The sequence below is a fragment of the Larus michahellis genome, chromosome 2 (genome assembly GCF_964199755.1).
Source record: "Larus michahellis chromosome 2, bLarMic1.1, whole genome shotgun sequence".
Taxonomy (NCBI): Eukaryota; Metazoa; Chordata; class Aves; order Charadriiformes; family Laridae; genus Larus; species Larus michahellis.
The window spans coordinates 121,755,125-121,826,715 of record NC_133897.1 but is presented as its reverse complement, the minus strand read 5'-3'; the positions used below and the strand labels follow the sequence as shown (position 1 = coordinate 121,826,715).

The following is a 71,591-nucleotide window of genomic DNA, read 5'->3' as shown; positions in this document are numbered from 1 at the left end:
ACCAGTTTGCTCAAAGCCCCATCCAGCCTGGCCTTGAACACTTCCAGGGATGGGGCATCCACAACTTCCCTGGGCAACCTGTTCCAGTGCCTCACCACCCTCACAGCAAAGAATTTCTTCCTAATAACTAATCTAAATCTCCCCTCTTTCAGTTTAAAAGCTTCTTTAGCTAGAATTGATTTTTACTGAAAATCTTCTCTGCAGTGAACCGCTGCTATCCTCTAAAAGAGAAACCTGAGGAATGGCTCATGTTTCAGTTGGGTATTTGTAGTTGAAGTTCATAGTTTGTCCTGTGTGCTACTATTGTAGGTTGATACCTATAGGATATACCGTTCCTCTGAAATGAGCTGACTGACTGTTCAAGGGAATGGTATGCTCAGGAGACACTGAAGTTTTAAGTTCCCTATAAAGAGAAGTGCACATATAATTACCTTTAAGAGCTTGCACTGTGTGACTGTCTTAAAATATGTGATACACGCTTTGCAAGACAAAAAAAAATTAATTATTTCCAGTTTTATTTCAAGACTACAGTTGATTAGCCTTCCATGTGAATTGATTTGCCTCTTCATAACACATGAGCTTCTTCATATAGCAATCAACTTGTGCAATACTTCCACTTTGTTGTGTCCCTGGCCTAATTGCTCGTTGCTTACAGATCAAAGCAAGCACAGTATTGTGCAAGCTGGGTAACAGAACCTGGTTGCCTTTCCAAAGTCAGCTGACAGGGATTTTGCTGCAGAGGTTAAATATATCCACTTCACTTGGGGGGAGTTTTTATTACTTCTCTGTAATTCCTCTTCCTGATTTATACTTGGGAATGAGTAAAGAGTAGGAATATATCTTTTTACAATACCTAATTTTATGCCTATTTCAGCGGTTTTGAAAAAACACTCAAGCAAGCATATTAAACAGAAGCTAATTTTCCTAATATCCCAGTTGTGTAACCAATGAGGCATCTTTTATTATGTGCAATAACTTTGTAAAAAGATTTTGAAGTCCTAGCTGACAAGGTACTTTATGAGTAGTATTTAATCTTCTTAGCAGGCAGAATGATTTTTTGTTCTGCCTGAATTTACAGAAAGGGTCACCAAATTAAAGACATGTGATTGAGGAATGGTATTGCTGTTCTCAGAGTTCTCCCGGATGGTCAGAGAAAAGTTATCTGATCCCTTTCATATTTGGGAAATGCTAGAAATGCTGGAGTTACACTTTCATTACAGAATTAATCTGGATGATTGGTTTAATTGCGTGAGAGACAGGTTTATAACCTCAGTGATCTTCTGAACTATCCACAGATTTACCCACCATGTTGTCTGAGGCAATATTGGGGTGCTGGAGCCTGAAGGAGTTAACTGGATTGTTTTGGAGGACTGTTGGCTCTGCACAAACTCTCCATCTCCAGAACAAGCAACACTGAAAACTATAAAACTGGGGAACCCAGGTAGGCTAAATCAGAAGCTTTCCAGTGCCCAGCAGCCAAGTTATGGACAACGCACAAGCAACATCCCAAATTAACTTTCTAGACAAGAAAGGTACTAGAACATTTTGCACTATGCCTTAAAATTACAGAAGGATTTTCTTAATTACTAGAGTTGTTCTGTACCACTGGAACATTAATTGCATCTTCCACTTTCTTATAATAACCAGTGTTTGTGTTCTTCATTAACTTGGCCATCAAAGTTTGTGTGCCAATTTGCAGTCTTCTTTATTATACGCATTTGGTTATACTTTTCAGAAGTGCTGGGGTTTAGGTTTAAGCATTGTGCCCTAACTACCTGTCATTAACTTCATTTAACAAAAAAAGTCCACAGCAAGTGCTGTAGCTGCCTGAACCAGTGCTTTGCTCCAACTCTAGTTCCAATGCCACACTTGAAATATTTTCCTGGAATTCACTTGCTGATGAATGTGTTCACAGCTTTTCACCATCCTTTACAGGTTTGACCATACAAGTTTATCCACTTTTAAATTGACAGATTACCTGTGTCCTCTTTGCAGCTGAAATAAACTCCTCCTTGTCAAACGCAAACGCACAGCAACTTTTCCAGAAAAAATTCTCTCATCTGTCAGAGAAATATAACAAATATGTGAAAAGTAGGGGATTCATTTGTAATACTATTGATTTTACATTTAAATTACTCAGACACAACATGGAATAATCAAATCCAGAAATAAATTAACAATTATTTAAATTAACAATAAATTAACAATTTAGTTGGGGGGGAACAACGCATTTATTTGAAAAAAGGGGTTTTACATAAGTATTGAGAACAATTTACTTTGTCAGCAGATAGTACTTTTTTAAAACTTAAAGAAAGAATGAACTTATGGTTGGTCTATTTTTGGAAATTTGCATATACTTTTCAGTTCTGCTCTGATTTTTCTATCTATAAAATAGTTATAATATTCCTTTGTCTGGTTTTCAGCTGTTGACAATTGTGGTTTTTTGTGATATGACATTGCTGAAGAAGATTTGTGAGATTTTCCTGCCTCTGAATGGTGCAGAAAGAAGTTTTTAAAAAATCAAGACAGACATGAGATAACACAGTAAAGTATTTTATCTTATATTTGAAAGGGAAGTCTGGAATATTTGGGATTTGATTAACTTTATTTTTACATTTGAAGGCAGTAATAAGGTCCTTCCTATTAAACAAAAAAGTCTTCAATGCAAGTTCTATTTCCTGCATTGCTTATGAAAATGACTATTGCAATGAGATTTCAATTTCTATTTGATAATAATGTAAGAAATACTATAAGCCTGAGAAATCTGTCTTATACCTCCTTAACACTATGAAGTAAAAAAAAAAGACTTGTACATTTGGGGCTAACCTAGTGAATTTAACCACTTGCTTACTTCTCAAACTACGCAGTATCTCCAGCTAGGTACTTGATCTTTACTAAAAACAAATATACATGCGGGTGGACGTATAAGCGTATTTTAATGCATTGATACGTAAATGAAAAATAAACTAAGAGTTCCTAGAGTCTCATAAAGATACTTGGAGTTAGGATTAGCAACATGATTCTAATAAATGTTGATAAGAGATAATTTTTTGGTCAGCTTACACTGCAACCTCCATCATTCCTTTGTAGTTCAATTCAAATGGCCTCCTCTTCTACTGTCTTAATATATTACAATATTTCAAAGGACTCTAATCTTACAAACTGTCTATCTGAGATTTTTAAAGAAAGAATCATATGTATTACTATTTTTTTTTTTAAATCCTGCAAGTTTTAATGATAATGTACCCATCCAAATTTTCAGATCTGTTGTTTGTTATTGGAGTCTATAGTTAATTTTTAGGCTTCATTTTTATGCTGGCTTATTACTAAGAACATCAACTTTCTGGTTCATTTTAAAAAGCTGGCATTTCTGTTCTTGCAAATGTAATTAAAATGAGTTACTTGGGTTACAAGGGATCATTAATATGTGAAATCTAGATGACATTTTCTGTTGGGTAATTAACAACTGGTGCTTGCTGCAAATAACTCCCACAAAGTGCTTTTAGAGTGTCTTTTATGCTTTAGTCACCTTGTAGTTCATTATAGAGTGTCTTGAGGTTATGAAGTGTGACCTGTGACTGTGAATTCAATGTTCTTCCACAGGATCTCTGCAACATGAAGTTGAAATGCAACAAAATAGATGTGGCAAATAAAACACGCTTTTAGAAATGGTACCGCAGTATTCTAATAGTAGGTGACAAAGGCCAACTGAAAGCAATCGATGGAGACGATGGGATCAGAAGAAGATGCTGTGAAAGAAAGTCCTCATTCTATTGATAAGACCAGCCCTAGAATGAAATTCAGTCAACATACAGCCATTCTCAACTATCCATTTTGGCCGATTTTAATTTTCTTTCATCCTTGACTCAGTCTTTCCCAAGTATCTGATGTTCCCTGGCCATCTATTAGAAAAGTCTAAAAATGACAGATGTAAAAATCTTTAACTCTGAAAATGGGTTTAAATTGCTAATATTTAAACAAGTTTCTTTACTACTACTTTACAGAGAGTAGGAAAACAGAGAGGAAAAAACCCACAAACATTTCCTGAAGGCTATTCATCTCATTATAAGTTAGATATTTAAAGTATTTCAGAATTCTAAAGCCAGAAATGTGAAACTTCATTGCCTTGTTCATGGAAGAGGCAAATAACATAGGTATGATTTGCATTTATGCAAGGCGAGTGAAAATAATCTTTAATTTAAATACTCATCTCTGTCTCTGTGTCTTTCCTGTTGATCTACCTGGCATAAGGTAATGAAATCAGGCTGCTGGCTTCAAATTGCTTATTCACCACTAAATAATTTCTTGCTTTTAGCATCCTGGAGAAATGGGGTGATTTTTCTCTCCTTCAGCTCTCCAGTAACCAACGGCTTTTTTTCTATATTTTTGATGGTTATGTACTATTCAGGCAATATTGTAATATAAGAACCCAGTCTATTTCCATAGACTGAAAGACAGATATCATATTTTTCCTGATGCTTTGCCGAAAAATGCTCTATTTATCTGGAAATATATCATTGTGCATATACTACTACAGCAGTGTATGCACAATGATTCTATTTAAGAATTCACCCTCCTTTTGCCATACAATACCTTTTCTTTCCTTTTTTTTTTTTCCCTAATATGTGTACTGTCTCTATCATAGGTATTTTTTTTTTCTTACTGGGAAGCATTCTGTAAGAGAGATGATCAATTTTGCTCCTTCCCTCTTCTTATTTTTAAAGTCTATTCCCTTCTATTCAGACACCATCACATTTTATTGTTTTATAAACTGAGGTAAGAGCAAATATTGACCCTTGCTAAAGAGTAGATTTCAGTTTGTCTTCTATAATCTGCTGGATAGGTTGATTGATCTTTGGCTTACTGGAACTGTGGTACTTTGCAGCAGCTAAGAGAATCTTGAGTCTGATTTCTGGTTTCCTGTCAGAATGCAACGTTTGGAGAAAATAATTCCACACTTACTATATAATTTAGGAAATGACAGCTAAACATCATCCATTAAAACATTTAGAAATATAAGTTAATACCATGCCTTTCCATCTGAAGGTCTCCATGTGCATTATAGCAAAGCCATGTTGTCCATTTTGCAGGCCAGAAGCCAGTGGTCTGCAAAAGGAGCCTATGAACGCTGAACTACACACCCAAGGATTAACTAATTACCCTAAAATTGGTGTCTGAAGAACAGATTTAAAGCGTTGTCAGATTATGAAGATGTGACAGCTGTAACTCAGAGTTTGATGTGCACTTTCACAGCACTTCATGCTTGCTTATGATGAGCACAAGTCCAGATCTCAGTTTTTTCCAGAAAAAAAAAGCACTGTGGAGTTATGGCTGTAATAAAATAATGGGTTGGTAGTGAAATCATTAAAGGGAAATGCTTAAGATCTTATTAGTTCTGCAATTTTTTATGAATAAGAGTTCTGGAATAACTTTTAAAAGCGCTAACCTTGCTGAGTTCATGGCCACAGATAAGACTGCATTCCTGACAGGAACAAGTTCATTGGGTAGTATGATTTAAAAAGAAAAAAAATATATCTGAGATTAATGTTTTTGTTTCTTCCTCTTTCACATATGTCTTTTTAATGACTGGAATATAATCTTCAGAGAATGATCAGAGAATGAAAAAAACTAATCTGAGAGACTGTAATTGTTATAGACATTTCAACCATTATCCGAGACCTTAAGTCTGTCCATTATAAGGGCAAGGGATTAAATGAACACTCACTGTGACCTAGGTGGTCTTGTTGCAATAAACATTGTTTCCAGGAAAAAGACAAATTAGAAAAGCAAAGCACATGCCACAGAAAATCTACTCCCTTTCTAGTTCCTACCATTGAAACATCTGAAGCTATCTGTCTTTTTCTTGCCTGGACAGAATAAATGAGACATGAATCATCAGCAAGGTTGATGTGCTCAGTTTATACCCTGATAAGTAAATCTGAATGCATTACAAATGAAACTTGAGAGCTGACAGTTCCAAAAATGATAAAAAAGCCTTTATTGATGCTTTATTTCAGTGACAAACATCTCTACTTTTCATTTGCCCATTACTATACTGTTGGGCTGGTTTTATAGATATCTATAGCAGTATATGGCAGTTTTTATAGCATGAGATACTTGAATAAAGGTTTGAAAGCATGGTCATGACTCATGAACAAGCAGGACGGGGGGAGAAGGGGTAAAGGGGAGGAAGGTGCTAATATGCCAGTGGCCCTTTCTTGCCCATGGTGAGAGACGATCAGTTTGTTTGTGATGCTCGTAGGCCATACCGCCTTACAGCCCACTGTATTCTAAGCCCACTATTCTAAGCATCCTAAGCACAAACAAAATCATACTATCAAGTGAGTCAGTAGATCCTCCTGAAATAGAGTAGGCATTTAAAAGCTGTCTATACTGTGTAGCTAGTATTTCTGTATTCAGGTAGGAGAAGTTCCTATGTTATTTTGCGGAAGTTTGGAAAACCAGCCACAAGTACATGTGAAAAGTTATTGCACTTCTTCAGCCTAAGCCAAAAGATGATTGTAACCTCAGCAGCTTAGCTAAGTAAGAGTGGAACAGAATGGATGCCTAGATGCTATGGATACTTGCATCCTATTTCCGCATATGGCCTTCAGCAAGGTGATGGGGCAGACCTCTAAGCCTAGAGGAAAGAAGAGACAGAGGGTGGTTCAAGCTGCCATAAGGGAATGGATGAGGCAGGCCTAAACATCTTTCTTTTTCCCAGGAGACAAAAGGAGAGAACTGGAAGTGGAGAGGGACAAACTCTTCTGTGACAGGAAGTTGGAAGGTGTTCTTCATCTGATCCCCGTTCTTTAGGAAAAGGAGATACCACCTTCCTTTCTCTTCTGCATCACCCTGACCTCAACATGCATACTCATGTATAGATTTGGAAGAAGGAGTAGTGTCTAGACAAAAAGGTGCCCCCAAGAGTAAGGGGGAGATCATGAATCTGAGCTTCGGCACCCAAAACAATTTCTGAACAATAAAATGCACTGACCTTGCTGTTTTTTCTCAGCTGCACAGAACATAGAGCTGTACCAGGCAACAGCAATCGTGTGCCTTGGCTTAGACTTCCTATGCAATCCTGCTTAGAGTTTTGCATTTGCTGGGGCTGAGAATGCATATGTATCCAGTTACTGTAAGCCCTCCTAATGTCCAGCCAGTTACAAAATCAGCTGTGTGGATTATAAATCTGAGCCTTAGACATAGCTCCTCCTTTTAAGCTGTTCTTTTACAAGCAACCTCATCATTTGAAGTTACCTTTTGTATTGTTTCATGTATGTGCTGAACAGAATGGTTTGATCTGAGCTGTAATCTTTAATCTCCATTATATTCAGTAAAGCTACAATAATTATAGCTTTGGATAATAGATTCTTAGTTGCTGATCCTTTCAAATAAAAGTATTTCAAAACTAACATGGAACTGATCTAATCACAGAAGTCACAGCATGGCTCATGGATACCAAGATCATAAATAATGCTGGGTAATAAATTTGCAAGTTATTTAGCCCTGTTTCAAAGTGTAAGACTTCATCCATACTGTTCTGCTCCAGGGCCAGGTTGTCTGATAACTTCTACTGAAGCTTTGCCTCTCCCTCTGCATTTCAGATCTGCGTGGCACAGCAGCTTCGTAATGTAGCTCCTGTATGTGTGAAAGAACTTCTCTGTTATGCCAAAAGCAGTAAACAGTTCACAAATTTAGGCTCTGAGATAGAATGTTATTTTACTGTGTTCCATCAACAGAGTGTTTATTTGCTTGTTTAATCTGCTGTGATTGTTTATACTGCACAATGTTTAAACATCCGTAATGGTTGGGATTCTTTTAGCTCACTGTGCTGTCCCAGACAGAAGGGCTATGTCAAGAAAGAGGGTGGATACAATTGCTTCTCCGTGACACAGAAACTCCTCAGCTTCTGCGGTCAGCAGGTTGGGAGTTGCTGGAACCAGAAATTCAGACAGAACCATTGAGTCCAGCAGTAATTATTAAATGTATCTCTTTTGAGTTTGACTAATTTTTCTCAAACCACATTAACATTTGCCCCCTATAAGTCCCTGTGGCAGCAAGCTCTAAAATTTAATTTTGCATTGAATGAAAATATACTTCTTTTTATATGCTTTAAACTTGCAGCCTGATCGTTTAGTTGGAGGACTCCCAGTTTCTGTATCTGTAAGAAAAAAAAAAGGATAATCATTCACTAATTATCTTGTTCTAGCTGTCTCATTCAAAACTGAAGGGTCCTGACCCGTTTAGTTTCGTTTGTATGAAATCCACCCATAGCTCTGCCTGTCTTTTTTCACTTTTCCTTGTACCCTTTTAAATTATACTTTTTGGAGGTGCAATGATCAGAACTGCAACCATGAATTCATCCATTGAAACAGAGAAGTTTTTTATACAACACTTAGAAAAATACATTTCCTTCTTAATTCCTGATCCTTCAATGAAACCTGTGTGGATGCAAACATCACAAAGTTCCCTGCAGGACTGCAACAGCATATTTTATGGATATTTTCATCTCCACCTTTCCGCAAATCCCTTATGCATCTAGGATAATTAGAACAGCCTGGAAATTTAATGGTGTAGTGTGGCCTCTTAAAGCATTTGTGTCATTCAAACTCTTTCTAGACTTAGTTGAACATAAGGAACTCTAAAATCTTCAGCTAAGGATTTTGAACTAAGCCACGCCCAATACAGGAATAACTAAAATGAACATATGATTTTCAGGAAACTAAAGCTAGAAAGTATTTTCTGTTGAACCACAAATATTATAAATTACTAATGTTATTATGTATTACAGGACTATATATTTTCAAACGCTTCTTTTGTTCACATATTTCTTTGTGAACTTCTGTGTTTACTGAAATGATAATACAGGAAAAAGAAACAGAAAATGAAGAAAACAAAGAGAGATCATGGAAGACAGTAAGGCAATTAAAAAACAATCAGTGAAAACACAAGTATCATGGCAAGTACACTGAAAAACACCTAAGTAACAAAACCAGGACAAAAAAAAAGGATAAAAATGACTAGAAACTTGAACAAACAGACCGCATAGATGTTGGGTAACTGTTTCAGTATTGGTTGGTTGCTTTGTGAATATTTTCTCCAATATAAAGTTTTTCCTGTGACTTTTTGTTTGCTTTCCACATAAGTTAAGTTGCATTTTTTTTTGCCCTTGGAAGAATTGAATTGTAACCTTTCATTTAGGCAATCAGCTGGAAACTATGGGGAGGGTACCCAGCGGTATGAAAAGGATAGCTGCAGAAAACCTCATGACAAACAGAGAAAGAAAGCGCCAACTCTGAAGTAAATTAAATGGCCATGTTATCCTAAGTATAACAGAAAAAAGTGGAACAGACGGATGTTAATTTTCCAAAATAGTAGACTATAACTTAATCAGGTAATCTCTGCTTTCCTATGGTGTCAAGTGCTATTCTCTATCATCACTAAAACTCAGAATTCTCTTCAGAGAGGTGTGTTAGCCATGGAAACTAGATGATAAGTAAGATAGAGAGAACATTTACATTATGTGGAAGGTATTATGAATGAAAAGACCTTCTGTTCCTATCACAAAACACATTTTCCAGATTGCCTGTATCTGATTGCAGGTGCACTTGGTGCCATGTCACTAATCCTCAATTTAAATAAAATTTCATACCCATTCTTTGGTCTGTTTGATTCTCTCCAAAACTTTTCTGAAATGCAGGCCCTCTTTCCCTTGTATCCTTTCATTTTTTCTTCTTCACAGTTTGTATTTAAATGCTTGTGATGTCATTCTAACAAAAGATCTTGGGGAAAAAAGTAGACATTTGCTCAGAAAATGTTCAGATTCACGAATTTCTCTAAGACACTGTTCATGCTTTAGGGTTTTTTTAATCTTTATTCCTAAATAAATTTAACTATATCTAAGACCTGACTGTTGTTGGTTATATTTGAGAACACAAACAATAATTTCATAACCACAGCTCATAAGAATTTAATGTTTCTTACTGCTTTTACCACGGGAACTTGGAAAAATTCATCTTAGTGAGTTTTCCCTTGTGAAAAACTCTCTGAGCAACAATACACAATTACAGCATCTAATCAGTTTTTGGCAGACTGATTTCCACAGCAGTTTTTGGTTGTTCTTATTAAGCGTATGGAGCTGCATGAACTTCATTTTTGTCATTGTGTTTCAGATCGAGATAAATTACCAGCTTTGAGAAGTAGATGAAAAGATGTACGTTTTTGCAAGTTGTCGACATTTGTGTGTGTGTGTGTATAAATACCTATCATGGAAGCACCAGATGCTGAAGGTAGGACAGCCACAAATTCTTGATGTAAGGTTTATTTTCATTTTTCTTTTATACAGGCCGTAGGACAATCCTGGGGTTCTCTTCTGTGACTGGGACTTTCAGGTGCTATTGCAATACCAGTAATAAATAATGGGAATAGACGGCTATCCTACTACCTCCTCAGAGTTGTGTAGAACACTTGTTACTTGTTTTCTCACTGTAGTGAGCCTTGGAGACCCTCAGATAGTAGTACCATCCTAGATCAGGTCTCAGGTTGCTGTAGGTTATGCCAAATGCTATTTTAGCCTTTTTTAACCTTATTTCTTGTGTCTGATGGCCTGGACACTGGAAAGGAGGTCTTGTGGCATGAGGTAGCACATCACCACTAATCTATAAGCAGTCAGGCATACTTAGAAATGTACTGCAAGGAAAGTTACCTACGGAAGTAAGGAGTTTTATCTAACTCTAACAAAGGTAAGCTAGAATTCAAAATCTATTTAAATCTAGACCTAAATATGATTTAAAAACCCACAAACAACTTCCAGTTTGGTATACTTATAGCGTCTGGAAGATTCACCGGAATTTGTAATTATTTATAGAATTCCAAAGACTGGGTGTTTGTTGTATCAGGTATAACATATATATATATATATATATATATATAAAAATATATATACATAGTATCCCCTCCTCACAGAATGTCTCACTTCCCCAAGGAGTAACTACAGTACTGTTATAATCTTTAATCTTTTTGCCAAACATTATTTTACTGTCAGTGCTTGAAACTCAGAGAGGTTGGCATATGCTTGTCACTTTTTCTAAGAAATCAGCTGCATTTTTTCACATGCTTACTATTTGGCAACATTTGGGAAGATGTTCATGGCCATGACTGAGCAAACAGATAGTACAAAAGGCCACTATTTCTCTTTTAAAATACAGCTAATTTAAATTATGACCAAATAGTCTTGCTGTTTTTCTCTTGGGGAGCAAGAGATGTGAAGAGTTTGGTAGATTTTGCTTCCTTTTTTTCTACACAGAGAATGTGTTCCTAGGTTTGGGAAAAGCTCAACCTAGGAAAGACACTTCACACATTTTTTTTTTAATAAATTAATGGTTACTTAAATTATAAGCCAATAAAAGAAGATTTTTTAGTGGGAAGTATAAGCAACAACAATTATGGTCAGCATCACCATCTCTACGCAACTGTCAGTACATGAGCCTCTGTGTAAATGAGATTGTGTTAATGAAAATACATTTATTCACTTTTAGCACTTTAGCACTTCCTTTTTGCATAGCATCATCAGAAAAGTAGCAAGATGACACTTCAGTATTTAGGTTAACAGTGAACCAAAGAGTTTTTCTGAGGACAGTAGCATTGCTTCATCTCTTAAGAAGGTTCAAACTATTTAAACACTATATCACAAACTAAATAAAGCTGGTATTGAGAACTGAACAAAGCAGTGGAATTGCACCAACTGTAACCTTTGCTAAAGTTATCTGTGACTTGTGCAATTTCTAAATGAGACCACAAGAGAAAGCTTAATCAGAAAACATCTGTCTTCAAGACGTAAGACTACTCTTTCTGAAGTCTGTTTAACAAATTCTGATTGCTTTTTCCCTAATTGCAGTAGAAAGAGTGGGACCAGATTGTTTCTATTTATATATGCAAAGGAATTGTGTCTCTGAGGATAAGATTTTACCCATGAAAAACAAAGCAAAGCAAAAGCCCTCAAGCCTTCCACAAAATCTTCTATTAATTTATTTCACCACTGAAGCGATTACCAGCCAAACTGCATGATTTAGTTTTGTACTCTGATTTTTAAGACTTGAATGACATCTTTAAAAGTGATGTTAGGGAAGCACTCCAAGAGTGTAAGCTTAGCCTGCAGTCTGCTCTTAGGATTCCTTAGTCACACTCCTTTTTCAGAAACGTTTTAAGGAACAGCTATTCCTCCAAATGCAGCAGAGAGAGGTTTCAGACTAATTCTGATGTCAGTAATTCAGGCCATTTAAATTCTGATTTCTGTAAAAATAGTATTTGATGTTAGTTAGTGGTGATTATGTCTCCTTTTGCATCTATTTTTCACCTGTATTTCACAGTGAAATAAGTCCCATGATACCCAAATAGTAAACCTACTATTTTATCAATTTCTCTTCATACTGCACTTTTATAGCAATAAAAATATTTTTTACTGGCACATTATTCTTGCTACATAGATTTCGAACAACTATGCATGCACTATTTTAGAGGAATCTGTACATGATCGAATGCAAGATACTGTCTTTTCCACATAAGATGCTTACAATGTTATGGCATAGCAAATAGTTATATCCATGACACAGAAAAATTTACAAATTGCCTAATCTCAAGATGATAATCCTTATTAAATTCACTCTTCTTAAGATACGTGACAGCACAATGAGTGTTTTCCCACAGTAATGATTGATTATATGTGATTCTGTATATCTTATGTACCTCTGATAACACGGAGAATAATCACACAGCGTAGTTAACTGAGGCTCCTTATGCCAACAGTGGAGTCTGTAAAATGTAGGTGAGGTGCTTCTTTCTCTCAGTTAATTATGTAAGAAAGCCTGAAGTTATGTGAAGGGATTATCCCCTCTCTCTGATTGCACAGGTCTCTCTTTACTCTCTTTAACTAATATCAATACAGGACTGCACAAGATCACGTGTTCTGTGGCTCTGATCTGTGCTATGGGGGAAAAGGTGAGAGGCATACTCAGCCACAGCTCGCTGATGTGTAATGATGATAATGGCTTATTTTATCATATGATACTCTGAAATGTCAATCCCTTGCTCTGCTCCAACTGATTTTGCTAAAAGACTCATCTATAAATCCAAAGGTGACAATTAATTATTTTATTTACTGTGTCTCCCTTTATTTGTCCCTTTGGCTTCGATAAACTGGCCTTCTGCTAACAGAAAATTCTTGACAGATTCTTAAGTAGGAATATTTTAACTTCCTTTGTTGAGTTATAAACTTAGTCCCCCCTAATACGTGCTCTAGTTTCTTTCATAAAATATTAATATGGCATGTAATAGTTTATTACATATTCCTCTTGACTTCATTAAACTGGGTGTTACAATTTGGCTGGGGAGTTTTGCATATTTTATGGTTATTAGTAGAATGGACATATAATGCCTATTATATGATTTTAATGGAAGTAGCTTTCCAACACTTAACATTAAAATTTGACAAAAGCAATCCTCCCCTCCAAAATATTTTTTCCTCATTTTTCTTTTAACTGTTACTGAGAGAAATGACTCTATTTTGGGTTATCTGCAGTGTTAAAACAATATGAAATCCTAGGATGAGCCTCTTTACAAAAACTAACAGCTTTCCTCCCACTTCTGTATGTTGCATGGGTTAGCTCTAGAACAGACACTGCTTGTGATCTATGGATTCAGGATTAGCATTAGAAAAAGGTGCCTTTCATTCGACGGAGGGAAGCTTTGCAAAAGTAGTAATTGAGGCTTTTTATAAAAAAAAATGGCATCTGGATCTACTTCAAACCAAAATAAGCAGTATTGGCCAGAAAACTTAAATATGAGTGAAATATGAACCTAGTTGTTATCTATTAACTTAATTGAAAATAAAGGAGTATGATTTTGCAAAATATCACAGCCTGGGAAACATATGGGAGGAATGCTGGAAGCAAAGAATACCAGGCCTTGCCTAATGTTTCATTTTTTTCCATTCTGCCTGTGAAAGAAAATAGACTCACAGTCATTCTTGTTGGATAATACTCTCTTATGGTAGCAACTATAACGCACTTACAAACTTATTTGTGAATGTAGAATTCAGAGACTGCAGTTATTAAAAATAAGTTTCAGGTCCAAAGTTGTACTACCAGAAAAATCTCAAACATTCTCAAAATACTTCCAATTTGACATTTGATTTAATAATGGGATTATAACTGATGTAATGAGGTTAGGTAACATGACCCAAACTTAAGCACATTACTGCAGTTCTCTGAAGGACACTAACTTTCCATGCTAAATTACAGTCTAGATCACCCCTGACACAACTTGATTTAATCTTTAATCATAATTAATCTTTATCTTAATCTTTAAAAATCTTAATCTTTAAAAACCTTACACAGACTGTGCATTTTCTTGGAATTGTCAGGCCTGTTCTCATGCTTCTTAGCCTGAGCTTTTTAACTCAAAGCATTTTAACTCCTTGTTGACGTCGCAAGAAGGATTACGTATCGATTACTGCACAGGATCCCGAAAAGCTGCTGCCCTATATAACAAAGTGTTATTAATAAAAATCCAGCTGCTAAATCCAAGTCAATGAAAAACCACAGGTACTTATGAACAATACCAACAAAGTAACTGCTACCTGTAGGATTAATAATGAAACCATGTTACACTCGTTTATCTATTTTTATTACTATCATTTAGGAAAAGAGAAAAGGCAAGGAAGAAAACTAAAGCAGTGATGGCAAAAGATTTAAGAAGCCAAGCCATGGCGAAGATTTCATGGAATTCCCTGTGGTGAGGAGAAAGCTGATCACGTACTTTTGCCTGTGGCTTGGGGAATGAAGGGAGGTTTGTGGCTTGACTGCAGTTCACTGGGAATAGGTGTTGTGAGTGGGAGAGAATTCTTGCAAAAAGATTGTGAAAGAACTATGCTGCTTGATGGGCTCTTGATTACAGACAATTAACACAGGGCAGTTGGGCTGCCTTAGCTCAAAATGAAGACAAACTGACAGGCAGCAACCAAGGAGCAAGTAAATATGACTGTATTGGAATTTAAAGGTAGGATGTAGGCAGGACAACATGATGTCAGTGTTAATGATTAAACTTGCAGAAACAAAGAAGACAATGCAAAAGTTGCAAGATTTGTATGGCACTTTAGTACTTTATTGTTGATAAAAAGTGTTTTAAGCAGATAAATGACAAGAAAAGTGACAGTCACGCTGTCTTTCTGCCTGAAAAATGGAGGCCTACAGAATATGGAGGCAGACAGGTAAAACTTGGCAATGTGTACAGGAGTATTAATTGGAGGAAAGACAGACTCAAGACAGATCATTACACAGAAGAGAAAAAACCATCTAGTTAAACAAAAGTTTACTGGAATAGTTCACCTGATTCAAAGACTGGGTATGAGAAATAAGAACTAACATACAAATCCAGCAGTAAATGACCTGAAAAACAAAATGTGAGATTTTAAATTAGTATTGCAGACTGTAAAACTGGATGTTATATGGACAGCACATTAATACATGTATTGTTTTAACCCCAACTCTAACAGATGATTTAAGCAGAATACCACCTTCTGCCTCCTTGGACAGTGGAATCTCTGACACAGCTTCAGTGATGCTTGTGTCAGGCTCGAGTTCTACACTCAGTGACTACAGGAGTTTAAGATACTTTTGCTTCCCTCAAGGTCTTCTGGCATTCCTTCCTGCTGTTGTCTCACAGCACTCTATGTCCACAATTATAAAGACACAATGGTTTGGGGTGTCACTCTTTCAAATGGATTCCAAACTCAAATGGATTTCAAATGGATGTCACTCTTTCAAATCCATCTGGATCAAGTGATCCAGATGAAAAATCATCAAATCTGTCCTTCTTGCCCTACCAAAAAAGTGCTCTTACTTCAGTGTCCTGATTTTGTTAACGGAATATTGTCATGCACGGTTGTGCCAATGCAACATAGGAAGCATGTTAGTTTAATGTACGTACTTCCTATGGCAGCACTTGTTGGACTTGATGAAATATATGACATTTTGGAACAACTAACAGGTGTGTTGATAACTGTAGCTTTGGAGACGGTGGTGGTTTTGCAGTTGTTGCTCTGGTGAGATCGTGTTTGATTTCATGTTTGCTGATCCATAGAAAACTTGCTTTTGGATGGTTAGATTGAAAACAGGAATGAGGATGGAGTTTTTTTGAACTATCATCTTCTTCCAGAGTAAGCTACAATTGTTTAAGAACTTTTCTGCATAAATTCCATGGCAGGATGAAATACAGCAAAGAGCAACGTATACTCAATGAAATAAGTAAATTGCAATATTGTGACTTATTCAGAGAAGTGATCTACTTATTGTGCAATGATCTTTCTAAGGATGATCTAAAGAAGATGGAGGATGTTTCAAGTATTATTTTCAGAGCAGATATCTGGGCCTAGTTGTCTACCACAACTGCATGTGAGTCATGCTGCTGCTCCTGCAGCATCCTGCTGCTGGAGATTCAGTTAAACATGACACATCTATCTTCTGAAATCCCATTTTTATATTCTTCCACAAATATCTCTATATATTTAAGATATTATTCCACAGGTTTTCTCATGCTCATCACAGTAGCATTTAAAGTCTTATAAAAGGGCACCTAACAGCCTATGTGATTAAAATGAAATTAACATTGTTGAGCTGAACACATGGCACCTGCTTTTAGCTATGCAGAGACAGTGGTACGTACAGCACCACTTAATCTTTCTCCACACAAAAGTTGTGTGGAGGAACACACAAAAGGCCGGTCTTAAGATTTCATGTACCATGGATCTCAGTATTGTCTCTGACAAGATTCTGCAAGTTGTCATTGTATTGATCTTCTAATATCCTCCTCTATGTTTACAGCACAGAAAAAAATCTTCTAAAACAATATCAAAAAATACTAATAAAAGTGGAATACCGGAGGAGTATGTGTCAATTAATACACAGTTATTACAGTTAATACAGTAAATCAACAGCTTCAATACATAAAAATAAAACAGTAATAATGCTACATCACATATATAATAAATTTTACGTTAATGTAAGATAGTAACAAGACATAAAGATACAGTATATTTTTGCTTCATAAACTTGAGTTCTCGTCCATAGGGACCCTCTATATTACAGTCAGCTGAAGCTTCAAATTTAAGCCATATATGTATACAGTGGTTCAATGTTGTATTTTTATAGCTAGTTTTACACTCCGCTCAATAAAATAAATGACATATATCAAGATACATAGCCACTACTGGCAATTCAGAAACAATTTTGTGACAAAATGCATCACTCAGTCTATCCGTTTATCTGATACCCATTGCAATAACATCCATCAAAACATTACTGACAAATCTCTGTTTCAGAGCTGAAGGCACAGAATTTCTCTCTTTCCTATGGAAACCCTTACTGGGAAATTCTTATGTCTATGCTCTGCACTGAAGTGACAAGCAGGAAATTCCATGATGTGGCTATAGATCATTACTGTGTGTGCTGTTTTCTACTGTACATAGAGACGTTCCTGTTCAACATCTAGCAAGACTAGAGGATAGAGTAACCTCTTTTTGGTTATTTAAGCAAAAGGTCTTTTAAGTAAACCTGCAGTTTTGTTATTTACTATCACTCATTTGAATCACAACTTCACTGATGAACCAATAATTTTGTATTTTGAGCCCTGACATTTACATGTCAACTGACTTAGGCTTTTTACATTTATGATACAAAAATACTGATATGGAAGCCTGCAGTGTTTGGAAACCATTTGCCTGTGACTGAAGTGAAGGAAGTGATAAGGTCATCCCCTTGTCCTAAAGGATAAACTCTACCTGACTGTGAGCTGTGGTGGGTGAACAAAATAACTTGCCTCGGTTATTACTGAAACAAAATTAAGTTATCAATAATGCCTATTGCATAAAAACCATAGCACAAATATAGAGACTGAGACAAAATTGTATTTGTGGAAGTGGGTGGGAGCAATTCTGTATCTCCATGCTTTTTGTCCTACATCTGAATAAACTCAACACACATAACAATACAGACCTGGATTCTTAAGCAACTGGATCCCTGCTGCCATCTCAGGTGCACACAGGCACGTCCTGGCCAGCTGCCAGCCCCTTGGCACACATCTTCCCACCGGTGACAGCATTCTGCAGAGGTGTGGAGGGATCGCCGGCTTGGCCAGATCACCTAGCAACTTGGGGTAGTAGCCAAGGTTAGTTGCTAATGCAAGAAAGAACAGCTGCTTGATGCAAAGCTTATATTTCCGACTGTTAGAATACATTTTGCGTGCAGTGGGCAAACTGCTCATGGAAGCGTGTAGGTTATCACACATGAATTCAGCAAACTTGAAAGCGCAAGTGTAGCCAGGTCTTCAGGAAACGTTTTCTAACCTGCCCTGTGGAGAGCTGTTGGCTCTGCCAGACCTGACTCCCATTTCCAGCCGTTGAGCGCTGACAGCAGCTGAAGCGAGCGATACGGCCGTGCCCGCACTTGGCAGAGGGGCAGCATCGGCTGTTAACTGGAAGATAGTGGGGTGGGAAGCTGGCACGGCCGGGGTTGGCCGAGCTCCTGGGAGGCCCGGCGCTGCCACCGCCCGGTGGACCCGGCCCTTCCCCGCCACGTCCCGCAAAAGGCCGAGGTAGGAACAGGTATCCCCCGTCCGACGGCCGGGCACCACCAGAACGCCGGGAGAGAGGGTCGCCCAGGTCCTCCTCTCCCCTCACGGCCCCAACCGTTCTTCCCGCCCCGCCCTCACGTGACAGCAACAGAGACCCCGGCGGACCTCGGCACCCCCTCCCCGCTGATACAAACGCTCCTCCTCTCACCGGCCAATCGGGAGAGCGGGCTCGCTTCTCCCAGGCCTCCCATTGGCCCGCGGGGCAAGGGCAGCACCGCCGGCGTTCGTCCCCGTCCCCCTCCCCCTCCCCGGCCCCCTCCGCCGCCGCGCGGGGCGAGCGCGCGCCCGCCCTCCGCAGTTCTGCAGTCCGCCGCCGCCGCCGGGGCTCGCGCGCGTTCCAACCGCCGCAGTCGCCGCGTCTTGGCGGGGCGGGGCCCGGGTCGGGGCCGCGCGGCTGCAGCGCGCTCCCCGCCGGTGCGGGAGGAGGCGGAGGAGAGAGGAGGGAGGTGGGAGGGAGCGGCGGGGCTGGGCTGGGCTGGGCGCGGAGGTGACTGCCCGCCGGCAGCGGGGATGCTGCTGCCGCTGCCGCCGCTGCTTGTGAGGGGGCAGCAGGCGGGAGAGCGGGCGGCAGCGGCACCCGGCGGCATGAGCAGCGGCGGTAGCGTTCCCCGGTCCCCGCGGCAGCACTAGGGAGACCCCCACCCTCCTCCCCGCTCCGGCCGTCACCTGCGGGGTTCAGCCCGCCCGCAGGCGCAGCGCGAAGGCAGGGGGGCAGCCGGGCCGGTCACAAAGCGCCGCCGCCCCTGCCGGGCGCCACCGGCCCGCTCGCTCCCGGGGAGGCGGCGGGAGGGAGGGAGAGGGCGAGCGCAGCCCCCTCGTCACCTTCTCGCTGCCCGATCCATGGGAGGAGCGGGCCGCCTCCCTCTGGGAAGCGCCGCCGCGGCTCGCCGGGATTGAGCGGAGCGGCCGGCCGCCGGCAGGGAGGGAGGATGCCACTGCTCCGGAAGGTGCTGCGGGTCTCCAATCGCTCCATGCTCGCCTTCATCTTCTTCTTCTCCTTCTCCTCCTCCTGCCTTTACTTCATCTATGTGGCCCCCGGCATCGGTGAGTCGGGAGCCGCCCGCCTCAGGGGGTGGAGAGGGGGGACGGTGAGGTGAGGGCGGGGGTAGGCGCCGCGGCCGGGCGGGGGCCGGCGGGCGCTGCGGGGCGGCCTGGGCGGTGCGCACCCGCCTCCCCCGGCCTGACAGGCCGGGCACCGCGGCGGGAAAGGGGGTGGTGGGTGGTGGGGGGGCACGGGCGGCGCCGGGCGAGGGGCTTCTGGGGTGCCGAGGGAGGGTCGGGGCGGCTGACAAGGGGGCCGTCGCCGCGGCGGGTAACGTGTGTTAATCTCGCATCTTTGTTCTGTCGGTTTCAAATGCTCTAGAAGATTCATCTGCCGTCGCGAGGTAGGTGAATGCTGTTCTTTTGCTTCCCAGGCCGGAAAAGTGAGTCAAAAAAAAAACCAAAACAAAACAGCTCGCCGTTTCATCGTGTTATAAATTAAAGGTAGAAACCAGGGAAGAACTGCAAAACTGCCTGCTGGAGTGACTGGAATGCGTTCATCTTTTAAAACATTAGTAACTGCATTAATAATAAAGCACGTGTGAGCAGAAATTAAGAAACAATTTGAATATTTGTTGTTTACTTCTGTCAGTAGGATCTCTCGTCGCAGGTTTTATAGTTTGTTAACTTCCACTTCTGAAAGAACCGCTTCAGAGAGGAGACAGTTTCTTTAAGAAAAGCTACGTAAAATAACTGCGCAAGTCTGTGTCAGACAAAAAAAATGTGCTGTTTTCCTTAGTGTTCTCTTTGTCTGTTTTTGGGAGACCATCAAGTTTTTTCTCACTGGATGATCCTTTCAGAACTGGTTAGCCTTACCCCTGAGCTAAGGCAGGCGGTATCTTGGTGCTCTGCTGGCGTTTCACTCTGTTGGGTGACTACTGGCTAGGCAACGTTTTCCTTTTTTTTCCAGGGAACGTTGATGCTTTCTCCTGCACTTCTTGTGTATCAGGTGCTACCTAAATACCTGTAAAACCATCTCGCTGTTTGTCCTTAGTGCTTAAAACTCCTCTCTGCAGTCATTACTACAAAATGTCCACATTCATTGGACCACTGAAACAGCAGGAATTGTTTCCTGTTGACTGGTGTCTTTATCCTCTTGTTCACTCACAATCTTCTGTTTAACTTGTAAACCCTTATAAAGTTTCTTCCTTCTTCTCCCGTGCTTACAGCGCTCATACAATATTGACATGCCTGTCAATTATTATTACAGTTCAAATAAATATAAAATAATATCAGGGAATATATAATGGATTGGAGTTCTTTCAGTGGTTTGTCTATCAGTGTTTCTTCACTGAAAGGGATGTAATTTAGTCTTGCAACTGAGAGAATGATGCTACTGGGGTCCATTGAGACATCTTAGTTCTATGAGACACTAGTGCAATATCAGAGTAGACTTTAATTACAAGCAGTTGGTGCATGATTTAGAAAGCAAAATGCAGTTTCCGCATCTTTATAAGTAAGTGAAACTATTAGAGTCTTACATAATGTATGCAGCTGGAGTTTTACTTCATTATTTAAATGTTTCTTCTTCAATGGGTATCTTTGTAGAAGTACATCGTCTTACTAAACAAGGCTTATGCAGTACCTTATTCAGAATCAGAGCCTCTAGTGCTGAGGCTTTTCTTTCTTGACTTCATCTTGCTGCACAGCTATTGGGGTTTATATTTCTGTTTGGTTTCCTTTGTACCAGGAGTGAAATGAAATTGACAGTATGCATCAAAAGTATTCTTGGGGGGGTAGGTTATTTAGGTCTGATCAACCTTAAGGAAAAAAGTCCTACTCAGACAGTTCTCTGTTGCTGTCTCAGATGTATGCACTGCAGTTAGCCCTTTCAAGCTCTGGTTTAATGATACAAAAATCTTCAGTAGTTACATGAGTTTGTGAGATTACCGCTCTTCCCAGCTACTGTTCGATGGTGTGCTGCCCTAATTCTGTGTGCAGTTGTGTTGTGAACTCATCCAGTTTAAATAAATCAAAACCCTACAATATTTGAGTTATTCTTTGTGGCACTTCTTGGATCGGTCTTACTTAGGGAGGGAATATAGAAAATGGTAAAGAAAAGGGCTATAGGAAAGTTTTACACTGGTAATCTAAGTCTGTCAGCTTGTAGATGTGATGCTGATTTCCCAGGAGTTTGCTTCTGGAAATGTTACTCTATAGAATGGAAAGAAAGAAGGTCAAATATTATCTTAAACCCAACAGGCATCCTGGCTGTACTCTTGGGGAAAATGTAAGCATTGGAACAGGCTGCCCAGGGAGGTTGTGGAGTCCCCTTCTCTGGAGATTTTCAAGACCCGCCTGGATGCAGCCCTGAGGGATGTACTTTAGGCAGTCCTGCTCTAGCAGGGGAGTTGGACTAGATGATCTCTAGAGGTCCCTTCCAACTCTGAAGATTCCGTGATTCCGTAAGTTGTAAGAATGGAAGATTTAAAAAAAAAAAGAACAAAACCAAACAATAACGCCCTACCCCCCAAGTTTATAGGCAGATGATTCATCTAATAATCCTATGCTGTATGCTCATACCATTTGCATGTTAGAATAGAATAGAATATTTCAGTGTGTTTGCTCCTTTACACTGAGCGTGATGACATAGGTATCTCTAAGTCAAAGCTGACTCTGTGTGTGGAGAGGAGGAGGGCTTAAGATTGTTTATGGAAGTTCAGCCACCTTACCTGTTAGCAGCTTTTAATGAAATATATCCTGCAGTTAAGTCATAAATGTCTGGGATCTGTCATAATTTATGTGTGAAGATATGTTTCAGTGAAGATATTTTGGTTCATCAGAACACTTCCTTCCTCAACAAGCCACAAGGTGTAGTGGCAGATAGAAGGAAAGTTCTAACTGTGTTGTAGGGAACTGGAGCTGCTCCCTGGCTGGTTTCTCTTCCTGATGGTCAGAGGAACTGAAAAGATAAGGAGAAGTTGGACTCACAAATGTTGTATGGAGCAGCAGTGTACTGGAAGGTGGGAGGGGAAAAATAAGTGGATTATGTGGCAGAATGGCTTCCTGACATGTCAAAGCTGAATGAAAATTTGAATTCTTATGGGCTAATAGAGTGGAATTCCCTCCTAGCAAGCAGTTCATGGCTTATCAAAGGGAGCAGATGTCTGCACAAGCAAGACCATAACACTGGGAGAATTCTCAAAGAGGTCATTATCGCATTTCCTCTGTCCTTCATGCTAATTAGAAAATAGTTACTGCATTTTTTTAGCGAAATTGCAGGTTTTGTGAGAAACGCAGTTTGGGTCAATTTGGAATACTGACAATGTGTTTAGAGGGAGAAATCTTAATTACTTATTTTAAGGTCTTTAATTATTTCTGTCCGACATTTAAATGTTTGTATTTACACAATAATTACTTGTATACGCTTTTTTCTTTTCTTTTTTTTTTTTGTAGAGGCATTGCAAAATGTTAGTTCTTTGTTATCCCATGTATTTCAGAGTATGAGGAGAGGAAAAGCATTTAAGTTTCAGGTTTTCAGACACTGTTCTGTGTTTTGAGACTAAGACATTATAATATTCCACATAATATAAAAATATAGGGTTTATATGGTTGAGAAGAATTCATAACACTATGTTTGGGTTGTTTGTGTGCCTCCTTTCCTCTCTTCTGTAAGAACAGAAGATGGGATGAGGTAGAGATGACTGCAACCTTACCTCAGCACCCTGGTGGTCTTCTGATAGTCAGAGGAGCTCAAACACATAAATGGATAGTTGTTTTCTACTGTCAGCAGTTACAAATCAATTTTACTGTTTTTCATTTTCCCTGTTTAACTGAGTGGATGTTTTGAAGCAAAACCTAGAGGGATAGGATGGCAAAGTAAAATGGTAGAAAACATTTTAAACGTTTAAAATTTAAAAATCTTGTTTAAATTATACTTCTATGTGATAGTCTTAAGTATTTGATGGGAGCAGATAACATACGCTGCTTCTCCAGAACGACTGCTTTTCTCATAGTACTTCATCTGATGCTCCTTCTCTTGTACATGAAATAAAAAGATACAGACTGAAGTTGTTTCTGAATTAGTCAGTGAAGATGGCCCATGATTCTGAAACTTTGCTGGAAGTTACAAATATCTATGTATACTGCAGTTAGAGACTGAAAGCTGAGAGCAGGAACCTTTGGCACCAATGCATTTTTTTTCAGTGTTGTAGATAACAGTACTAATAAAAGGGACTTGAATAGTCAATGTCTGGTGCTGACAGCTATTTAGAACACACATTTAGCTTCAAATTTACATCATGGAAAGGATCCAAAGGTGAGGAGAATAAGACAAAGGAGCAAGACAGTGGTGACCAAGAGAGTGTGTTTGCTGATCTTATTTTACTAGCAAGCCAATCTGTGTATTGCCAGAGAATTTTTTTCTTTGCTTTTCCCATTTTCTGTCAGCATCAAAATCACATTGGACAACATAACTGATCTCAAAAAATTATCTCTTACTCATGTCTGGGCTCTTCCTTTCTGTCTAACTCCAGCAGAGAACCTTTACCAGATTGGATGGAAGAGTACCTCACAGCTCTCAATATTGTAGTCAATTGCAGTCTAACTTGTTCAGCTTGGACCTTTGTAGTTCTCTTAAGAACTGGTTATGGAACAATGTAGTGATCAGGGAAGATGCAGTCTGTCTTTGACATCAGTAACAAGAAATCCTGAACAGTGGAATGAGATTGAGGAGGAAAAAACCAGCTACTGTTTTCTCTCTTCTCGTCTTCTGCTTCTCTTATTAAAACTTTACTACTTCTCTGGCAATCCCTAAACAAAGGGAGGCTGTAGAAGCTAGGTAGAACTTGGATACATCTCCATTGGTTTTAGCTCACAACTTGCTATCAACCTAATTCTGTTATTAGGAAATAATTTTCCTAATTGGAAAGGGTGTTATCACTCCTAATTGAACTTGTGCAGAAATGGAGGAAAGAGCTGAAAATGGTATCAACAAGACAAATGGTTGCCAGTGCTTTCAGGTGCTGAGCCCATAGATGTGGGCACAGCCTTTGTGCTCATATTCTTTGTTCCTGGTGTGTGTGGCAGTTGTGGTATTTCTAAAGACTTGCTGTTGGATCATAGATTAATTTATATTGGCAGGGACTGGAAGTCATCTGATCCAACCTCTTCCTGAAAGCAGATCCTACTAGATCAGGTTGCTCAGGTCCATGTCCAGTTGAGTTTTGAATAACTCCAGGGTTGAAGGTTTTGCCGTCTCTCTGGGAAACCTGTTACAGTGTTTGACAACTGTGAGAAAATTGTAATATGTAATTGTAATTTCTCATCTTGTGCCTTGTATTAATTGTCTTGCGTCTTTTCTCTGTGTACCTCCAAGTATTCAGTTCATCTTCTCTATACAATTCTATTACATAGTTGAAGATGGCAAAAAATAAAAATCATCCTCCCCTTAGCCATTTCGACTTAAGACTGAACAAGCCCATTTCTTTCAGTTTCTACTCATACATCGTATGCTCCATCTTGGAAGCTTTCCTCTGGGCTTGCTCTGTTATGTTAACGTCTCTCTTACTGAGATCTCCAAATTGGACACAGTACCCCAAATATGGTTTCACAAGTTGCTGAATAGAGAATAGTTACTCCTGTCTATGTGCTAGTTATGCTGTTGCTAATACAGGGCAGCATGCTGTTGACTGTGTTTGCCACAATGATACACAGATAATATTATCTTGTCTGAGGGTTTTGTAGTAGAGCCTGTGTCTTCAAGGCAGTAAGTTTAATGCAGCTCAAGGGCTGCACTGAAATAGGAATAATACAGCTAGCCTGTTTAAAACAAAACAAATCCTTTGTTAATCTCCTCCCTTGATGCTGTGTAGAAATATCACCTCATAAAAGACCTATGGGTTTTGCAGGATGTGGTAGATGTTCATGTTTTTTTGCTGCTATTGCCTTCTTTTACTCCTTTCTAGGGAATTGTTCTCATGGATTTCTTACAAGTTTCTTGAATGAAACTTGTCTGTCCCTTTGTTTCATAATTTCTTCAGGGGCATGTCTGTACCTCAGATGTGGCTGTTGTTTGACAGCTATTTTCAGCTATATTCCTTTATTAAGATTAAAGGCTGTTATTAAAGGCTTAATTTGGAGGCAGTGGTCTTTTTTGGGCTTGCAGTGCAGATTTTCAGTTCAGTTCCACAGATTGCTACCAAACCTTTTAACAGAAACATTTTAGTCAACTTTCTGATGAATAGTGTCTTCCCTTTAAGTTCCTTGGCATTCTGACTAACGGCTTGAGCTCATTATGAACTCAGGCAGTTTCATGGGTAAGTTTTCTGCCTTATTCTGTGAGTGCAAAGATTTTTTCCATGATGTTAGCGCAGCACAGTCATTCCTACCACCTGATGCTGAATAAATTATTGCAGTTCAGTCATTCATGACTGTCTTTCACTTTTACCAACAGATAAGCTTTGACTAAACATGCATATTTCTTTCTGAATCAGTTGTTTTGTATTTTTATCTGATAGTTTTCCTAAAGCCCTTAGGTATACTTAGTTATTAGTCAGGGAACTTGCCTGCATAAGATTTCATGGAGTACTCATTTTTGTGGCCTTGCTCTTAGTCAGAAAAGGGAAAAAAATACAGGCACTTACGGTGCACAGCTAAGTTCACAAGGACAAAGTAATTGTGAGACCTTAGGTGAAGTGAGTTTTCACTTAAGCCAGCCAGTTATTTGAATGTGGTGCACTCATTCACTGAGGAGGAAAAACTGGATGCACTGGAAACGTTTATTTGAGCTATGGTATTTCACTGACATGGTCCAATCTTTAACCATTTCCACATCTGTCTGTGGTGAAAGATAGCTCATCTACTGGCTTTTCATTACTAAGACTGTTTCTACAAGTGACTATCTCTGCTTGTTTTTCTACAGCTCTTAGTCTGTTTTGGGTAATCTTTTGTATTCATATGATACAATGATGTTCTGGGGAGCAGCATGTGATGGTTGTGCACTGTGTGGGATCCAGTGCTAGATTTGTATGAATACAGTGCAGAGATTGGTTTCAGGGCTTTCATATACTAAAGATGTCTTTTTGCAAGGTATCCCAAATGGTCAATTCACTTTCTTAAATTTGCAGTTGTCCTTCTTTACCTTCACATTATTGTGTCTGTATTTTTTTTAAAATTTAATTTATGATGATAGTTGGAATATTTGATTTACAGACACTACAGTTTTCTGTTTTTCTCAATAACTGAACTCATTAAAGCAAAATTCGGGAAGAACTGGCAGAGCTTAGACTTAAAATGCCACTATAAAACCATTTCATTGTTGGTGTCCAAAGTCATCCTGTCTAGAACAGACTTAATTGAACAAATATCTGAATGAAATTTAATTATTTTAAAGTTGGAGTTGAAATTTTGCTAAAATTGTAGAAATTAGAAGAAAAATACTTAAGTAAAAATATTTACTTTCCTAATTGAATCTGTTTTCAGTAGAGGGAAAAAACCCAAACAAAATAAATCTATAAGTTGCATTTCTAGTGGTTATAGCAATGCTGATTTTTAATTTTCTGTAGGATACCGTTTCAGAATTAGCTATTGAATTATTTCTGACTTGCTATATAATCAACTAATAGCCCAAGATTGGAGAATAGAACAGTATTAAATGTGTTAGAAGCTGTATTGAGCATTGTGTCATGCATCATGTTTAAAAATACTGCTAGAGGAAGAAATTTTAATTTTTTTTTTTTTTTCTTCACTAATAAAAGGAGATCTGACCAATGAGATTTCCCCTTTTACTGGCTCCAAAAAACAGTGAACTGACAGTTCTTCAGACTTGCAGTTAGAGGTTTCATTTTTATGGCAGTGAATGTACATTGTCTGGAGTATTGAAAAACACCACTGCTAAAAACAATTTTGAAGACTTTCTGTTCTAGCTGATACAGATTCATCCATTTGCACCATATGAATGATGCCTGTTAACCTCCAGAAACATCTGTAGTTGTTGGTGTTTTGAGTAGGTTGAGGGGATCTGTATCTTTCTAATCTATTTTCCATACAAGGAGGTATACGTATGCAGACTCAAATGCAGTCTCGCCATACCCATGAAATAAATTTGAATTTATTGTTAAATTACAAATAGTGCAAAACTCATATTAAATATTCAACAAATCAAGTAAAAAAAAATTACATACAATTACATACAATTTTTTGCTTTTTTGCTGGTTATTGCATATGTTTTAGAAACAACTTCTGATTAACAACAAATGTGTAACAACAAATAAAATCCTATGGAAGTTGAACACTTACTATAGGATTTATCTGTGTTCTCTGTGGATTTTAATTTGTGACTAGGAACCAGTTTACAGTAGTCTTACGTTACTTTGGGTATTGTCCTTCATTGCAAAATTGTTTAATGATTCTGTTTTACAGACTAAAGTCCCTATCCTGTAGTTGTGGAAAATATTCCTAGCTCCTAAAATCGTGACTATGGTATTTTAGAAGCAATCTTCAGCTGAGATCTACTTACTGTATATTTCGATTAGTTTGTAGAATTTAATCTTTAACGCTTTTGTGTTAATTTGCCATGTGTGAAGTCTGCCAATAGTGTATTTATAACTCCCATATTGCTGAGAATAGTATCATATAACCTTGAGATGAGAAGAGATCCATATGGGACTTGTTCTAGAAATGTCCCCATGAGATGACTCCCCATTTACAATTAATAGTGGAGAACTTTCTGTTAACCCATTTGAATCTGTGTCAATTTTTATGCAATGTGTTGAATGTGCTTTTTGGAAATCCTGTGAAAACAGCTGTTGACTAGCAGATGAGGAACTTTGGCAAGACCTGTTTTCTGCAAAGCTGTGTTTATTTCATTTGAATTTTACAATGTCCCTGGATTCTCTACGAAGTATTACCTGTCTGAGCTTTTCAGTATTTTTTTTTCTTTCTTTTTTTTTTTCCTCAGGAGATTGGTGTATAATGTTGCTAGAGCTGCTCTGATGATGAGCTCCTTGTTTTTTAAATATGTGGTTGTTAAATTTTTTGCTAATTGCTTTGAAAGTGTTCTTGATGTAAGGCTTTTTTCTTGTGTGTTTTTGGTTTGGGTTTGTGTAGTGGTTTTCTTTTTTCTTTTTTTTTTTTTTTTTTTTTTAATGTATGATAACAGCTCGATTTCTTAAATGAAATTTGTTATCTCCAAGTCTGTTAATCTTTTCTTCTTTGGCACGTAAGAAATCACAGTTTGTAATCTCACTAATGCTTTTCTGACTGTCTCATTTAGATAATCACAGTTCTAACTTACTACTGTTCTTCAGAATGTTAGTCATTGATCCAGTGTTAAATTTAGTTGTTCTGTTGTATACTTCACTAGGTTGATTGCTTCTAAGTGCATGGCACGTTGTTTAGGCTTTGATTTGGTATAAGTGTACAGCATGATAAATTATTAATTTTCTGTATAAAACTGAGTTTTGTGTTTTTTCTGTGAAGATAAGGGATGATAAACTAATGCAGTGTTGTGAAGAATATTTAGATAACAGGAAACTACCTGAGGTAAAACATTGAGCCATTTTTACAGATATTTTTAAGAAGGAAAGCATCCGTCCCCCAGTGGTCTTGTTTTCAGTCTAAAACATAAAACTATTAATAACTAGCAAGCTATAAAAAACGGAGACAAAAAAATGATCCATGTGATATTTTTAACATTTCTGAAATACAAGATGATCTCTTTAATGCCCTAATGTGTTTTATCAGATTGAGTTTTAAATAATGCCCTGAAACGAGGACTTTTGATGACTGACGTGTAGCTGTGTGTCCATGATTGCTGATACAGATCTGGATCAATTGCTAGTGAAGATTTCATCTGAATTAGGTATGAGCTCATGCTCACATTGCAGTAGCTTTAGGCGGAACATTTGGTATGGTATTTATTCCAAGGTGTCCTATATGGGTGTGTTGTTTTATATCCTGCAGTGCACTTCCCATTTGCTTACCTTGTACACCGAGTGACAGTCCGGATTCTATGTTTCTTGAATCAGAAGTGCTGTTTCTTACTTACTATGGACTATGTACAGTGCAATAAGGACAACAAAAATAAAACTAGTTCTAGGTGGTTATGTTTTTAGATATTTTCTTTGGTTAAATGTGAATTTTGTCTTGCTGGTTCGTGCATTGCCTTGCGCTGTGCCAGGAGTGATGGTTGGTAGAAATGGAGAAAGACAATAGTGGAAGAAAATCACAGAATAGTTGAGATAGGACAGGACCTCTGGACGTTATCTGGTCCAACCCCCCTGCTCAAGCAGGGCCACTTGGAGGCAGTTGCCTAGGACCATGTCCAGATAGCTTTAGAGTATCTATGAGGACTATCATAGAGGTTCTGCAAACTCCCTGGGCAACCTGTGCCAGTGCTTGGTCACCCTCACAGTAAAGAAGTGTTTCCTGATGTTCAGAGGGAACCTTCTGTGCTTCAGTTTGTCCCCATTGACTCTGATCCTGTCAGTGGGCACCACTGCAAAAAGTCTGTATCTTTGCACCCTCCCTTCATGTACATTATAAAGGGTGCATGTATATGTATATATATATTCATAAGCTCCTGCTGAGCCTTCTCTTTTCCAGGCTGAACAGTCCTAGCTCTCTCAGCCTTTCCTCATAGGAGAGATGGTCCAGTTTCTTTGTCTTCATGGCCCTTTGTTGGACTATCTCTAGTACGTCTGTGCCTCTGTGCTGCTGGGAAGCCCAAAACTGGAAACAGTACTCGCCAGTACTGAGTGAGGGCTGGGAAGGATCACCTCGACTGCATCCCTGAATGCTCATATGGTGTTTCTGAATTCCTCCCACATTACCTGTCCTTCCTTCTACCTTCAGTATGCTTCCGTTTTGTGTTTGAGTTTGGCTAGGAGCTCCTTGTTCATCAATGCCGGCTTCCTGGCATTTTTGGCTGACTTCATATTCATTGACATGAAGCTCTCTTGAGCTTTGAGGAGGTGATCCTTGAATATTATCCATCTTTCTTGCCCCCCTCTTCCTTTGAGGGTGTTATCCCATGGGACTGTTCTGAGCAGATCTTTGAAGAGGCCGAAGTCTGCTCTCTTGAAGTCCGGGGTTGTGAGCTTGCTTTTACTTCTCCTTCCTGCCCCTAGGGGCAGGGCTGAACTTCACCATCTCATGGTCACTGCAGCAAAGGCTGCCTTTGACCTTTGCATCCCTGATAAGCCCCTCCTTGTTGGTGAGTATGAAGTCCAGCAAAGCACCTCCCCTCATTGACTTCTCTATCACTTGTGTCAGGAAGTTACCATCAATGCACTCCAGAAACCTCCTGGACTGCTTTTATCTGGCTGTGTTGTCCTTCCAGCAGATTATTGGCGTGGCTGAAGCCCCCCATGAGAACCAGGGCCTGTGAATGTGAGACTGTTTTCATATCTGTCTGTAGAGGGCATGATCCACTTGTTCTTCCTGGTCAGGTGGACTATAGCAGACACGCGCTCTAACGACACCTTTAATCCTAACCCATAAACTCCCAATTGGCCCCTCTTCCATCCCCAGGCAGAGCTCCATGCACTCCAGCTGCTCTCTCACATAAAGGGTGACTGCCCCGCTTTGTGTTCGCTTCCTGTCCTCCCTAAGCAGCCTGTGTCCCTCTGTTGCAACACTGCAGTCATGGGAGCCATATCCCATCTCTGTGATCCCAATAAGATTGTAGTCCTGGAACTGCATGCAGATTTCCAAGTTGTCATGTTTGTTCCCCATACTGTGTGCGTTAGTATACAGGCACTTGAGGGGCTCCCCAGCATGTTAAGGGTCATATTAATGACAGCATAGGTAAGGTTTGTGGAAACCCATGCCAACCTCGGGAAGATAACCAGTATTAAAGTATCAATGACAGATGGAAAGATGATTGCTGTGGAAGTCATCAAACTCCAGCCCTCAGTATTCTGCTTTCAGTTTTCTTCCCTCCCCACACTATCAGGAAAGATGTATTTCTCTGTTACTCTTCTGGCTGTCATGGGTTGTCTTGAATGCTTTGTTGCTGTTGCTGCTGGTTGATGTGACATGTGACCTGTGCTCTTTTTCACAGGTCTTTGCTGACAAACCTGTGCCAGTAGATGAGATTTATTTTTAGGACTAAATTAATATCTTTAATGTTTGCCTGATCCTTTTAGCTTCTGAAGTAATTAATTGGCTACTCAAGCATCTGCTGCTACCTAAGCAGCTGTTGAATGACAGTGGAATAAACTGGTCAGGTCTGTACTCATTGTAATTATGATTGTGCTGGAGACCCGGGTAGCTGAGACAAAGTGTGCACAGAAAGGAAGATGTTTCATTGTGTTTATGTATTTGGGTAGAGCTGTATGGTAAGTTGACAAGCAGACCAGGCAAGAAGAGGAGGTGTTGGGTTTGGGTACACTACAAGAATAACTTGATGAAAACACGGCAAGGCTAGATCTTGTTAGCAAGAGCAGCTCTTGAACGCTTAGGCCAAGGTGGCAGCAGACTTTGCCAGGTTGTTTTTTAAATTATGTCTTTTCATGATGCCTACTTTTGAAAGAAATGTCTTTTCTAGCTTTGTCTCTCACAAACGTTGGGGGTGTTTGTTCTAATTTTTCTCCTTTTTGTCGGAAGAAGGAAGTTGTCCTTCAGCAAAGGGGAGATGCAGGTGCTTTTGCAGAAAATCTGTTTTATCAAGGTTTATGTCTGCATTATCTGGACTACAGTAAAGTTTCCCATAGGAATTGAGAACAGTTATATGTCCCTCTTGACTTTCTTGTGGACTTGTTTGAAGGTCTTAAGTCTCATTTCTGTACTGTGTTAGGTTCCTAAGCCTGCAACAGTAACAAGTTTGAGTAGATTTTTCTAATATTCCTTGCAGTGACTTCCAGAACAAATCTTTTCATCTCAACCATATCAGGAGCAATGTTGGAGAGTATGCTCACTGGATGCACAGCGTCCATAATTTCTGTCACTGTGTGTGTAGTAAGTAACATCTATCTAACAGCTGAAGTGTTTGCAATCAATGTGATTTGGCGGCAGCCAGAAAAAAATTCCCAAGGCTGGTAAAAATATAAGTAGAAGAAAAAGCACTGATCTTTGTCATTAAGAAAGATGGTATCATTTTTAGGAAATTTGAAGATTGGGGCTTTCAGTGCTGCTGATGAAAAAGGAACAAGAAGCAGCTAATGAAATTATATATGGGCTGGCTGCTAATGAAATATATATGGGCTGCCAGAGAGATGTCTAAGCATCTGTCTCCGGAGAAACATGCTTTGTATTTGTGACCAAAACCATGCTGATAAACACAATGCTTTAGCTATTGCTGAAGAGCGCTTGCACAGTGTCAAGGCTTTTCTGTTTTCCACTCTGTCCTCCACAGCGAGTAGGCTGGGGGTGGGCAAGAGATTAGGAGGGAACGCAGCTGGCACAGCTGACCTGTAGCGATCAGAGAGATATTCCGTACCAAGTAATGTCATGCTTAGCAATAAAACTGGTGGGTTTTTTTTTTCCCCCTAAAGTAGTTGTTGCTTGGGTACTGGCAGGGCATGTGTCTCCTGGTGGTGAGGAGAAGATTGGATGAAGGAGGTTTTGGGTTGGGGGTTTTTTTGGTGTGTTTCTTTTTCCTTTTGTTCTTCATCACTTTTGCCCTTCTGATTCTTTCCCCCATCCCACTGCAGGGGAGCAAGCAAGCAACTAGGTAGTGGTTTACCTTCCAGCCAGGTCAACTCACCACGTCTGAAGTATGTGAATTAAGATTATATTTCTATAAACCCGTTGCTCTGCAGTGTTAAAAACTCTTGTGACTTTGGCTTTTGGTATCACATTAAAAAGGAGAATACAGCAGACAGTCTTACAGAGGTTATCTCTGAAATCGGTGTTTACTCACTGATTTGTATTATAGAAGAACTGTATTTTAGTGTTGGAATAGGAAGATATTGAAGAGAAGAGCTGTACAGTAATACGTGGGGAAAAGAGAAGGAAGGATACCAGTTTGAAATATGTTGAAGTTTGAAGAAAGCCATTCTTTGTTAATTAGGAAAATTTTGTCCTATTTGAAAGGCAAAAATATACTTAGTTTTACTTTCAGGGAAGCCTCGAATTTTGAAATTGTTTAAAGGTAAAAAATTGCTCTTGGAGGAACAGATCAAATTGTTTTTATGTTGATTCATAAAGGAGAATTTCTTAAGTAGGTAACTTCATACATGATCTCAAGAATTCTACAGATTCCCTGAAATGTTTAATACAGACACCTTAAACCCCAGAATTTTAATGGAAAACTATGAATGTAAGAAAACAATAGGAGCCACAAAGTGCTACTTTACAGTGAATTGGGTTAAAATTTTGAGAAGTTTTTGTGCAACCTCTCTGTAAGGAAATGAGAATCTTATCTGTTGTGTTGGATTCAGTTGTGTTGGATCCCAATAAAAATAGTTTGTTTTTTTTTTTTTTTTATTTCCTACCTTCGTAATCGGGCCAAAGTTGTAGTTTTCTTGTTTTGTTTTGTTTCTGTTTAGTGTCTGGGGGATGTTGAGATGACTTCAGGATCCTGGCAGACAAGTAACTTTTACACACATGTAAATTCTTGTTAACCAAAACAGCTAGTTATGTTGGCCAAGAGTTTGAGAATTATGTGCCTTACATAGCACCTGACATGTTCATAGTGAGTCTTTTAAGTGGTAATAGTCCTTGTTTTAATAAGGAGTTATTTGAAAGCCAGGAGGTTACCCCTATTCATTCTTTTAAAAGTAAAAACATTATTGTAGGGTTTGCAAATAATATTCCTTAAAAGATTACGTTGGTATTTGTATCTCTGTGGGTGTCTGTAGTATTGTTTGCTAATGTGCTGGAATTAGTCACTGTATTTTCCTCTGGAAATGCCCCAGTCCTTCATAAAACAGTTCTCTGTAGTCTCTTTGTGTTGGGCTGTAAGAAGATATCAACTGATCTGGAATTATTTGTGTCATGCCCCTGGTGCTGGGTCATCTGATGAAGTGGAGGTCCTGGGATAATTTTTTAACTTTCTTTAATCTCTTTAGGACAGATTAAGATTAATCTGTTCTTTTTCTGTGATGTTTAGTTCTTTCCTCTAAAGCCTCAGAGCATTTTTGGGTTAGGGTGGTTACTAGTTGCAGCAAGCCAAATATCTGCCAGACAAATGAGTGCTTAACATAGGTAAAGTGACAGATGATCCCTTTGATCCTCGTTGCTACCCAGAGTAAAAACTGTTCAGCAAAGGGAATTTGTCCCTGCTTTTACATTAGTTTTTGAGCTCTGTGGTGTCCTGGATAGACATTTGCTTACTCAGACATAAATGCAGCTTCTTTCCCAACTTGCGCTCTTCTGTTTAAGACAAAGGATTGTCTTGAGATCAGATTTGGGGCTTTCAGTGCAAGGCTGAGACAGCGAAACATTTCATGCTGTTGTTATTAGTGAGTTGCTTAATTACTCAGAATGTTGATTTATTCACACTTGATGCCTATAATAAATATTTCACATATAATTATCAAACATTAATACTTAAAGATTGTCAGTGATTTGTAGCAGTGGTATAATGAAACAGCTGTTGGAGGTGAATGAATGCAGTAGCACGCTTTTACTGAAAGTTGTGTTAACTAATGAGTAAAAAGGTGGACCATTCTATGGGGCTAAAAGATTTTCTAGACATTTTTTGTCCTATATTTCTATGATGTATATGTAAATGCATATAAGGAATGTATCTACATTTGAAAAACTTTTATTGGTAAATTAGATGGTTTCCTGGCATAATCACTTTCTTTTTGTAAGTTAAAGAGAAAAGAAAGTGTTATATAAATTGTGTGTTGACCTTTCATAATTTTGGGGATTTATATAGACCTGTGGTTATGAATCCATTTTATTCTTATGTTTTGTTGCTGTTAGGTTTCACTCTTTGTGGATCTTCGTCTCAAAAGATTAATGTTCACTAGCCATGGATTCAGACATAGTAAAAAGATATTGAACACATTATAAATGGTTGTTACAGTAATCTGGAAATACTTTGGTTTTAATTAAAATTCAAAATTGCTTTTTGTTTTATCAGCAAACACGTATCTCTTTATGGTGCAAGCTCGTGGTATAATGTTGAGAGAAAATGTAAAAACAATAGGACACATGATCAGATTGTACACTAACAAAAACACTACACTGAATGGCACAGGTAAGAGTATTTCTTATTTAATTTCACTTTTACGAGAACTTTATGAAAAAAAAAAAAAAACCCAAACAAACCAACAACCAAAACCCTAAAAACAACAATGAACCCAAACATACCAAACCTTAATGACATAGCTTGATTATGAAAACCTAGACCGAAGTCCTACTTCTCTGTAACTGGAGTGAAGGCCAAATAGTTACTGTTTATCAGTTTACTTTAGTAGGAAATATTTGTCGTAGCTGTAACAAAGATATCTTAATTTAGTTATTGTTCCTTTAGTGGAGTAAAATGGTTTTTTTCTAGTCATGCTGCTAGGAATTTGTTACTTACAAAGTTAGTGCTTTCACCTGCATGATGATATGTTACAAATTTAGTGGATAACATGAGTTTTTACAAGAATCAATTCCTCTTTTTAAGATTATCCTGAAGGAAACAATTCTAGTGACTGCGTTGCTCAAACCACAATGTATCTTCCAGAAAACTTTACTTACTCTCCCTACCAGGCTTGTCCAGAGAAGCTGCCTTACATGAGTAAGTTTTAAACTGACCTTAATGTTTATCTAGTAAATTGGATTGTACTTAGAACAAGATACAATTATTTTAATATAAAATATAATTGTAAGGAGTTCAAATATATTGCAGAAAGTAATGAATAAAATACGTTAATAGACAATAATGCTTAGCAGAATTTTGCCTGTAACTATTGTGTTACTAAAACTTCTAGCCTCTTTACTAATCACCTAATATGTTTTAAATTTTATTTGCAAATAATTTTACTTTCTACAAATTAAATACTAAATGTTTTTATTAATATCGAGGAATGCTCTAACTTTATAAAAAGTATCCATTCAGAGTTGCATATTTTTAGGACTAGTTAAAAATTTGCTTTTTGGAAATGGTATTCCTAATACAAAGATGCATACCTCAATATATAGGAAGCTGAATAAGATGATGTAGTGAAGTGAGAATTGATGGAGGTAAGAAAGTGCTAAAGCCGTGTCATAATGAGGAAGTAGTACTTATATAACAAGTGAAAAGTTGTGATCCTCAGGAAATTTTAAAATTAATCTTTAAAGCCCAGATGTTTAAGATTCCAAACTATTAAGTAGAACTTGATTAGGTAACCCTAACTGTATTTGTCTTTAAGCCTAGAATCTAAACTTCTAATTACTTTGTTTGAAAGTGTTTAGTTGCAGAGGAGTGTCACGCAGAAATAAGCAACTGACTGAGTGCTTTGGCACCTTTGCTATTTTTTTATAAAGCCTGTAATATCACAGCTGTTCAAAGTAGCAGTATCCCAATGTATGTAGAAGGTCTTATAAGCAGGTATTGCACAATTAAAGCAGTTACACAAAATGAGATTGGAAGAGTTCCTTGACGTAATTTCAGTGCCCTTAACCTGATTTAATGATGTGGCTGAAAAGCTGTTGGCATGACTTTTTTGTCTTCTTTCTGTAGACAAAGTATAGCTTTGGGAATATTCTTCAAAATTCTTGTTAAGAGCTGTAAACTTTCATGGGAATTCCCCTTTCCTGTAGACTTGCCATTTTTCAGATTCAGACAAAATTCTGGCCATTGTTTGCTCTCCTCTGGCTTGTAGAGAAAGCAATCCTTAAAGACCAAGAAGTATATAAGAAGTCTACCAAGTAGAACAGTTTTGAACACAAAAAGAAAAGAAGCAAATCACTCCTAGTGGTGACTGCTTTACCTTGACCTTCATCACTGATTGTTTGTTATTAAAGATAGATTTTATATTTAACTTTTATAAAATTGCAGTCCCTTGGTTAAAATAGTTCCTTCTTAGAAACCACTATTGAGTTTTCAGCTTTTTTCTCTCTGTTAGGAATTGTTATGTTATCAGAGTTGCTGTAGGAAGCAAGGGATGATTAAGTATAAATGTTTTTTGTGCTCTGCATTTGGAAGAGATTATAACATGAGTCGGTAATCCATGGAATTGCTTCTGTTCTAGTAAATGTTTTGTAGACAGACTTAATATTTTTGAGTGAAGATTTAATAGTAGCATTAGGATAGATCTCAAAGCTAATTAGTTAAATTGAAATGTTTCATTTGGTATCAAAATGTACCAACTAGAGAAGAAGAATCAACAATTCTCTGTAAAAAAGTGTTAAATATGTTACTAGAAGTGACTGTTCATTAGTATCTGGCAGTATCTATTATGCTAACATGTTTATTTTACTTGCTTTATTTAAAATCAAACAAGTAAACTACAGATTTGTGAGAGAGAAAATTTGAAATAGTTTCTGATGACATTGGTAACACCTTCGAGAATTCTAACCTCTTGTCTTTTGGGCTAACACCTGACTTAAGCTGTGGGCTGTCATTCAGCATTAGCAAGTAATTAAGTATTTAATATAGCAGTTCAGATCCATATCATAGCAAATAATGTTGCTGACAGCCAAGCTGAATTGCTGATCATTTTTTCTTCAAATAAAAATAGTGGATTTTATTAGACTAATCTAGATTTCAGTGTAACTTCTTTTTTAATCTTAACAGAGAAGTTTATCCAGAGAAGAGTACAGTAACAGTGCTTGTTATCTGTGTTTCTTTTCAACAACTCCGAATTCTAAAATTTGTCTCTTACACTGTAAAGATACATATAGCCAAAAGTATGGATCAGTTGCTGTTCATTATGAACTTACATCATGTAAAAAACCTGTTCTGATCCAAGTAGCAATTAGCCATGTGTGATTATATCCTTATTTCAGTCTCTTTCCCTCTAGAAATCGGGTTTGACTTTCAAAATCATATGGATGTTCTTTTCTGTAATATTGCACTTGTAAACAAATAAAACTAAATTATTCCAATAGTAAATATTTTAGCTACTTTGGGAAACAAATAAAAAGTTCCGAAAATGTCAACTGTGGATAACCAGAGAAACAAGAATGATAATTATGATGATTGAAAAATGCATATAAATTAGTATTTTTAATGTAACTTTCAAAGGATCTAGCAGTTGAATTCTGCTAGATTAGTTCAAAACTGTATTGGCTTTTGCTACCTGTGCTACTTGTGCATTTGTCTGCTGTCCAGGGGAAATGAGGCAAGTTAGAAGATACTAAGATACTTTAGTAGGTCAGCCTACTTACAGCATGTTATCTGAAATCATGGATGCAGGTTTGTTTGCACTGACAGGTATTTAGAATTGCCGGAGTAGGGATGCATTCTACTCTGCAGTTCTTGCCATCAACCTCATTGCTTTGTGTAATTCTACCAGAATTTGTCTGGAGATCTCCTTTTTGCTGCTCTCTTTTCCACCTTTTTTGTTAGTAATCTCATTCTGTCACACTGAATTTAATAGAAAAATTGTAATTTTAATAGAAAATAGTTCACAGGGTAAGTTACTGTTCAACAAAGAGATGTATGTCTTACCTTTTGGTTCTCATGTATACCTTTTTAAGAACCATCTCTGTATTTAATTATAATCTAAACAAAACTTCTCTGAAGATTATTTAATGCAATGAAATGCTGTAGGTTGTCCTGAGATAGCCGGGGAAGGAAGTTCCTTGAATCATGTATATTTTGACCTGCTTAATAGTCTCAGGTTATTACAGAAGTCAGCTACTCTTCTTTATATCAGCTTGCCAAATTTGTACTGTGGAAGGAGTATGCTAAAATTATGTTTTGTCCCAAGTACATATGTTCTTGAAATAGGACCAACTAGTGCCTTTTATGTGTGACTCAGTCTTTCAGGTTATAACCCTCTGGTTGAGCGCTGCTGTGCTAATTCATAACCAAGATGCCTCTACTTCAAGATAGAAAGCAGTACAAAAGAGTATTTGATCAGCATAATTTTAATACTTACTTGAGAGGTAAATGGAAAGCAGATCAGTTTTTTCAGTTATATCAAATAAAGCCCTAACGTTAAGAATTTTTTAGCAGTCTAGCCAAGCCACTTCATGGTTTGTCTATAACTACTGGTACTTAATGAGCAATAAGAAGTATCCAGATCTAGTTTGATCACCACAATACACTGGGGTTGAATATACCTAAACCATTTTAAATAGATATTAGAAAAATATATTTTGTATTTAAACAAAAGAAAAAGTCATCAGTAGAGGAAGTTCTACTGTCTGCAGAAGTAGGATATTCTAGTATTCCATCAACTGAATAGTTAAGCTTTTCCTAATACTCAATCTGATACTCAAGCTGCATTCATTTTTTTCTTTTTTTCTTTTTTTGTTATGTTTCTTTACCCTCCTGCAAGTTAGTTGCGTTTTTCCTTACTCTTCTTGATACTTGGAAAAAAGTTCGTTGCCATCTATGTACCAAATTATTCTGTCTTGGAAAAGATGTATGTTTTTGTTAGTCTTTCCCTTTGTAGATAAACCAGTACTTTCAGCCATTCTAGACTACATAGTTTCTAGAGCTCTTCTTTCTTGATTTTCGTACTGTAGACTTTCTCTAATTTGATTTACTTTTTTTTTTAAATTAATTTCACTCTATTGATTTCAGTATGTATCTGATTTGCTGAAATAATTTTGTTTTCCGATTCTGTTCTTCAAAATGCTTTTTCCTTCTTCAGTTTTCTTTTTTTGCGGGTTGTATAAATATGTTTTATTGCGACATGCTGGATGGTAATGGAAGTAGTGAATACTAAGTCCAGATATTTACTGAGATGTCTTCTCCTGCCCACCACCAGTGACAGGGAAATACTGCTGTGTTCCATTCGCACCTCTCCTGTGTACTTTTGATGGTACCAATATTTCAATGTTTACTATAGCTACTTTTTAAACAGTCTGGAGAGAATTTCATCATGTCCCATCAAGTTAGAAGCACTTACATTACATAAATACTGTTTTACCATTCCTCTTTTTTTTTTTTTTAAATTTACGTTTTTATTGTTTAAACTCTGTAAGCATCTGAGTGCATCTAAACTCTTCTCAGAAGACTAAGGTACCTGAGTCCTTTGCATCATGTATTGTTTGCTTCCTTTTCAGGTATAGCAATTGACCTTTACTTATCTCTATTTTCCTATTAGATTCTATAAATAAACAGAAAGGTTCCTGTTGCTTCTCTATCTCTTAGTAGTTGAAATTGATCTGGTGAATTATTTATTTTTTTTAAATTTGATTTCTAGATGTTTATAGTCTATATACTGGTCCTTTGTTGATTGCCTTGTTTCTAGTTTTTATAAGATTTCGTTTTCAGGTTATTGGTTATTGAAGAGTTACATATGCAACCATAATGATCATCTAAGCTTCTCTTTTTTTTTTTTTTTTTAAAGCTCTGTAGTAATACCTTGTTCCACTGTATATTTATACAGTCCTTTTTCAGCAACTGACAGGTTTCCTTTTTCTTCTAAAATAAATAAATAAATGTGAATTTGTTTAAATATTTTCTTAAAAGACCTTCTCCTTATGGTGCTGCTCCTGATCCTTTTTTTTTTTTCCTATCATTTTCCTTTTATTTAAAGTTACCTTCTACATTTACAAGTAGTTCTACATTTAATCAGATCCAAAACTAAAATGCTCTTGCAATATCTTCTGCCTTCTGAAAACAATAGTTATTCCTAGTATGGTCCAAAAATTCCAATCTTTCCAAAAGATTTAGATAGCTAGTCAATTCAGTGTTACAACATGAAGCAATCTTTTTGACACAAATAGGATGTTTTGGGTCAGAATGGGTCAGTTTTGGCCCCATGTTTTGGGCATGGGGGAGAAAATGGGAGTGTTTTTTTTTTCATTGATTTTAAAATTCCAGCCCTCACAAAAAAGACTTTAATTTTTAGACAAAAAAAGTGGAATATTTTATGGTTGTCTGTTAGATAGTTATTGCAAGATTTTTATTTGATGATCTAGTATAGTAGTTGCTGTAGAACAGCTTGAGCTTCTGGTTAAAGAGTGTTACACTGTTCTTCTCCCCAGATTTTCTTGACTCCTTCTACTCCTGGTTTTTGAGGGTAGAGTGTTTACTATGAATCATTATTTCCAGTTTTGAAATTTATACACATGCATAAGCTTATGACAGGCAAGTTTTTAGCTATCAATTAAGTGTAAATATTTTCTCATAATAACTACTAACCTGATTTTTTTGCTACCATATTGTGGTCTTTATTCAATGTCTTACGGAATTCCACTCTAATCAGTAGCCATTTGCGAATGCTTTTCCTATTAGGTTAATTAGTTTTATCAGTGGTAATTCTCAAATCTAGCTGCTTGCTATAAATTGCTTTGATGTAGACAGAGGTGAATTATTGGTTGAAGGCAGTACATGAAATGTCTGTAATTATCTAGATTGTAAATTGAGGAATTTTGTTGAGTGCAGTGATGATGTGTTTTCTTTTTCTGTTGAAGTGCAGGTAGGAGGACACCCAGAATTTGAGTATCAGTTCAGTAGTAGAAATGATGGGGGTTGTTAACGATGGTACTTGAAATGAAAGATGACTAATTTTCTGGAATATATACAGAATTCAAATTACTTTGCTTGTTCTGTGTCCTCTGAAATGAGTATGTTGCTTATAGGATTTATTGAAGGAATATTTATATTGTGAAATTCATTCTGTAAAAAACCTTAATATTAAGAGGCTAGTATAAATAGTTTCTGGTTTATCTGTAGGTAGTGTAAATACAAATTTCTGATGCTATTGGTCTATGATATACCTTGTAGTGTTAGATCTGTCGTCTTAATTGAAATTAATAAATGATTTTTTTCCCCCCCCTCGATTTAGGAGGCCTTATTGATGTTAATATGAGTGAAATTAGTTTTGATGAAATTGAGCAACTGTTTTCAAAAGATTTAGAAATTAAACCAGGAGGACACTGGAAACCAAAAGACTGTAAGCCACGATGGAAGGTGAGATGCTGCTTTTCTGCTTTTTTTTCCTGTTGGTGTATAGGAACATTTACCATTGAAAGCACTCAGTCTTTTACTGCTATATCTTTTATATAACACGTAGTATGTTATAGTATAAGTATTATGAAATCTGAGCTCAAGAAGAGACTAAAGCTTGAAGCAAAACTTGAAACGGATTGTCAAGAACTTCTAAAGGTTCATTAACTGTTGTTACTAAACATTTTATCATATGTCTGCAAACTTGCCTTATGTGTGCATTGCTTAAAGTATAATTAGAAGCAAGTGAACATAAAAGGAAAATCTTACTTATATTTTACTCGGAATTTTTTTCTTTTTTTGAGCAAAATTGTGACACTCTTTCCTAGTGGGAGTGAGAGTGTAAAACACAGCCAATTTAAATTTAAAAGCTGAAAAGTCTATATAAGCCATGGAGACTTGATCTGTATTAAAACATTGACATGTAAAAAATGTTAATAGCTTAATATATATAATTTTTTGAAGGTGGCGGTCCTTATTCCTTTTCGGAATCGCCATGAGCATCTTCCAATTTTTTTCCGTCATCTCATACCTATGTTGCAGAAGCAGCGGCTGGAATTTGCCTTCTATGTTGTTGAACAGGTAACAGCATTTACTTGAAAGTCACCCTTCAAGATTCTTTACTAAAGCAGATTTGATATTCTTACCAAGATTTGGATGAATCCAGAATTTAAAAGTTGTTACTCTGCTGTTCTAATCCTTTGAATGAAAAAGGAAAGTTCAGCTCCATTCCCCAGTTTAAGCAGTGACGAGACACATGTTGCTTTTTTTCAAATATGGTCTGATATTTTATAGGTTATAACATGGCCTCTTTGAATCTGTTGTCTTTCTAAGTTTTCAAGGAAAAAAAAAAAGGTTTTATGTATAATAATTAGACATGGTCATTTACAGAAGGCCATTTTACAGCATAGGCTCACTGAAATCCAGTTGAAGACGATAGTATTAAAATGTGTACTGTCCGGTTAATATATGTGAAATACAATGGAGGCATTAATGATATAAAATTGCAAACTAGTACCTTGGCTAGGGGTCTCTTTGGAAACAGAGGAATGGATATGGAGGGTAAAAAAAGACTTTTTTTAAAAAAAAAAAAAAAAGGAAAAAAGTTTCTGCTAGTCACAATCAAGGAAGAAAGTAGTTCAGATAGGTTGCTTAAGGAGTTTGCACCATTGTTGGCTCTAGTAGATAAACCATGAAAAATAAGCTATGTAATGCGATACTTTCAGGTGACAAAGTGAAAAGTTTGCAAAAAACCAAAAGTTCCTCTAAATTGTCATTTTAAAAAAATGCACGTAGGATTCATTTACTATATCAAAAGGTTCTATGCTGTTTAGTTTGTTCAAAATGGACATCAGAAGATATAAATTGTACTAGAAATAAAAATTAAAATAAAAATTGAATCTGACTTTATTAAAGTTTCTAAGAAACTGGAAGTTCTAATATAAGGTTGATAATAAATATGTAACCAAGTTGTAGGCATTTTCACAGCATTGAAAGTTTTTCAGTAGTTGACTGTTTTAACAAGAAACAAAACTTAATGTTTCTTTCTTAGTTTTGTATCAGTATTTCTTTAATATTATAATTAATTTAACTCATAATGTCGTGCTGTATTAATCCAAACCACTCACATTTTGATACCTCAGAGCTACTAGTGCTATGAGTTGCTAGTGCTGTTAAGTTTTGGGTAAGAAGGGAAAACATCTGACTTCTTAAACCACAAAATACAGTCGATGTAATTGGTGGTAACCAGAGTTATTGCTCTGCTTAACTAGAGGAATAACAGGCATCTTTGTCAATACTTTTTTTCTTTTTTTTTTTTTTGCATGGTAGAGGATGTATTTCTCATAGTATTGAAATTTTGTCTCTTCTTGATTCTTACAATGTCTCCTCTGTTTTCTGTTTGAAGACAGGTACACAACCTTTTAATCGTGCAATGCTCTTTAATGTTGGCTTCAAAGAGGCTATGAAGGATGCCGTCTGGGACTGCATAATATTTCATGATGTGGATCACTTACCTGAAAATGACCGAAATTATTATGGATGTGGAGAAATGCCACGCCATTTTGCAGCAAAGCTCGACAAATACATGTACATGTAAGTAATCAGCTTTATTCATGTTGCTTCTTAAAGATCTAGAAACATTCTTACAGTGTGTATGAATCTTGTGACAGTATATACAGTAGGTGAAACCAATAAAACAGCCTATCAAGCTATTTACATAGATGAATATCTAGTTATTAAAAGGAAGATTTAAGTTTAGTGTCTACATTTGATATGTTGCTAATTTGAAGATATTATTTGTAATTTTCAGTGTTGAAGTTGTTGCAGTGAGGTTGATCTTTAAAATCAGATGTCTGCCTGTGTTGAGGGGGCAAAACTTGTCTTACTTATTAGAAATCTTTTTGGGCTACATAAGTCTTTGCGATGGCTGTTAACAAAGATAAGCACATTATCTGCAGCAAAATACCACAGGAAAAGATGTCTTGCTTAGTTTTCTTATAAATGTGCAGTTTATTTCTGCTTTGTACTGCTTTTTGAACAGAAGATTTTCTTACTGATAGACCACTTCATGTCTTGTATTCAGTCTCTATTGAAATTTGATGAATGTAGTGGGTCCTGCAATTTTTTTACCTCCTTTTCTTCTGCCATTTTACGTTAATGATGTTTCACGTGCTTTTTAACACTCTGCTATCTCATGACACTCTTCTAGTCACTTCACATAAAGCTGTAGCTTATTGCTTGCTACATGTGTGTATTTGCCATCCTGAAATTTTATTTGTGAAGCTGATCAACTTGACAACCTGGTCACCCGACAGATCAAAAGCATTGAGAATGTGATTCTGTGTTTGGACTTAAGGTTGTTGGCCAATTAGCAGACAAACATTTAAGGATTTTATATGTATTTAAAAATATATAAATAAACACATGTAAATATATAAGAGTTTTCATCCATCTTTTTATACATATTTATAAAATACTTTGTGCTTATACATACATTTATAAAATGTCTGATGTATATATAAGTACATGCTTTTAAAATATATAAATAAGTACCTATTTCTGTATATATACAAAAAAGTGCAGGTGCACCACTCACACTTAAATATGAATAAAAAACTCAAATAGTGCCATAAACTGTCATGCCCAGTTGTTGTTTTGGTTTTGTTTTTTTTTTTGGTTGGTGGGTTGCTTTGAGGCTGTTGGTGGTTTTTTTTTGTTGGCTTTTTTTGGGGGGGGTAGGGTGGTTTCTGTGTTTTTTTTAGAACACCTGTTATTTCGATTAATGTTGAAAGGGCTATATAGCAACAACCTTCCCCAAAAACTATTAAGATTTGGTTGAATCCTGTGTTTCCACAGAGATCAGAAATTATATGACTGTGTATTTCTTTTTCTTTCCCCTTGCATTCTGGAGTTATTTGTCCTTCAGTGTGGCAATTGTGTCCTAAGCAATGGTAAATCTTTTTGTAGATAGTCCTAACTCCTTGAAGGTTCCAGATTTGGAAGCATCTCCTGAGAGATATGTTTGATTACTTTTATTTTTGAAATTGTGAGCTGTTTCTGAAAGAGGAACGCACTTACTGTATCAGCTTCTGGGTTAAGGATGCAAGTCAGTATTGATGGAAGTAAACACAGATACTTAAACATATATATATTTATTGGTTTTTTAAGGTTGACAAAGTGTTTTGAGAGCTGGAAATCACATTGCTGAGGCCTTAGTATGTTATGTTACGTAGTTATAGTGGCTATTTTTGTTGGCCAGATGCTTATTAATAATGTTTTAGTAATTTCTGATTGCTTAATGACAAAAAAGCCTATAGATACTTTTGATTCGAAAGTTTAGCTTCTAAAAACTGGAAAACTGTTTTTTAAATAAGTATGTATTTCACTATGGTTGAATACATACTGTTAAACTGTTCCTCTCAAGTTTTAACAGTTCTGTAGAATATAGTAATGAATTAAAATTACTGAATTGATGCATTACTGATTAGTAATTTTTTCAGTTGATTGGGGTGCTCTTTCAGTTGAATAGGGTCAACATTCAGTAGTTCGAGTGCCTCACTTTGCACTTCACCTTTGGGTCTAAATCAGTCCTCTGAAACATGTGATAGACTTTTGTTTCATGTGCTGATGCTAATTTGAGGTACAGTCTAAGACTGTACAAATCAGACACTACTAGAAACATTTTATTCAACTTCAATGTATGTTACTTAATGCCAGTGATCTGTGAACCAGTTTCTCTTAGTGAATTCATTCAGCATCTGTTCATGTCCTTAGTTTGGGGTGGCTCTTGGTTGGTTTTTTTGGGCTTTTTTTTTTTTTTTGAAAGGTATTGTTCAAAGAAAGGACTACGTATCTAAGTTCAGCTAATAATACAGAATTTGTCTTTTATTTTCAGTCTTCCATACAATGAGTTCTTCGGTGGTGTGAGTGGCCTGACAGTGGAACAATTCAAGAAGATCAATGGGTTTCCAAATGCCTTTTGGGGATGGGGTGGAGAAGATGATGATCTTTGGAACAGGTGAGTGTTCAGTGCTTATGTCTTTCTTATTGTTCTGTGATATCCACCCCTTGAAAGCAATTAGTTGTTTTTTTCTTTCAGTTGTTACTTTTTTTTAAATTTGTTTTAAATTAACAAATTCTAACATTTCTAGTGTTCACTTAGAAAATCAGAACGTAACACTTGAAGGGATAAGTGTGTTCTTTTTTTATTGGCCTGGGGATAGTTAACAGGCTTTTAAGAGATAGTTCTTGTAACAAATAATGGATATGACAACGGATAACAGTTTTAAGCATATCTAGTCTCATTCCTTCTCTGCGTTGCTTTTTGATGTCTCTCTTGCTGCTAGCTTTATGAAATACCATCCCACAGACATGTAGAGTAAGCATGAGTTTAAGTATCTTTTATATCTTAGGAGCAGTGTTTGATAGAGGTTGATTTGTGACTATATTGATAGTCACAAACTGGACAATGGACAACAATGCTCACTGTATTACTAACTGCTCACACTAAACAACTGTAACATGTTCCAGTTGAGCTGTTGAAACAGTGTATGCACAAGTTTATATATAGAGAGATATATTTTAAAGGAAGAGTTTGTGTGTGTTTATTATTTTTCCTTACTAGTGTCATATTTTTATGCTATTGTGCTTTAAGAACAAAGCAGGAAATGCTAAATATGAAATATTTCACACTTTATTGGTTTTGCCAGCTTTTTTGATTGTCAGGTTAGGAGTGTTTTGGGTTTTTTAGGGAGATAATGTCAGTGGATGCAAAGATTTAGCTTTAAAAGGTTTTGATGAGTATTTTTCACTTTTGCTGTAACTTGCAAAAACATCTTTGTAATACTCTTAGTACAAATGTTTATGTTTTATGCTACAGGGTTCACTATGCTGGATACAATGTTACAAGACCAGAGGGAGATTTAGGGAAGTACAAATCCATTCCTCATCATCACAGAGGTGAAGTCCAGTTTTTAGGACGGTAAGAAAAACAGAGAACTGTTCAAATACTAGAGCTACAGATGTAAATTTATTTCCTTGCACATATGCAAATCTTCCACACATGCAAATAAGCAGTCAGTGTTTATCAGTGTTACTCCCTCTTTAGCGCTAAACTTCATATTTTCGTAAACACATTATGTTTGGTGTTCATATATTTCTGATCTAACCGTGAGAGAGACTGAGTTTGTGTGTCAGAAGATATTATCATCATAATCTTTGATGCAGAATGTTATTGTTTCTTAAGAGTTCGGGCGTTAGTGTTGGCAGGGCTCCATTGGTTGGTTAATTTCAATATTCTGCAAAAGGAAGTAGTACAGCTAGGGGAAATGACTCCTGTGTGAAAACAGACTTTAAAAATCCTCAAGGACTGGTTTCTTCCATCATATTTCATACTTTTCTGAGATACAGGTCCTCTCATTTCCTGCTTACATTGACACGAACTTTTTCTTTCAGGGTTCCTTTCCTTTGCTACAAAGATGCAAAACACTTTAATTGGCCAGTAGGTTCTGTCTGCCCTAGATTGGAATAGCAGAATGTAGCAGATGAGCTGCAATAAAAATTAGAATGTGAAAGGCAAAATAAAGAGTTTATGGTATGCGTTTTCAGATAGAAATACTGCTCCGTTCTGTTATCAATGGGTGTCTTTTTTTCTGGGAACATCTTTATTTAAAAATTATGAATAAAGCAGAAAGTAGACACGTACAGTAGACATGGGTAAATATGTGATATGAAACTAAAATGTATGTATCAGTAATCAGGGGAATGGGAACTGGTCTTCTAATCACCTCAAATTTAGATGTTTGCAAATGCAGGAGTCTCAAGAATGAAATGAAAAACAATTCAGATATTTAAATGTATAATGATGAACAGTGAAGTTTTCTGAATCTTCTCTGAGCTCCATATTGAGTTTTATAGCAAAAGAACATGAAGTTGAATGTCCTTCAAAAATCAGATTAATTTGGGACCATACAAGTATACATATTAAATGCCTTTTTTGTTGTTAAGTCTTAATGTTAACTTGTGTATGTGAACATAAAATCTAAGTGTATAAAAAAAAAGGAAGTGGCGTGTTTTTAAAGCTTAGGTAGGTAATTTGGTATTTTTCAAAGGGCTGAGAGGTAGTTCCAGAATTTAAAGCATATTTCAAAATGATATGACTGTTACACTATCATGTCTAACATCAATTGAATTGTTTCTTGCAAATCATTCTCATGTTTTCTTCTTCCAACTCCCTCTGCAGATATAAACTTCTGAGGTATTCCAGAGAACGTCAGTATGTTGATGGGTTGAACAATTTAATATATACTCCTAAAATACTTGTCAGTAGATTGTATAAAAATATAACTGTTAATCTCATACCAGAACTTGCTCCTGTTAGAGACTATTGATAGAAGTGGAACGACAAGCTACCCTACCAGAATAAACTTTTAACACTGGAAGCTACTAATAGATACTGTAAAACAAAACAAAAACAACAAACAGCAGCTTAGAATTAGAGATTTTTGACTCTTTGATGATGCATATTTGGGATGAGAAGTAAAGTGATTGTATGTACCATGCATTTTGTTCTGAAAGAAAAGCCAGCAGCTACCACTCAGATGTTTACAGCATGAGACTACTGTTCAAGCCTTCATTCTTCATATTCTCTGTCTTAACCACTCAGCTAAATAAACTGCAGAAAACAGACTTGTAGCTTCTCTGGAAGTAGTGACAGAGGCCTCTTCTTCCAGGAATTTTTTTATACTAAACTGCCCCTTCCTCGTATTTAAAAATGAATGCTTTTGTTTCTTTTTAAAATGTGTTTTGTAAATATGTGATGTAAATTAATGTGTGTGCATCGCTTTTAAATTGCTCAATATTTTATGCTTGAGTATGTATTTGAGTGTGTTCTTGTTTGAATTCTATAGGAATGTTTTTATTAGCATGACAGAACAAGTGTAAAATGTAAGTATTCTTAAAAAAAGGTTATACCTTAGGTGAAATGAAGGAATTATTAATTGTTGGCCAGCTATGACTGTAAACTGTTATACTAGTTTTGAGCTCTAGGCCTTCTGCATATCTATATAGAAGAATCAATTTCATATATAAACTTGCTACAAAGAAGCTTTTAATTTTATTTATTGCCAGCAAAATTGTATGATACCCTGCCTGCCATCTAAATCCTATTTATATGCATATTGCATGTGTATTATGGAAAAATCTTGCAGTTGTTGCGTATTATGATCTACAGGAACTCTAACTGTTTCCAAGTGTGCCACTAGTGTCAATGTCAGGGATTTTAATGCCTAAAACAATGTGTCTGGGTGCGTACAGTATTTTGGTATTGTTCTTTTTTTTTTAAAAAAATAAATCCTAGTAAACAGCACTTTTATTCCTCCAAAATTAGAAGAGCCAAAAATGTGTCTTCATTGGAAGAATATTAAAGTTAGATTTTTAAGAAAAAAAAAAAAACATAGTTCTAATAGTTCTAATGCTTGCAGTGTGGGATTTTCAGAACCATGGTGTTGGTCAAACTGTTCTGCTGTTGCTGATGATGACGTCAGTGGAACTGAAAACAGGCCAATCCCAAGTGCTTTTTAAAATTCCACTCATAATATATTAATCAATATAGCTATTTAAGGGCCTATTCTCGTAGAGTGCTGAGTGCTTCTATGATGCACTAAGTATCCTCAAGTCGATGACTTTCAATGAGATTGAGGTTGCGCAGTCCCACTAAGGATTGGTCCTCTCTGCTTTTCTATTTTTGTGGTGTTACATGTATGAGTGACTAGCCTCTTTCCTTGTCTTATAATGAAAAACATATCTTCTTATTTTCTGTTTGCTTGTAATGTTATGCTACCTAAAAGTATCCCACTGCTAAGCGTTATTATCTTTTCCTAATATTTTTTTACACCCGTTGTTAATACTATGGAAAAGGACTGGATCATTTATTTTTTATGTTAATGCAAATATATTGACCAAGATCTGCTACACTGTTTTGTTCGTCGCAGTTACTCAACTCTTTAGGAACCAAAGACTGACTTCTGCTCCCATGATGATGGAGAGCAGTATATAATAAGGATTGTTTATCCATAGAGTGTTCTGTAAGAGTGTTGACAAAGAATGCTAACTTCAACTCATTACTGTGTGTTGGTTTCCTGAATTGCTGCCACAGATGGTGTGGTGCTTTGTACATTTAAGTTTGTTTGCCATAAACATCTTTTATTTCTTTGACATCCCAGCAGTAAATTTTGCCCTTAGCCATTCTTCAGTCAAGTTATGAGCTTAGTTATAGATATTCCAAATATTTAGTAGAAATGTAATGATTTTATTTTAAGTAGTTCAGAACAATTGTAAGGCATATTTTAAACTGTACTGGAATTACCTTAAAATCTACCAGTTAAGCTAATGTGCTTTAGGAATGACGTAATGCAATGAAAATAACAAAAAGTGAGCATAAAGTGAACAAAACATCCTTCAAGAGCATGCTTAAGCGGCTTGATCACCTCCTGATATATTTTTCTATAACTGAGTGTATAGAATATTCTGAAGCATATGGATAAAGGGGAGATAATTAATATGCTGTACAAACAATTATATCTTCAAAATAAAGTTAGTCTTATTTCATAACAGACTAATACAATTCTTTAAGAACTCTTGAATAAATTTTTAAATCCCTGATGTAATTTTGAAGTGATTTCTGGTTTTCAGTACAAGTTCACCTACAATTTAACACCTATGATTATGAAATATCCTTTGGTACTGTAGGTCTGTACTGTTTTCTGAAGCATGCTTTTGTGCCCATTTGTTAGGCATTCTGTGAAATTAATGTGCAATTTAAAAAAATTCCAATGCATATATATGTATATAAACATACATATATACATACTATATTACACATATGCTGTGGCTGAACTAATATAACTTTACAGCTCTAAGTGATTAATCATGTATGGTCTTAAAAAATATGTGATTTAAGCCAGTATGTGAATGGATTATAACATACAGATGAGTTCTTAAAAAGTTTACATTTTGGTGCCCCAAAGTGATGGATGTTAAATTATGAATTGTTAAACAACACTCTTCTCCAAATACCTTTTATCGCTTTGTTGGGAAGTTTTAAAAGTTGCCATCTTAAATTACATCAAAAATAGTGTTTGTATACTACCTGCTTGAACTCAGTACTACTCTGTAGTGAATTTTAACATAGACAGTGCCTTCAAGCAAAATAAATGCGATGCAGAACTAAGAGTTGTGCACATTCCTTTTGATATTTTCATGATTCTTGTAAAATGTAGAGAGAAGCCAATCCCATTGGCTTTTGCATTGCTGACAAGGCAAATTAAGGATGACTTCTCTTTAAGGAGTTAACATGGAGAGAGAAGAAAGAGGGAGTATTTTACAAGATTTTGCAAGGTCTTGCAAATTAACAAGTAAAAACATTACAGAAATATTAACAGTGGAGTCTGGCTGATATGCTAAGATACTCTTAAGCCCATTTGCTGTATTTCAAGTTTAAGCAGGAGAATATAAAATACAAAATCCATTTTGCAATAGACAGTATATTGAAAAGTAAGTGCAAAATGTCCTTTTTCTTGGATCTTGCCAGTCTATTTTTCTATCATTATGTTTACTAATGACAGTGTTGTAGTGGGTTACTAACGAGCCAGTTATTTAAAAATATTAAAAGGATCCATTGTGTATCAGCAAGAGGAAGTGTACTTAAGATTATTTTATTTGTAGAGATATGTAAGATAGGCTTAATGAAAAATGCACTGAAACAAATGCTGGGAATTTCCTGTGTACTATCATAGTTTTGTTTTTTTGTTGTTCATGAAAATGTTTGTACTTTTTTATCATTGTCTTTTATGAAATATAATGTTCTAAAGATTGTGTTGGTTTGTTTATTCTGAGGTTCTGTGGAGAATATATCTTCTTTGTGTTTTGCTTGTACACAAAATGCTAATTTTTCTAGTGCTCAGTTCCTCGAAGTAACAACAAAAGGAGGGGAAACCTGGCCAGCAAATACATCAAGTTAGGCTGTGATGGGATCAAGCCTTAAGCTAACAAATCATTTTCTCGTTATTGGTATTTATATGCTTTTAGCTTTTGGGTTTATTAGACTAAATGACTCAACAGTTTTGTGTACTTTTCCAAGATAGTGTTGCTATTCTGTTGAATCTCCTAATAGCTCTTCTCTGTGCTTATTTCTGTTCAGGAGTAGTCTTCCTCATATACGGATTACAAGACTGGGAAGTAGAAGAATTCATCTGTATTTCTCCTGGTATTAAATAAGGAGCTGGTTTTCTCAGGAAACATCAGTTATTCTTATTTTTCTTTGTGTCTTACCTCTAACCATTGGACGCTTTTGTAATACCTATATGCAAGTAATTTTGGGGAGTACTTCAACTGGGGACAAAGGTATTTTCAGAATTTTGTGAAAATACATGAATAAACTTCAAGTGTGTTTCATCAATATACTTTTCTACAACACTGCCTTGATAGTGTCACCAGTTACAATATATTGGAAAGCAGGCATTTTAAGTATGTGTAGCATCCTTAAATGCTATTATACCTTGCCTTCACTTTTAGGATGCTTTTGCTTTACATCTTAAAAATCAGAATGGGGTGGTGAGTTTATCTGGTGATTATGTGGGGCCCTGTAATCCCATGTGACTTCGTCTGTTGTGGGCTTCAGTAATAAAGTATAGATGGTGGTAGGTGGTGGATTGCATTTCCTGTGTGCTTACTTTTCACGAGATAACCTTTCAGGTGTGTTTTGTTCGCTTCCTTTGCAAGAAGGAATGTAGTCTATTAACTTCATGGAAGACTTTGGTTTATTCTCAGAATCCCGGTAATGGAGTTTCAATGCATTTTTCCTAAGCTTAATGTGTTTTTTCAAACCCTAAACTTTTATTCAGAAGAGCAATACAGAATACAGAAATACAGAATACTTTTATTCAGAAGACCATTTGAAAACAAAGTCAACACATATTCTTCCTAAAGTTAGCAAAATGAATAAACGACTGTTAGTGTTTTACTATGAAATCTAAAGCTGTTGATACAGTGAGAAACCAAGTTCTTATTATTTATGGAAATTTTAATTTACACATCTAAATTTTCATGCTTAATTTCAGCGTCTATTCCACTGGCTCACTAACTACTGCTGTAGTGGCGTAAGAAAAGGGACTGAGGACAACAGCAATGGAGTAATGTCGATAACCAGCATCATTAGCTGTGAAAACCACCTGGAAAAAAAAAATACAAGAAAAATGAGAAGGCATGAAAACCCTTTTCCCAAGGGACTTGACAGAGTACTCCACCTGTTCTACCTCAAGTGTCTAGAAATAGTCACAGACAGAATCACAGGCTTAAGTAGAGGTAGAAGGATGGAAAACCTCTTTGTAATTAATGCATCTAAGAGCTTAGTGAGAGTTACAGGGAAGCTAGTAACCGTGTTCTCTCATGAGTATGTTGTTACAAAGCTTCGAGACTGTGGATTTAAAGTGTTACTGTGAAAATATTTTAAAGTGAAAAGGAAGTTCAAAACGTGCAATTACTAATTGAAGCCTAGACATATAAAATATCTTTACTCTTTGCAACAAAAGTAAAGGAGAGAATGAATACTCACATCAGCATGGTGATGGAAGGGATTCAAGCCCAGTTTCTTCCAGTATGAGGCTGTGTCAAGCTCAATCTTGTATACTCCTGTTACAAATTGTTCTTTAGTTGTGAGCTCATGGAACTCTCCGTTGTCATTGGTTTGTCTGTGTGATGGCAGAAGAATGCACTTTTATATTTTGGTTAAAAGCCTGAGAAAAATGCAGTTCTTATCAATTGAACTTGAGCGATGTTGTGTAGCTCAAGTAATATGATGAATACTCCTATTGATCTGCAGTGGCTTACGTCCATCTGTATTATGGATGCTTCAGAGCTTATCTTGGCATTCGCTACTTCCATGATCGCCACAGCAGATGGCTGCCTGCCATGTCACTACTCTGCATGGTTTGGGTGTGAGCCAAAAGCTGGCATTATTGTTCACAGACTCTTGGCAGATTCTTGGAGTTAATTAAATGAACCCAGTCAGAGGGAAAAGTTCACCACTGCTGTAAGCAATGTGGAAGCTCCACAATGCACTTAGTGTGCAAATAAATAGGGTCAACTCTCTTGATTTTTCCATCGTTTTCTTACTTATTTAAATGTATTGAGTTGTTTTACCAGTATGAATATTTTTTACAGTTCGCTATCTGAAATTTGAGATCCGCTATTTGAAGTGATGGTAGGTCAGCCAACAGTGTAGACTGTGGAATTCCCTGTTGTCTGTATTGATCAGTTGCTTTTTCCATCCTCAACAAACAGACGGTTTTGTTTGATCTGAAGATGCTATCAGTGCTCTCTGAGACCATAGTGCTGACTTGAAACTACAGACCCCTGAAGGCCAACTGATTTGGGGTTCCAGAACCAATATTGAATGCTGTGTCTCAGACATGTCTCTTGGATGAGACCTATTTCTGTGAAACAAGTTATATAATACCAGGTTTTTGATTGGGTTGGTTATCCACAAATAACAGTGCTGCTACTGCCTGATTTTAGTAGTCACAAACCACTGTTTTGTGTTCTATCTGCCAAATCTTTTTCTGAACATATTTTATTCAAATTGCATGTGGGGAAAAATAATTATTTTATGTCATTGTCCAGTGCATTACTTAGGATTTATGCTTTAATGTAGCTTAGAACTATGAAGTCATAGAACACCATTTGTATCTTACAAGTTATCAGATTTTTTTAATCTGTTCAAATGTCTCTATTTTTTCTTTGTCATAGATTGATCATTGTTAGACTACTGTTCATTTTACTAATAAGCTTTCTCAGCTAAAACCAAACATATCTCTAACTGAGAACAGTTATTTCAGAATCTCTTGCTATCATTCAATTATTTACAAATTAACAAGGAGAGGTTGATTTAGTATTATCATGACTTCTGCATACCTCATCTAAAGGTTACTTTGCCCTTTCTTTCAAATGTTAAGTATGTTTTTAAGGCTTCAGTCAATATCTAGCTGTTCAGCTGAGTATCTTTATATAAAATCCCTAAGATCAGATTTGAAGATAAGAAAACTGAACATCCTTGTAATGGAAAATTTCACGCATTTCCAGTGACAGAATATGTGTGAAGTTATCTTCTCACTTGAGGGGTGGGAGGCAATTCAAGTAGGACAACATGAATAGATTGTTCTTCCCCACCTTGTACAAATCTGTGTGTCCTTCACTGTAGCTATATTTTTCAAGGACGTGTATGAGAGCACTGTTGCTTCTGCTGGCCCACTGCTCTATGACACCAAAGAGTCACTTACCTACAGTTTCTCATGGACTTTCTAGAAATGCATCTGAGTCTGGGATCCCACTATTGAAATTTCTGCACTATGCCAGCTTTGGCCCTTATGAGCCCTATCTCATTTTTTTAGGTAGAATGGACCACTAACAGTCCTCGAAAGATCTCCGATGAGACTTTGCAACTGTCTTGAAGAGATAAGTGTGGAAGTGGGATGTTGCTTGTTGGGTAAACAATGTTCACTCTGTGTACCCACTAAGAATTTTTTTCCATTTCATTTCAGATTAAACTTTAAGTAAATTTGCTCTTGGGTTTTTAAAGTGTTGAGATATACTAAAATTGAGGACAATTTCAAAATAAGTCATCTACATTTGAAATTCTACAGTTGTATTTTTTTAAAAGACATGGCAGTATTTAAATATCTGGGAGAATTATTTTTTTTCTGTTTATTTATTTAAGATGTAATTGCTTCTCTGGGAGAGGAGGTAAGAATGCTTTATCCCTAGTTTTTTTTTTCCTTTTGGCTGGTTCCTTTTCTTGAAGCAAAAAAGGCTATCAATTATGATGTGATATATGTTGAAAACAGTTCTGTGTTTTCTTTTTAAAGATGTAGTGTTGTATGAAATGAAAATCCATTTAGAAAGAAGTAAAATAGCCAATAAAGGTAGGATTCTCAACCAGAGTCTTAGTTTCAAACAAACTAAAAGAGTCTGTCTGATTCTTCTGGTAAGAATACAGCAGTTCATTGGTGGCTACTAAAAAGTAATACAATCCTTTGTAATGAAATTGAAGAGAAGGGATTATTGAATTAAAGGATAATTTAAAATACTTTCTTCTGCTCACAGTAATTATAAAGCATTAAAAAAACATTTTGGTAGTTGAAATTGTAGTACAGTTTCCAGCAGATTCATTCAATAGTATGTTATCTTCCCTCTGAGTAAAAGAAACCTGTTCGTTAGAGAATGTGAAACTGTTTTTTCAATTGTTTGACCTCTTCCCACTACCTTTCCCTTCTTTCACTCATTATTTTGGTACGACTTACTTTGAATTTAACAGTTCCCAAGATCCATCTGCAGCTTCTTTATATAACTTAACTGGAACATTTTGAGCTGGACTTCCTCGGACTGAATCCAGAATTTTTATAAAGAGAGGATGCTTGGAGCCAACAGAGTCCTTCAGGTAGGAAGAGAGAATTTTTATGTTGTAAGAAAGGCAAGCAATAGTGTGTAATAAAGCAATAAGAAACATAATTCTTTAGATCTACAGAATATATCATATTTTCTTCAACAAGATCACTGTGTACTGAAGAAATACAGCCTAAAGCTTTCTGGGGGCTGGATACAGTGGAACTGGGGAGGAAGATGTCAGGAGGAGTGTAGCCACGTGTGCTGGGGAGGCACCGTGACTGTGTGTGAGAACACATTTCTGTTTTTTCTTTGTCACGGCTTAGCTACACATCGTCTCCAGCACGAAGTTGTAACTAAATTGTGACCTCAACAGGAAATAATGAAATCATCAAAGGTAGTAGGAATATTTAAAAATCTGGCAACTCTTCCTTTGTATTTTGAAGTGGCAATTTGAGCACAGCTTTCTGGATTGGAGAGCCTCTGACGTCTTGTTGCCGTAGAGTTATCCTAATTCTGTTGTAAACCTGATAAGTACCACGTATGGACTCTCTCCTAACACCATGTTGGATCAGATTTGTCAGCCCTTGACAGCTATGCAGGGATAGGAGAGGAAAACCTCCCTCCAAAGATGGGATGGCTGTAGTTTCACTCCCAACATTTTCATCACAAGCAATGGTTATGCGCTGTTGTTTTACCTATTCAAAGGTAGAGTTGAATCAGGCCTTTGACCATCCATTACCTAATTCTGTAAGTGCAAAGTAAGACAGAGCTTTGTGGAAGGCGCTAATCAAGGGTGATCTCAAAATAGCAATTGTTGATTTCCGTTTAATCACTGCAAATTGAATTGTGATGTAGATGTTAAAAACTAAGAGCCCTCTCTTAGATCCCCTCTTACAGCCTGTGATGTACTGAACTTCCCATAGGCCAGGAACCCTGCCCTGTATCATACCAGTGTATTGGCATGTGTCTATTCCACCTGCACGCCCTGAGTCCTCAGGCTCCCTTTCTGGAACACATAGGCTCCTCGCTACTGTTTCTTTTGAGACATTGAGAAGGGAATCCATTCTTCTTCATGGATCTCGCAATAGGAAATGAGATCCCGCACAACAGGAGCTTGTTTATTGTGTTATAAGAGCTATTAGTTACTTTTCAACAGGCCCAAGGCTTTTGTGTAGGGATTTATGTTTTTCCTTTCTTCCTTTACATTGTTTTTCATGTAGTCACTGAGTCTAATGAAAAGTAGTCACTAGAGAAGGAGAAAGAAGGATCAGAAAAAGAACAGTAGGAGAGAACTGTAGTCAATGCATACCATAAAATCAAAATAATTGCAATAAAATGGAATATTCTATTTTCATTTACACTAATTAAAGTATACAAAAAAAGGGGAGGGGGGGAAGAAAAAGCTGGAACTACATCCATAGGAAGGACCTCAATTCCTGAGACACTTACCGGTGATGCAGCTTCGGAGAAAAATGCCAGGCCAGCTAAGAAAACAAGAAATACAGAATGAAAAGCCATTTTGCCTACAACTAGGAAGTCTCAGTGTCAGCAAGTCGAAACTGGTGGGATCCGTGATTTTTATATCAAGGCCTCTAAAATGAGTCTGCTTATCAGAAAACCCATATGACTTTCAACATGCCAATTCATCCTATTGACTTAGTAAACAATGAGAAAATGAGTAACCCATACAAACATGAACCTTGTCTGGAAAAATAAGTCTCTTCTGTCATTGCCTATGGAATTATTGTGAATATTGCCTAGCTCAACTGCAATGATGTATTTTCTTGGAAACAATATCTATTCTGTTTTATTTTTCTCTTTTTATTGAGGAATGGTGCTGTGTAGTTCTCATAGTTGAGAGAAATACAAATTTCTTGTCAACTCAGCAATTTCAGTATCAGTGAGAATTTCTCTGTGGTTATAGCTTGGCTGTGGTGGCCTCCCCCCCACCTCTGACAAAAGAGAAGTGGATAATATGTGGGCTAACTAATTATCTTATGCATTCCCTTGCACGAAAAATATGTTACTTTTGGTTTCCAGCATGATAACTAGATACCTACGTACCCATTTCTGGGGCCGAGTTAAACAGTGGTTTAAGTCTTGTCACTTTGCTTAGATTCAGTACAAGCTCAGGACTTGCCCTGTACAACTGCAAGTCAGCCCCCACCAGAAGCATCTGCTTCATTTTAGGGAAATGTTACCTCTTGAAATGAAACTTCGTCTTTCTGATCTTAGGTCAGACACACGTGTGTACACTCTCTTAGTAGGTTTATCCTGTCCTCAGGTAGATGACTACACGCAGAGCATTTTTTTTGGTGTTGTTTTTCTTTTTAATGATTACACTTGTATGAACATATTTACGTCAAATTTTGAGGGCTACGCATAGGCCACTGGAAATCAAACTTACTGGTTTTCAAGCTCTAGGAATAGCAAGATCCCATGAGATCTGTGTGCTTTAAGTTGGGAGCTGTGTTGGAACTATTTGCACTGCTTACAAGAGTTGTGTAACCGAGGTAGTGTCCAGAAATCAGGGAAAAAAGTAACCAAACAGTGATACATTAAAGGCAAGCTTTTGTAATTGGTGAATTCACTTGGTGTGCAGTCATCCCAGCAGGCTCTGGGTGTAGAGATAAACTCCCAAGGTCAATGGCAGATGAGTGCTAGTGGTTTCTGAATGGCATGGTTTCAGTAACAATCTCTGTAGTTTCTGTTACCCATTCAGTAACAATTTTTCTGCTTCAGGATGTTTTAAATGCAATCAGACTACAGAAATCACTGTTAAAGCCCTCAAACTCCTTGGTCAGTTTATCAACAACGTTACTTGAATCATAGTCACTCTACAGCTTACCTTTTTCTGTTTCTAAAAATAGGAAGGGACTATTAAGATGATGCGTCTATTTTAGGACTTTTTTTAATAATGGCTAGAGATTTGACTTCTTAGAGATTTAATTGGAATGCACCTGAATACGGTAGCCAAGTGGGTTAAAGATCAAAGTTGTTAAAAACAGCGCTAATCGAAATTGCTTTAAAACTTCCAAGATTGATTGAGCAGCAAACTTTCCTCTTGAAGCCATTAAGTGTTGAGGTTTACCTGAAGTTTTAAGTAAGGGTACACAGATTTTAACTCTTTCAGCTCTCTGGATATATATATATATTTTCCAACAATCTTTCTACATTGTTTGTTCTGCTGCTAGGTATTCAGAATTTCTCCTATTTACCCTGTGACCTAGTTGATAGTGGGATGGTCTCTTCTGTGTGTAAACTATGAGTAGCATGGATGGCATTCTTGTTTTTAAGTACATGTGTTTAGTCACTTTCTTAAGGTAGCACAACTCTCTAACTTTCTTATTTTGAGCCACTGCATTTGGTGAGACTTTTTTAAGGTAATGGAGGAAGACAACAGAATCAAACCAAGGGCTAATTTGCTTCCATATGCCATGCATGGCTTCCAGATGTCCTTTGCACTCGAATATCATGACACCTTTAGAGCACAATAAAACTTCACCAATAGAATCAAAACAGTTTTAAAGAAGTAACATTTTATTGACTTGTCTGAAGTTTGCCAGGTTACAAAATGAAAAAAAACAAAACTAACGTAGCAAAAAGTTATGCATTAGCAGTAGGAAAAACCTTCCTCCTAAAAGCCTACGGTAATTCTAGCGGAGGAGGGTGCTTGCGTAATGACACTACATGTTTATTCCTGGGGATCACTGACAACAGCAGTGGTTGAATAAGAGAAAGGACTGAGGAGAGCGGCAATGGTATAGTGGCGGTGACCAGAATCATTAGCGGTGAACACCACCTGGAAAAGAGAAAACTTGTGATCACGACGAGCAACGTACATTCGAAACTTCCTTATTAAGAACTAGGAAGCACACTCTATTTCCTCTGCAGACTAATTTGCCAGTTCTGTTCAATCGATGATTTTACCCTTCTGAAGGGTTGTGCTCCCCGTTACTTTGTGATGCTCACTGAATACTAAGAAATTTGTGAGGTTTGCACCCAGGTCCATAAAGAGCCTTGGCTGTGGTGAAGCTACATGGAGCTACCTAGCACCTGAGTCAGGCAGGCATATTTCTACTTTGTGATGTGGAATGAGGGGGAGGTATCTCAAATGATTAATAAGAAAGACAGAGGGGTGAAATCCCACCTAGTGAACTTGAATACAATCTCTGTGTGAATTGTTCAAGCAAGGCAGGTGGTTGGAGTCCAAAGCTGCTTTCTGTTCTTCAGTGCTTCACTCCTGTTTTTAACACAGCTGGTGATGGGTCAGTTCTTGCACCAAAGAACTGAGTGGGTAGACTTCCCAAAACAGGGGGAGACCCTTGTCCTAAGATAATTCAAATTTGCTGCTGTCTATATCAGTCCCTGGAACTTGGGATGCCCAGTTCCCAGGAAAGTGTCACCACCTGGGTTAAGCCCACACTTTCCTTGGCTCTCTTTAGCCTAATATTTGATCCGTTTTCTTAACCATGACATACTTTCTACAAGACTAGAGAGTTCCCTCCTACATCCTGGTCCTGCCAAAGTCTAAGCTGCTGGGACGTGAGGACTGTAGGCTTCAGTTAGCTTGTACACAGACAGTCATTGAACTCTGCCCGCTTCCCAGGCTTATTTGTTGACCCATGGGCTATTACATCAAAGAAAAGCATCCTCAGCAGCCTAGCTGGAACAGTCTCAAACAGATGCTTTTAAGCACCTTTTGACTTGAAGCCCTTCTGTGGGCCCCAGCAACTTTCAGACATCCAAACAGTTAGGGAACCTTTTTTTTAAGATTGTTTATTTGACCTAAATGACCTAAGCTGTACCTCAGGCTTTTAGGGACCTGGGCCTCAGTGATTTGTTTTAGTCTTCCGCAGAGCTTCATAGAGTTGCGGTTTAAAATGTTTTACAACACAACCTATAGCCATTTCAGACCACTTAATTTGGGGCAACTTAGATTTAATGGCAGATTAACCCTGAATAATTTAAGCAAAACTTTTGAAACTGCTAAGTGAGTGTGGTAAGATAGAGCACACAGTAAATCAGTGTAGGGCTGAGAGCAAAGGGAGGCACAAGACACGATTATATTGCTGACCTGCTTATGAAATTTAGGTACTGATGAAAGAGCTTACTTTTCCTTTCCCACTATGATTATTTCTTTATATTTTTATGCCTTTTTTTTTCTATTACGTATTTCAGTACTGATCAATATTGAAAAAAAAAAAGGCACATCAGAAAGAATTTGTTTATCCTGTAATTACAAGTCATACTAGAATTCACGGATTTCCAGGTGACTGATATGAGGGAAATCCCTCTGATTAAAGAAGAGCTCATTTCCTATAAAATGAGGGGTTTTAAATCCCTATATTCCTTCAGCAATGATAAATGCAGTCTTTTTTTTTTTTCTTGTTTGTTTTTTAAACACCACGTGCTTTTGAAGAATGTAGCTCTTTTTGAAAAGTGAATGGGCACGGCTTCACTTTGGAAGAGCTGTGGCAGTATTTGCAGGGAAGTTGACTTAGCCAAAGGCTATATACTGCCTTTATTTACCCAATCTTTTGTGGCAATGAACTGTTTCACCAAATTATGCTGCTCTTTCAGTATTAAAGGACTGTATTTGTTCTTTCCAGCCGATGCCACTACACAGTATATAACTTATTAGGTATATTTGCAAATACTTACATCAGCATATTCATGGAATGGGGAAAGGCCAAGTCCCTTCCAATAAGAGCTGGTGTCAAACTCAACCCTGTATATTCCTTCTACAAACAGTTCTTCTGTTGTGAGCTCATGGATCTCCCCATACTCTGTGGTTTTCCTGCAATAGTAAAATATCTACATATGTATTTTGTACTATCATTTAAATGCTAAACAGAAACAGTCAATGTATAATATTTAATAGCAGAGGGGCTGCACAGCCTGCACTGAATGGTTTCTAATCACTTGAAATAAATCCCTCCTCCTAAGTAGTGTGTGTTTCCGTTTTGCAGATCCTGTCCTTGCTACCAATTCATCCATGTACGTCACAAATCAAAGCTGGCTGGCTTTTTTTGGTCATTTCTGTTGCTACAGAAGGGATTATAGTTAAGGCGCCTCTTTTAATGTCATGTTTAAGTTGTACCAAGTGACCTCTGGAACCAAATGCTGGTGGCTTAGGAAACGGATTGTCGTGATGAAAGGCAAGGTGCCAAATCTCAAATTATAATTAAACAGGGGAGAGAGATTTTAGAGGAAAATAATTTTATTCCCCTCTTATTAGCACTGAGGTTATAGGTTTTACATCTGTGCACGGGTGAATTTTTATGTGACCCCGAGTGGTAGTGTCTTGGAATAGCAATTTAGGATTACAAGATTTTATTAATTTGAATTAACAATGCCTTGGTCAAAGAGCAGGCACCTTTCCACTGGGTGCTATGTAAATGAGCAATAGGAATTCCCAGCTCAGAGAGATTATGTACTGATCTTGTAACAAAAAATATGGGTGAATGAAGTCTGGAAGCAAGAAGAAAATATAGCTGGCATTTCACCCTATTTGCTTGAAAAGGAGCAAGCTTTGTATGACAGCTTTATTTACATACTTAGCTCCTAAAGCCCATTTATATATTTTCCCACCTTTTATTTTATTTCTGATTATTTTAATGAGTTTTTTTTTTTGTTCTGCTGAAAATATTTGTATGATATTTATAGCACTTCATGGCCACATGATATAGTTGAAGGAAAAACGAAGAAAGCCTTGACTTGAAGAACTTGCCCATTTTATGGCAAGGAGTAGCTGTCTAAGCAGAAAACAGAAAAGCTTGAGGAGGAAGAGAGGGAGGGGAGAAAGCAGTGATATGCTGCTTGTCAGAGACAGAATCAGTTATGCTATTGCAGCTTTTCTTTCACAGCCATTGCTGCCTCCTTCATCTTATTTATCAATTTTGGTTAATGGTGGTGAATGAAAAAAGTCTGAATGACAGAGCTTTTGCTTAAATTTCGCTTAAACAGGACTGAGAATCCTATGCTAATTTTCAGGTTTTCTTATCTTTCAACTTTAGCACTTCTGAAGACCGACAGAAGTCTCACTGGTCCAATACACGTGAAATCAGTCAACCGTATTCCGGGTAGAGCAAACCTGTAGAGAATCCAAGCCCTGTTTGATGCGTGGCCCACAGGCAATTTGTGAAGTGTAAACATCTGTTAGATTTTAGTTTTATTACTACTTCCTGGCTTAACCTATATTGCCTGTAAATGGCCATAGGTAAAAGGATGAAGAATTCATGGGTGAGTGTCCTTGAAACAGTGAAACAGAATTGCTGAGATTCTGCAGAAGTGTTTAGACTGCAAGTCAGCGGTTCACATGCATCTGCTTGTACATTGGATAGTCTAGACACAAACCAATTATAAGGAAAAATGGTGTCTGCCTCAAAAAGTTTGTTGAGGTAAACAAATAATTTTTAATTTAAGAAAAGTGTGGATGTAGCTTGAATGTTGCTTTCCGTAATTGATTGATGCAGAGTTGCAGACGTTAACCATCCAGAACAGCTGGGAAACTGGAAACGAGCTCACTTGAAGATTCTCACCCACTACCTGGGGTTAATGGCACTTTCTTAATTTTAGTGACTAAGTGATAGCCATTCAATGCAAGTGGTCTCACAAGCAAAACCCTTCAGCATTACTGGAGCATTGACAACCAACAGGACAGCGCGTGATTCAGAACCTGGATGGGATTAGCACAGGGCAGGGGATGCCCTGCATTCAGCCCTGGTAGCAAAACGCTACAAGTGATTCCTTCTGAACAGCACTTGTATTTCTCTCTGAGTGGGGGAATAAATACAGTGTTGTTGCTCGTTCTTAACAGGACGTGGACTGCTAGCACCTGCTGTAAGATGGACAGTAAAGTTAAAAAAGCTGTGGTTTTCCAGCAAAAAATTTGCAAACCGCTGGTTAAGTTACTACAGCTCCAGCCTAGACCGCAATCCTGATCCTCTTTTTTGCTGTCTGGACCTTAGTTGTATGCTGTGACCAGGTTAAATCTACACTGTCGTGCAATGACATTTATGAACTCTTGAGACACATACAGCAGTGAGACAGATGATAAACTCTGCCCTCAGATGCACGCTGCTGAGGAAATATCTGGGGAACATGAATTACTGTTTTGGATTTTTATTTTTTAAAAAGGGTGGCTGAGGGGAATCACTTCAAATATGCTGAAGTCTTGAAGTCTCTTTTTTTTTTTTTTTTTTTTAATATGTACAAGCTAGATCACATGAGAACTGTGGTGAATGCAACTCTTGAACTACATGATAAGACCTAGATTTCTGAAAACATGTGAGGAGTGAGAAGGTCAAAGGTAGTCATGGAAGGAGAACCCACATCACATGCTTCCCAGGTCTCCGTGCCCTAAGGCCTTCTTCAAAGTGTGTCTCAGCTCCAGTTATCTCTTCTTGCATATTTTTGGCTAGATTAATTTTGAAATAAGCCTCAATAAAGTCAGCTGTTGCTATGCTAACTTTCTTCCTGCCTTTTAAATGCTATTACTGCAAATACAATAGTTGCTTGATGCGTTTTCTTAATTCCCTAAAATGTGTTAGCAAAGTAAAAACAAACAAACAAAAAGGTAAAAAAAATGTAAAAAAATAACTTTTATAGACATTTGTGCAAAATGTAACTTTTCCATATGCATTTGCTAGGTACTGTAACTTAAAAATATTATTAACCTGACAGGAATAGTTACAGATTGTGTTCCTTGACTGCATTCCGATTTTCATGTTATTTAATGGAGAAACTCTGGTTTTCCCAGACAAAAAAGATTGCAACCACGTGTGAAGAAACAATTCAAACACGTGTCATCAGCTAAATGGTATTGCTGAAAGCAGCCTTGGTTAAGGTGCAAGTCAAGGGAAAGGTCAAAAACTTTGCCTGCAATGAGAACGGTGGTTTAGTGTTCCTCCACTGCCTTCCCACAACAAAATGCTTCTCACTTGGCTAAGGTTAATCCTCTCAATTTATATTTAAAAAGTGATTTGATTTTCGCAGGGGTGTACTGACCTGAAGTGTCAAAAGAACTTGGCTAAGAAGAACGGTGGGTTTTGTCTCCTTGGGCTTGTTGAGAGTAGCATTGCAAACTGAACAAGAAAATGTTGTTATGCCCAAAAAAGTGAGGGCTTTTAACACTGATGTTACATTTATCTTATTCCTCTGTAAATTCTATTTTATATTACTTGTTCAAGAGCACTTGATGAAACATTTGAAATAATCTGGGTTTCCTAATAATGGCAGAAATACTCACTAAGGACAAGACATTATCCTTGTCTCCACTTCCCTTGAAAACATGTCATTTCTTATGAGGTTTTTCTGTTAAAGTATATAAATCCATTCCAAGAGTGATTTGTTTCTAGATTAACACTCAGCATTTGGGAGTGGAGGAGTTTATTTCTCCTTTAATCTCCTAACCTTTTTGTTCCTTTTCAATGGGGAAAAGTATTTTTTGTTTTGAGTTTCATAAAAAGAAACCCTTTGGGTGGAGAGAAAGGTATCTCTCTTCTTATAGTCTTGTCCTCTGTTTCTTTCTGCAGCTTTTATGTAAATCATGCTATAAAAATCCTAGTACAGTTTGGATGCCCTGGTGGCTCCTGTCCATGGTTGTGCTTGTCATTCTGTGCTTGAATATCCTGTTGTTACTAGAGATTTCCCTTGATTTATTTAAAAATCTCATTTAATGAGTTGTTGCAATGAAACTTAAAGCCTTGAATAACTCACCCATTTGAGTTTTAGTAAACTGTATTCCCCCGTTACCCATATTTTTTCCCCACAGACTGAAGGTAGTAGTATTATTGCCTGCCCCTTAGTGATGTTCTGAGGATGCTTTGTAAGTTTTAAGCTGTCTTTCTAGCAAAAGCCATGCTGATCTATAGAAACGACCACAAACAAATGCTGAGATTGTGCTTCTGTGTTTTGTTACAATAGGACTTCTTAAAACTTTCTGGTCAAGGAGTTTCTTCCAACCAGCACGTTTGTTACACAGAAGACTAACATGCTAATTATTTGCATGAGTACGGACAAAGCTTACAGAGAGGATTTTGTGTGTGACTGCTGAAAATAAAGCTTTATATCCATTGCATATAAAGACACTAGGTTAGTCTGTGTATTACCTAGAAAATTCTGGTAAATAGGTTTTTATTTTTTTTTCTTTTTATAGAAAGGAAAGATAATACCGATGCTAGGAGAAAAATTATTTATTAAACCTATTCCTTTATAAAGATAAGATGAGCATCTCAACATGTTTTTGCAATTAGCATGTATTTCAGTCATGGTTAAGTTCCACATGAATCTGACGGGGTTTAGACCTGAATTCACATGCTGTTAACAGGGATCGTGTGAGAGATGTGCTAGAAAACATATTGCTTTTTTCATCAGAGCTCTGTTCCCTTTACTTCTCAATTGTTTGCGCAAGGCACCTTGAAAACGGCTCCATAAGACCATGTAACTTACCCAGTAGCAAAGTCCTGCCAGCTTCCATCTGCAGCCTTTTTAAAGACTTTAACAGCTACGTTAGCTGCAGGACTTCCTCTGACTGCATCCAGCACTTTCACCATGAGAGGGCATTTGGAATCAACAGAGCCATGGGAGACCTTGGGGAAAGCAGGAGAGATTGTATAGGAGCTGTTCACCAGCTCTGCAAAAGCCTTCTTTCAAAGAAAAGGTTGATTCTTATTGCAGAATTAACATTGACTTAAAAGCAAGTTCTTTGCCAAAAGGAATTCAAAGGTAGTTTGCAAACATCTGTTTCTCACAGCAGAGTACCTTAGAGCTTTATATTGATCACTTTATTACACACGCAAAGAGATTGCTTGATAAATATTTAGAATTGCACATGGCCCTGGGAAAATGTTAATAAGAACACCTTTTTAATGAGGTCACAAATAAGGAAATAGTAAATTATTGTAAGTGCAGGCAGAGTATGTTAGCCTAGGAAGCCAACAAATAAATACCTATTACATCCCTAGGGCTGAAAGAATATTTGTTTCTTAAGCTTCATTACGCTATAAGGAACACTTAGTCATACTTCTAGTGCTCTAGAGAAGCACTTGTTTGGTGAAGAAGGTAAAGCTACCTCTATACTAAAGATACAGGATTTGAGTCACGAACTGACAGAAACAGAAATAAAAGGTCACACCTGCTAGGTCCCTGACCTTTCCTTAATATCCTAAAATAGATGGGTAAATGTCAAAAAAGTTTTAAGAATTCTGAAGAAGCTACTTAAAAAATGGTAGTAAAATAACACTCTAGCAAAGCCTAATGGTTACAGAACTTCATGGATGAGAAGGATGCTAGTCATGTAGAAAATCTAGCTTATCATTCTTGTAATGATTGAGTTTGAATAAAAGGAGACTCACCAGTGGTGCAGCTTCAGAGAAAAATACCAGTCCAGCTAAGAAAACAAAGAGCACAGAGTGAAAGGCCATTCTGCTTGCTGTTAGTGAGCCTTGGTGCCAGCAGCTAGGAGCTGAGAGGATTTGGGATTTTATACCCAATCCTACAACAAAACAGGCTGCTTATTGGGTGCCCATATGACTCCAAATCTGCTGATTCTGATTATTTGCTTAGTACACGGTCCAATCCTAGAGTCAGTCCATGAATAGCACTGCCATTGCAGTCAATGGAAGGACCGCAGGATCACTAGAGCAAAGAGAATAAGTAACGGACACAAACATGACCCTTGCCTGGGGAGATTAGGCTCGTAGAAAGCCCTCCACAAAATAATGTAAATGACCTTTGTTTGCCCAGAAATCCAACCAGTTCTAGGAGACCTTCTTTACCTTGCCCTCAGGTTGTGCACGATAATGCCCCAATGCTTTCTCAGTGCCTGCTCCATGTTTCTTCTCAATGTATTCAATGCTTCTGAAGATCAGTTCCCGTATATAGATGCAGACTCAGTATATGGGTGATAGAGCTTGTTCGTTGTCTGACTCAAGCAGTGGTAACGGTCCATGCTGGGAGACAGATTCCCAAGCAGTTCCCCTGCTTGTTGAGAAGGAGCAATGTTTCTTTTTGAAGAAACTATCTCTTTGATAGGATCTGACAACTTCTGCCTCTCCCCAGAAGTTCCTAAGGATTCATCTTGCCTAATCTTCAGGTAGACATTGAGGTTTCCTCTTGTCACTGGGAAGACACCTGGAGACATCTGTCCCCTTGGGAAGATAACAGTCTCAGAAAAGTGAAATGCTAGTCAACTAGCATAGACAGGTAGCACCTTTCATCATCTAGCTAATGTTCTACTTGCCAAACTCTGATTATACTGGAAATGTTATTATGCTCTGAAATGTACATTCAAGTTTTTCAGGGGTGGACTCGGCCCCAACCTAAATTGGAGGGGAGAAGATGTCAACTGTGGGACTAGGCATGGTGTAGATGGGTTTCTACAGCTGCATCATGCAAAAAATGTCCATAATGTACGCTGTGCTAGTTGAGAGACAAAGAAACAGCCCTGGTTGGCATTTCCTTCTCCCTGTGTCCTGAAAAACCCTGAGTCTACACTTCTGTTCTCAGGAGTTGGCACACTTAGTTTTTACTGATTTCATAGTATTCTAACAAAAAGCAATTTTGCCTCTCAACTTGAATAGGATTATGATGAAGGTCATAGGGAGAAGTCATGGACGGTATTCTCCAGTGGCTTTCATGCCTTCAGGCTGCTTTATGCAGTTGTTCTCTTTCGGCAAAGTTGGTTTTTGAAAAAAATCTATATTACAGTAATCTCCTGAACTGGAACCAAACTGCCCTTTGTACTTACAGCAAAGCAGGCTGATACGTAGGTAGCATTCTGTGCTCACTTTCCATGCACATAAAAGTCAAAGCAAGATGCCCAGCTGTAAAAAATCATGCTGCAATCTAGTGCTTGAGGGTTGTATTCAGATCTTGAAAAGATAAACGCTGCTCTTAGATCTGTTCATCGACACTTTACTTCATTATTTTGCTCTCATTGATTGTAAATATTTCTGGGAAGCAGTACAGCTTTGTATGTCAGAAAGAGAATTTATCTGTATTCTAGTAGACTGCCCTGTCATTTGCTATCAGATGTTCTGCAAGGAAATAATCCCAAAGCTAATTCCTGTGTGTGAAATTGCTCTTCTATGGGAGAATGACTTCAAAAAATAATTATTTTTCCTAGGTTTTCCTGTAAGGTAGGAGTTTCTGAAAAATCAGTTCTACAGGGATAGTATATTTCAGCTGTCCATATTATCTATTTTACTTTCTTCTTTTATAACATTGACATTTTGGCAGCTGGTTTTTAAAGTAAATAAGGAGCATGGAAAATTCTAACCCCAAATATAAGTTGTTTGGGGTTTTTTTCTTGTTCTTCATTTGCTGTTTTTCTCAACTCTTGCCATCCCATTCATAGCCTAGATAGGGATTCTTTGACTATTATCAGAGCCACCGTTTTGAAGGGAAATTAGACTTTGTGTATTTGTGAATCTCTGTTCACGCATTTTGCAAGTAAATAGATTGTTTCTGTAAGTCCTAAGATACGAGTGGACTCAGTGAGAAGGTAAAAAAAAAAAAAAAGTCTTTATTATTTCTCCAATCTGGAAGGCACCTAGAATTTATACAGAATTTATTAAGACTACATGTGAACCTAATTTAAAATTACTATAGCCTGGTGAAACCAATGCTAGGTAGATCTTCCTCCTTCCCTTGTCACCCTCAACCTCTTAGCACAATATGCTAATGCTTTCTGTAAAAGGTATGGGAGGGCTGAGGAATTTGGAATTCCTCCCTTGGGGGAGAATCAAAACATGTGATTGTGGGAGGGAAAAGGAGAAAGGGGACGGGTAACTGCTGAGCATCCAGCAAGTGCTGATTGACTGTTGTCTGTCTATTGTTGTTAAACCATTTCTGTGCATCGGGAGTCTGAAGCTTATAAACTGAATAGCTTATCCCAGATGAAAAAAAATAAAAAAAATACAGGAACGCGAAATGACAAGAGGCTGAGCACTGAGGAGCAAGTAGGCCTCCTGAAGGA

At 37.3% G+C, this 71,591-nt stretch overlaps 3 protein-coding genes across 5 annotated transcripts; 1 reads left to right on the top strand and 2 right to left on the bottom strand.

Moving 5' to 3' along the window:
* The first annotated feature begins 19,071 nt into the window (after positions 1-19,071).
* B4GALT6 (beta-1,4-galactosyltransferase 6) lies at positions 19,072-53,876 on the top strand. Of its 3 annotated transcripts, none has more exons than XM_074576904.1 (9): positions 19,072-19,731; positions 35,705-35,821; positions 36,236-36,349; positions 42,507-42,631; positions 43,133-43,249; positions 44,574-44,761; positions 47,064-47,186; positions 48,048-48,149; positions 49,410-50,534. In XM_074576904.1, the coding sequence occupies exons 1-9, from the start codon at positions 19,617-19,619 to the stop codon at positions 49,555-49,557; spliced, it is 1,149 nt and encodes a 382-aa protein (XP_074433005.1). In that variant the 5' UTR covers positions 19,072-19,616; the 3' UTR covers positions 49,558-50,534. The 3 variants fall into 3 exon arrangements, with proteins under 3 accessions (XP_074433005.1, XP_074433007.1, XP_074433006.1); XM_074576906.1 differs by lacking the exon at positions 49,410-50,534 and adding an exon at positions 53,367-53,876 and having other exon boundaries at positions 19,160-19,731; XM_074576905.1 differs by lacking the exon at positions 49,410-50,534 and adding an exon at positions 48,623-48,793 and having other exon boundaries at positions 19,160-19,731.
* A 208-nt stretch (positions 53,877-54,084) lies between these two features.
* Positions 54,085-61,172, bottom strand: LOC141739511 (transthyretin-like). Its single transcript, XM_074576908.1, has 4 exons — positions 59,057-61,172; positions 57,523-57,653; positions 54,780-54,915; positions 54,085-54,396 (listed from the first exon to the last, which is right to left on the bottom strand). Exons 1-4 carry the CDS (start codon positions 59,123-59,125, stop codon positions 54,289-54,291), a joined length of 444 nt encoding a protein of 147 aa, XP_074433009.1. The 5' UTR covers positions 59,126-61,172; the 3' UTR covers positions 54,085-54,288.
* On the bottom strand, positions 61,127-71,113 carry LOC141739510 (transthyretin). Its single transcript, XM_074576907.1, has 4 exons — positions 68,968-71,113; positions 68,063-68,202; positions 63,272-63,407; positions 61,127-61,409 (listed from the first exon to the last, which is right to left on the bottom strand). The coding sequence occupies exons 1-4, from the start codon at positions 69,034-69,036 to the stop codon at positions 61,302-61,304; spliced, it is 453 nt and encodes a 150-aa protein (XP_074433008.1). The 5' UTR covers positions 69,037-71,113; the 3' UTR covers positions 61,127-61,301.
* Between the last annotated feature and the right edge of the window lie 478 nt (positions 71,114-71,591).

Coding starts and splice junctions, on each gene's coding strand:
- B4GALT6 (XM_074576904.1), top strand. CDS start 19,617: ATGCCACTGCTCCGGAAGGTGCTGCGGGTCTCCAATCGCTCCATGCTC. Junction 19,732..35,704: donor CTATGTGGCCCCCGGCATCG/GTGAGTCGGGAG, acceptor TTGTTTTATCAG/CAAACACGTATCTCTTTATG. Junction 47,187..48,047: donor GATGATGATCTTTGGAACAG/GTGAGTGTTCAG, acceptor TTTATGCTACAG/GGTTCACTATGCTGGATACA.
- LOC141739511 (XM_074576908.1), bottom strand. CDS start 59,125: ATGGCTTTTCATTCTGTATTTCTTGTTTTCTTAGCTGGCCTGGCATTT. Junction 54,916..57,522: donor TGGGAACTGTTAAATTCAAA/GTAAGTCGTACC, acceptor GCCATCACACAG/ACAAACCAATGACAACGGAG. Junction 54,397..54,779: donor CCTTCCATCACCATGCTGAT/GTGAGTATTCAT, acceptor TTTTTTTTCCAG/GTGGTTTTCACAGCTAATGA.
- LOC141739510 (XM_074576907.1), bottom strand. CDS start 69,036: ATGGCCTTTCACTCTGTGCTCTTTGTTTTCTTAGCTGGACTGGTATTT. Junction 68,203..68,967: donor TCTCTGAAGCTGCACCACTG/GTGAGTCTCCTT, acceptor GCTTTCCCCAAG/GTCTCCCATGGCTCTGTTGA. Junction 61,410..63,271: donor CATTCCATGAATATGCTGAT/GTAAGTATTTGC, acceptor TCTCTTTTCCAG/GTGGTGTTCACCGCTAATGA.